At 61.0% G+C, this 69,825-nt stretch overlaps 3 protein-coding genes across 4 annotated transcripts; 1 reads left to right on the forward strand and 2 right to left on the reverse strand.

The window, feature by feature from the left end:
* Positions 1-19,690: 19,690 nt before the first annotated feature.
* TRPM5 (transient receptor potential cation channel subfamily M member 5) lies at positions 19,691-34,682 on the forward strand. Of its 2 annotated transcripts, XM_081279371.1 has the most exons (21): positions 19,691-20,020; positions 21,366-21,430; positions 21,595-21,786; positions 22,114-22,216; positions 23,390-23,508; positions 23,900-24,250; positions 24,320-24,460; positions 24,561-24,684; positions 25,088-25,233; positions 25,620-25,732; positions 25,912-26,025; positions 26,131-26,389; positions 26,809-26,927; positions 27,095-27,227; positions 28,772-28,946; positions 31,386-31,539; positions 31,999-32,180; positions 32,452-32,584; positions 33,296-33,368; positions 33,689-33,755; positions 34,158-34,682. In XM_081279371.1, the coding sequence occupies exons 1-21, from the start codon at positions 19,828-19,830 to the stop codon at positions 34,262-34,264; spliced, it is 3,063 nt and encodes a 1,020-aa protein (XP_081135497.1). In that variant the 5' UTR covers positions 19,691-19,827; the 3' UTR covers positions 34,265-34,682. The 2 variants fall into 2 exon arrangements, with proteins under 2 accessions (XP_081135497.1, XP_081135496.1); XM_081279370.1 differs by lacking the exon at positions 34,158-34,682 and having other exon boundaries at positions 25,912-26,004; positions 33,689-34,145.
* Positions 34,683-35,647: 965 nt separating this feature from the next.
* TSSC4 (tumor suppressing subtransferable candidate 4) lies at positions 35,648-37,326 on the reverse strand. Its single transcript, XM_081279372.1, has one exon. The coding sequence runs from the start codon at positions 36,775-36,777 to the stop codon at positions 35,839-35,841; it is 939 nt and encodes a 312-aa protein (XP_081135498.1). The 5' UTR covers positions 36,778-37,326; the 3' UTR covers positions 35,648-35,838.
* A 1,787-nt stretch (positions 37,327-39,113) lies between these two features.
* On the reverse strand, positions 39,114-55,910 carry CD81 (CD81 molecule). Its single transcript, XM_081282004.1, has 8 exons — positions 55,593-55,910; positions 45,165-45,279; positions 41,976-42,073; positions 41,111-41,185; positions 40,760-40,864; positions 40,334-40,435; positions 39,763-39,849; positions 39,114-39,674 (listed from the first exon to the last, which is right to left on the reverse strand). The coding sequence occupies exons 1-8, from the start codon at positions 55,656-55,658 to the stop codon at positions 39,612-39,614; spliced, it is 711 nt and encodes a 236-aa protein (XP_081138130.1). The 5' UTR covers positions 55,659-55,910; the 3' UTR covers positions 39,114-39,611.
* Positions 55,911-69,825: the final 13,915 nt, after the last annotated feature.

A 69,825-nucleotide genomic window follows, 5' to 3' on the forward strand; every position in this document is an offset into this window, starting at 1 on the left:
TCACTCCCCAAGTCCTCATTGAGCACCACTGTATGCCTGGCACTGTTCCACAAGCAGCCTACAGAGCCCTGCACAAGACCACCACGCAGGGGTACACAGGGTAGGGAAGACTGAGGGGCAAGGGCCGGGGAGCAGACCTTGGGGGTGACTGGGGGGCCCAGAGGGGCCCTCAGCTAATCTGGGAGAAATTCCCTATCAAAGGACTCTGCATACAGCAGGTGCTCAGGACAGAATAGATGAATGGCAAGGGAGATGGAGGGACAGATGCCACTGCCCTGCCTTCCTCAAGCTGATCTCTCCAAAGAGGGCTGGCAGGTGTCCCTACGGATGGGATGCCCCAACAACAGCTCCAGGTGCATCCTTGCCTCACCTGAGCCCCAGCCACCCTCCCCACGTGTAATAAAGACCCGGTCAGGGGCTGGGGTTGTGGCTCAGTGGTACAGCACTTGCATCGCATGCATGAGGCTCTGGGTTCGATCTTCGGGACCACATAAAAATGAATAAATAAAAGTGAAGATATTGTGTTCATCTACAACTAAAAAAAAATTAAAAAAAGACCCGGTCAGCTCAGCCTGCCCTTTGTCAGCAGGCCTGGGGAGGGGCCTAGGGCAGTCACCAGGGGCTCTGTGAACAGTTCCAGGTAGGCCCAGAGGGGCTGTGGCCAGCGAGGCCCAGAATTTGTATTTTTGATGAGTTCCATCTGTTCCCAAATGTGGGTGTCACCGCAGGACAGAGGTCCAGGGCCTGTCACCCAGAGTCCTTTGTCCCTGACTGTGTTGTCTGGTGACACCCCACTAAGGGTGCTGGCACCCACAAACCCTGCCTAGGGGGTGAGAGCTGGGCGGGCGACCTACGCATGCTGCACCTTGGAGGGGCCTGGCATCCGTGGGCCAGGGACCCTCCCCAGGCACCTTTCTCACCCAGAAACCCAGACATCCTCCTGTCTCAGCTCTTTAGGGGGAGGGTCCAGGCCCGGCACAGAGGGAGGGCACTAAGGGCAGGGGGGCCACCCCGTCTGTCATCCCACCAGAACCCTCACAGCCTCTGTGCACCCCGCCCTCTCTTCTAAGACGTCACTCTGGGAAACAGACGGGAAGACAGAGCTGTGTGCAGGGTGTGCAGGTGTGAGTACGGGTGCAAAGGAGTCCTTTCGTGAACGAGGGGGCATAGGGACTCTCCTGTCCCTGCTCACGAGAAAGGCAGCCCCAAGAGGAGAGAGCAGTGGCAGAGCAGGCCGCCACCCTGAGGGACCTAGCTGCACCCTGATGGGCCGGCCCGTGGCCTCCGGGCCCTGCAGAATCACACACCCACACTCTCCCCTCCAGGACCCAGAGCCCCTGTGTTGACTTTGGTTTGAGGCTGTCGCCTGACCTCACCCGGCTCCTGCTGACACCATGCTCCCTGCTCCCCAACTCACAGTCACCTCCAGGGGTGGCCTATCGGATGGAAAGTCCTTCTGGACCTGGCTCTGGGGCCCGGAGTCAGTTCTCCAAAGTGAAGGAATGACATATAAGCTTGGGCCCATGGCTCCTGCCCTGGCCTGGGGTCAGCTTCAACAAACCTTCAGAGGTCCCTCCACTGACCCTCCTTCCACTGGTCACTGAGCCTGGCCCTCCTCCAACTCGGTGTGTTGGTGCTTCCCCAGCCCTGGCAGGGCCCTGTCCAGGACAGCCCATGGCCCAGCAGACACCACTGCAGTCCAGGCCCCTGTGAAGCCACTCAGCCTCTAGTGCAGCTGTTCCTGGCCACTCAGAGTGGAGAGCGAGACCCAGGGTAGGTGACCTGTCCCAGATCCTCCAGGCCATGGTGGGAAGTCCCCAGTCGGGGCCCTTGTCTCCCAGCACGGGGCTGCCAGGACTTGCCCTCTAGCAGGCCACAGCACAGGGACAGCCTGCAGTGGCCCCAGCTGGGAACGGGCTTCAGGAGGCAGGAGAGCAGGCCAACCCAGGATGGTGGGTCGGAGGAGGGTGAAGAGAGAGCAGACTCAGGCAGTGACAGGGAGGAGGTGACTCAGCTGGCCTGTGGTCGTTATTGTGTGCCTACTGAATTCCTGGCCTCACTGGTTCCAGTGTGGGAGAGGCCCCCGGTCTCTGGAGACAGTGACCTTGTCTGTGAGATACACGGACCAGGGAGAAACGGCACGGAAACTCACACGCCTAATGAGGGCTTGGGCCAACCCCAACCCCCATCTGCACCCAGGGCCTGTGAGACGCTGCCTCTGCCGGGCGGCATCATGAGACCAGGAGCTGACTCATCCATCTTGGTGAGTCCAGCGGCTGAGAAGTGAGTGCGTGGTGAGTGGATGGCTGGAGAGGGGAGTGGATGGGTGAGTGGTGGCTGTGTGGATGGTGGGACAGGTGGGTGAGTGAGTGGATGGTGATGGGCGGCTATTCAGAGAGGTGGAAGGCATTATGGGTGGATGAGCCGGTGGACAGACAGGTGGCTAACTGGCTGGCTGCCTGGGGGTACTTGGGTAGACAGATGCATGGATGAGTGGGTATTTGGATGGATGAATGAGTGGTGGGTGGATGGGAGGTGTATAGGAGGCCGGATGGGTGGGTGGGTGGCTGGTTGAGTGCATGGATGATGGTGGTGGGTGGGTGGATAGACCAATAAATGGACGGATGGTGACAGATGTGGAGACAGAAGCCTGCATGAGTGGTGAATGGATGGATGGACGGATGGTGATGGTGGGTGGACAGGGATGTGGATGGTTTTGTGGCTGAATGAGCAGGTGAGTAGATGGGTGGCTGGCTGGGGGTGCTTCAGTAGATGGAAGGATGAGTGGGTGGGGGGGTGGGTAGAAGGATGATGGGTGGGTAGATGAGTACATGGGTGGGTGGTGAATGGATGGTGGTGGTGGTGATAAATGCAGAGATGGATACATCAATGGGTGGGTGGGTGAATGGATGATGGATGGATGGATGGATGGATGGATGGGAGGGTGGGTGGTGATCCATGGATAAATATATACGTGGATGGGTGTGAGTGGAAGCCGGGTGGATGGTGGTGGTTCTATAGTCAGATGTAAAGATGAAGGAATGAGTGGATGGGTGCGTGGGTGGATGAATGGACGGGTGGGTAGTTGGATGGATGAACAGATTAATGTTCAGAGGGATATACAGACGTTGCTGGGTGGGCAGGTGGGTGGGTGGATGGAAGGAGGGAGGGAGGTGATGAAGGGATAGAGGAATGAATGGGTGAATGGTGGGACAGAGGATGGGTGGATCAGGACGAGTGGGTACATAAAGCATGGACAGGTGGTTTGTGGTGGGTGGATGAGGGGTTGGGTGGGTGAACCAGTGGGTGGGCGAGTGATGAACACTGGATGGCTGGAATGGGAGAGTAGGCCCATGTATGGTGTGGATTGTGACACGTAGGTGAGGGGTGGACAGAGGGACCCGTGGGTGGACCGTCCTTCCTTGTTATTTGTAGAATAACCTTTGCATGAGGCTCTCTTTGACCAGCTTGTCTAAACACGACCCCCGACCTCTTGTCCTCTGTTTGTCTTTCCCATAGTCATTTGGTCTTTCCTTCATCTCCCCAAGGCCCATGTCCTCCCGGCCACCTGGCCCAGAATCTGGCACTTAGCAGTTGAGTGGCTCAGACAATCTGTGAGGTGGGGCGAGGGAGCTCCAGGGTGGTGAGAGGCTGGTGCAGTGGTGGGTGCTCCCTCACCCTGCACCCACAGGCCCCGAGCCAGAGCGCAGCACACTAGGACACGCACACGTGCGCTCACACGGACGCCTGCAGTGTCCACACAGACTGACCTGCACACACTCACAGCATGCCCAGGGACAGACACGTGCTGTGTGTGACACACACACTGCACACTCATGCACACACTGTCCACACACATAGTCCACACACACACACTGTCCACAGACACACTGTTCACATACACACACACACTGTCCACACAGTCCACACACACAGTCTACACTCACGCACACACTGTCCACACACACACACACACACTGTCCACACACACACTGTCCACACACACACACAGTCCACACACACACACACACAGTCCAGACACACACAGTCCACACACACACACTGTCCACACACACACTGTCCACAGATACACACACACACTGTCCACACACACACACAGTCCACACACACACACACACACTGTCCACACACACACACAGTCCACACACACACACACACACACACAGTCCAGACAGACACAGTCCACACACACACACTGTCCACACACACACTGTCCACAGATACACATACACTGTCCACACAGTCCACACACACACACAGTCCACACTCACGCACACACTGTCCACACACACACACACACACACACTGTCCAAACACAGTCCAAGACACACACACACACTGTCCACACACACACACACACACACTGTCCAAACACAGTCCACAGACACACATACACACACACTGTCCACAGATACACACACACACAGTCCACACACACACACAGTCCACACACACACAGTCCAGACACACACACACAGTCCACACACACACACTGTCCACACACACACACAATGTCCACACACACACTGTCCACAGATACACACTGTCCACACACACACACACACAGTCCACACACACACTCTGTTCACACACACACACTGTCCACACACACACACACACTGTCCACACATACACACACACACAGTCCACACACACACACACACACACTGTCCACACACACACAGTCCACACACACACACACACACACACAGTCCACACACACACACACAGTCCACACACACACACTGTCCACACACACACACACACTGTCCACACACACACACACACAGTCCACACACACACACTGTCCACAGATACACACACACAGTCCACACACACACACAGTCCACACACACACACACAGTCCACACACACACACTGTCCACACACAGTCCACACACACACACTGTCCACAGATACACACACACAGTCCACACACACACACAGTCCACACACACACTCTGTTCACACACACACACTGTCCACACACACACACACACACTGTCCACACATACACACACACACAGTCCACACACACACACACACACTGTCCACACACACACAGTCCACACACACACACACACAGTCCACACACACACACTGTCCACACATACACACACACACAGTCCACACACACACTCTCCACACACACACTGTCCACACACACACACACACTGTCCACACACACACTGTCCACAGATACACACACACACACAGTCCACACACACACACACACACACACAGTCCACACACACACACACTGTCCACACACACACACACACACAGTCCACACACACACACACACTGTCCACACACACACTGTCCACAGATACACACACACACAGTCCACACACACACACTGTCCACACACACACACACACAGTCCACATACACACACAGTTCCCCCCCACGCACACAGTCCACACACACACACACAGTCCACACACAGAGTCCACACACAGTCCACACACACACACACAGTCCACACACACCAGGTGTCCACACACACACACAGTCCACACACAGAGTCCACACACAGTCCACACACACACACACAGTCCACACACACACACACACAGTCCACACACACACACAGTCCACACACACACACACACTGTCCACACACACACTGTCCACAGATACACACACACACACAGTCCACACACACACACACACACACAGTCCACACACACACACACTGTCCACACACACACACACACACAGTCCACACACACACACACACACAGTCCACACACACACACACTGTCCACACACACACACACACACAGTCCACACACACACACACACTGTCCACACACACACTGTCCACAGATACACACACACACAGTCCACACACACACACACACAGTCCACACACACACACTGTCCACACACACACACACACAGTCCACACACACACACACTGTCCACACACACACACACACAGTCCACACACACACACACACACAGTCCACACACACACACACTGTCCACACACACACACACACACACAGTCCACACACACACACACACTGTCCACACACACACTGTCCACAGATACACACACACACAGTCCACACACACACACACACAGTCCACACACACACACTGTCCACACACACACACACACAGTCCACATACACACACAGTTCCCCCCCACGCACACAGTCCACACACACACACACAGTCCACACACAGAGTCCACACACAGTCCACACACACACACACAGTCGACACACACACACAGTCCACACACAGAGTCCACACACAGTCCACACACACACACACAGTCCACACACACACACACACTGTCCACACACACACTGTCCACAGATACACACACACACAGTCCACACACACACACACACACAGTCCACACACACACACACAGTCCACACACACACACACACAGTCCACACACACACACACACTGTCCACACACACACTGTCCACAGATACACACACACACAGTCCACACACACACACACACAGTCCACACACACACACTGTCCACACACACACACACACAGTCCACACACACACACACTGTCCACACACACACACACACAGTCCACACACACACACACACACAGTCCACACACACACACACTGTCCACACACACACACACACACAGTCCACACACACACACACACTGTCCACACACACACTGTCCACAGATACACACACACACAGTCCACACACACACACACACAGTCCACACACACACACTGTCCACACACACACACACACAGTCCACATACACACACAGTTCCCCCCCACGCACACAGTCCACACACACACACACAGTCCACACACAGAGTCCACACACAGTCCACACACACACACACAGTCCACACACACACACAGTCCACACACAGAGTCCACACACAGTCCACACACACACACACAGTCCACACACACACACACACTGTCCACACACACACTGTCCACAGATACACACACACACAGTCCACACACACACACACACACAGTCCACACACACACACACAGTCCACACACACACACACACTGTCCACACACACACTGTCCACAGATACACACACACACAGTCCACACACACACACACACAGTCCACACACACACACTGTCCACACACACACACACACAGTCCACACACACACACACACACACAGTCCACACACACACACACACTGTCCACACACACACTGTCCACAGATACACACACACACAGTCCACACACACACACACACAGTCCACACACACACACACAGTCCACACACACACACACACTGTCCACACACACACTGTCCACAGATACACACACACACAGTCCACACACACACACACACAGTCCACACACACACACTGTCCACACACACACACACACTGTCCACACACACACACACACACACAGTCCACACACACACACACACTGTCCACACACACACTGTCCACAGATACACACACACACAGTCCACACACACACACACACAGTCCACACACACACACTGTCCACACACACACACACACAGTCCACATACACACACAGTTCCCCCCCACGCACACAGTCCACACACACACACACAGTCCACACACAGAGTCCACACACAGTCCACACACACACACACAGTCCACACACACACACAGTCCACACACAGAGTCCACACACAGTCCACACACACACACACAGTCCACACACACACACACACTGTCCACACACACACTGTCCACAGATACACACACACACAGTCCACACACACACACACACACAGTCCACACACACACACACAGTCCACACACACACACACACAGTCCACACACACACACACACTGTCCACACACACACTGTCCACAGATACACACACACACAGTCCACACACACACACACACAGTCCACACACACACACTGTCCACACACACACACACACAGTCCACACACACACACACTGTCCACACACACACACACACAGTCCACACACACACACACACACAGTCCACACACACACACACTGTCCACACACACACACACACACAGTCCACACACACACACACACTGTCCACACACACACTGTCCACAGATACACACACACACAGTCCACACACAAACACACACAGTCCACACACACACACTGTCCACACACACACACACACAGTCCACATACACACACAGTTCCCCCCCACGCACACAGTCCACACACACACACAGTCCACACACAGAGTCCACACACAGTCCACACACACACACACAGTCCACACACACACACAGTCCACACACAGAGTCCACACACAGTCCACACACACACACACAGTCCACACACACACACACACAGTCCACACACACACACAGTCCACACACACACACACACTGTCCACACACACACTGTCCACAGATACACACACACACACAGTCCACACACACACACACACACACAGTCCACACACACACACACTGTCCACACACACACACACACAGTCCACACACACACACACACACAGTCCACACACACACACACTGTCCACACACACACACACACACAGTCCACACACACACACACTGTCCACACACACACTGTCCACAGATACACACACACACAGTCCACACACACACACACACAGTCCACACACACACACTGTCCACACACACACACACACAGTCCACACACACACACACTGTCCACACACACACACACACAGTCCACACACACACACACACAGTCCACACACACACACACACACAGTCCACACACACACACACTGTCCACACACACACACACACACAGTCCACACACACACACACACTGTCCACACACACACTGTCCACAGATACACACACACACAGTCCACACACACACACACACAGTCCACACACACACACTGTCCACACACACACACACACAGTCCACATACACACACAGTTCCCCCCCACGCACACAGTCCACACACACACACACAGTCCACACACAGAGTCCACACACAGTCCACACACACACACACAGTCCACACACACACACAGTCCACACACAGAGTCCACACACAGTCCACACACACACACACAGTCCACACACACACACACACAGTCCACACACACACACAGTCCACACACACACACACACTGTCCACACACACACTGTCCACAGATACACACACACACACAGTCCACACACACACACACACACACAGTCCACACACACACACACTGTCCACACACACACACACACAGTCCACACACACACACACACACACAGTCCACACACACACACACAGTCCACACACACACACACACACAGTCCACACACACACACACACTGTCCACACACACACTGTCCACAGATACACACACACACAGTCCACACACACACACACACAGTCCACACACACACACTGTCCACACACACACACACACAGTCCACATACACACACAGTTCCCCCCCACGCACACAGTCCACACACACACACACAGTCCACACACAGAGTCCACACACAGTCCACACACACACACACAGTCCACACACAGAGTCCACACACAGTCCACACACACACACACACACACACACACACTGTCCACACACTGTCCACACACACACACAAGGTCCACACACACAAGGTCCACACACATAAGGTCCGCACACGCACACACAGTCCACACACACACAGTTCCCCCCCACGCACACAGTCCACACACACACACACAGTCCACACACAGAGTCCACACACAGTCCACACACACACACACACACTGTCCACACACACCAGGTGTCCACACACACACACAAGGTCCACACACACAAGGTCCACACACATAAGGTCCGCACACGCACACACTGTCCTCACTGACACACCGACGTGCGGGCACTTGCTCCCATGCTTCCCCACGGCCTGGCCTGCCCTCCGGGTGCCATCTGTCCTCAGCAGCGCAGGGCACTGTCCTTGGCACGTCTATCTATGGGGCTCATCATCACTGTGTCCACTTACTGATGGGACCTGAGTCCCAGTCACTGAGGGTCACACTGCAGCCCCAGCTCTGCGTGGGCACACCAGGGGACTCACACACAGGCAGAGTGGACACACGGCGCCCACATCAGATGGGCCCTCCCCCAGCCAGCCCTGCTCCAGTGGCCAGCGTTGGCCAGTGCCTCCTGTGCTGCCTAGAGCAGGCCTGTTTCCCCGCGTGGCCGCCAAGCCCAGTGCACACGAGCTCGGGAGCGCAGGGCGAGACGGTGGGAGCCTTGAAGCCTGGCTAGGCTTAGGCTGGTCACGCAGCCTACCTGGCCTCTGTCCCCACCTGCAGGACAGGAGCAAGGTCGCCCCTCCAGGGCAGATGGTCCAAGGAGGGCAGCAGGCACAGGTGGTCACCGCGGGTGCTGCCAGGGGATCCCCTGCCTTCCTGGTCCTCCTCCCAGGGCAGGGCCACAGTCGAGGCTCCAGCCTGCTGGACTCCGATCCTGGCCTGGGACGAGCCTGCGGGGTGGCTTCAGGGAGAACCGCCTGTCGTGAGGGATGAGGACGCATGGACAGGGCCCAGGCCTCCTGGGGTGGGGGCAGCAAGGACGCTGCATCTTCCTGGGGCAGTTGGGGGCTGGTGTCTGGGCAGCCTCCGAGTGGATGACACTCTGGTGGGGGGGGAGCAGACGTGTCCCCCAGGACCTCTCTGAGCTCCCGGCCTCCACTCCTGGGTGTGCAGGGCTGGTCAGAAACCTTGGGCAGTAGCTCCACCCTGCAGAGCTATGGCCCTGCTGTCCCTGACCACTGGTGGTCACCAGTGAGGTGTTGGGCAGGACTGTCCTCTGCATCCCTTCTTGCTAGGAGGGCCACAGGCTACCCTCCCCCTCCCACTGAGGCTGAACTCCTCCGCGTGGTCCCCAGGGAGGCCGGGGCCCTTCCTGGGAGGAACACTGTGTGGTGGACCTGTCAAGGGGCCTCCTGTGGGGACAGGGGGGAGCCAGACCAGGCCCAAGCCCCCAGGGGGGTGCTCAGGCCACCGGGGGTTCTGGCCCTTCTGGGCACCAGGGCTGACTTCTGAGTGGGGCTGCCTCCCGCGCAGGGCACGACGGGGGCAGGTGGGCCACACGGGCAGCTGGCAGACACTGGGGGCCTGGAAGGGTCCTTCTCCTAGAGACGGCCTGGTGGGGGTCGGGGCCAGGCCCTGCTGGAGCTCGCTCTGTGGGTGTGGCCCTCCCAAGAGGAAGTTCCCTCACAGGGCCTGTAACAAAGGAGGCCAGGTCACTGCAGGGCAGGCGGGCAGAGACTGCTCTGGTGGCCAGCTGGACGTCCTCCTGAGGGCACTTTGGCACCTCTCCCCTTGGGGCAGTGCACAGCCCAGGGAGTGGGTGGGCAGCGGAGTCCCACCTCACCCCAGCGGCCCCCACGCGCACTCATCCAGCCACCCCATCACCGTTAAGCATGTGTCCTGTCCCGGCACATTCTGGGCTCAGGGGCAGCCAGTGCCCAGTGTCCACAGTCCCAAGAGGGAAGCAGATGCAGGCAAGCAAATGAGGAAATGAAAGGTCATTTCAGATGCAAGGCACACGGAAAGACAGCACCGGGGCCCGCGGGGGGACAGCTCGGGGGAGGCACCAGGATGGCACCGGGATGGCGTGGGCAGGGAGGAGGGTCTTGGAGGAAGGACCAGCGGCTGACACCCAGGGGGCAGGAAGAGTGCTGGCGGCCAGGCAGGAGCAACAAAGTTCCACGACTTCTTTCAGAGTCATTGTCAGGGCGACAGGGAGTCACAGAGGGTTCTAGGCAGGAAGAAGCATGACCTGGTACTAGACTGGGATGTCCAGAGCGTGGCTGCTGCCATCCCTCAGGTCAGAGGGGGTCCAGAGGTGAAGGGCGGGGCAGGGTAGAGGAAGTGCTGCGGAGCACTGCCTCCCACTCCCACATCTAAGGGTCTTGAGGGACCCCTCACTCTTCGTACACCCCAGACACAGTGGGACCAGGCTCTGGGCTGGCAGGGCCAGTGTGAGCTCAGGCCTTGCCCAGGGCTGAGACCAGGTCCTTCTTCACAGAACCTGGAGCAGGGCCCCTCCACTTGGGACCAGACCCTCAGGGTCTCAGGCCCCATGGCTTTGGGGTCCCTGCCTTGGAGTCCCATGTATCGGGAGCTAGTTCTGGGCCTCTGACCCGAGGCCCCTGCAGTGACTGGGGACATCCTCTTGGATCCTGGGCTCCAGCCATGCTGGGGACCAGGGGACATGCCCAGCCCTGCCCACAGGTGCCACTGTGGGAGTGACCTGAGCCCTCCTGCCCAGGACAAAGCCGGTGGGCCTCCGCCCGTGGTCCTGGGGCGCCCTCTGGTGGCTGCCGGTGGGTCCTGCCGCTGTCCCCACCCACCTGGAGCTGGGGGCATGAGAGATGCCAGGAGGGGCCCTGGGGTCTCTGTGGGAAAGGGGCTCACGGAAGCCCCCTCAGGCCCTCCCACTGTCACCCCAACCCCAGGAAGCTGGTCTGTGGGATCCCCGCTCGACAGACGGGCTGAGGCCCAGCCGGTGAGGGAGCCAGAAGGGTAAGCAGGTCTGAGCCAGGGCTACAGAGGGCCGGCTAGCCCACCGTCACCTCGCCCGGCCACCCAGCTCCCCCAGAGCAGCTGTCTGCTAGTGGATGCCACCGGTGCACCCAGGGCTTGTCTCGAGGCCTCCACGGGCCACAGGGGGAAGGACGGTCCCTCTGCCGGCCTGTCCTTGGCACCTCCCATTCTCACTTGCTGGGGAAATCAAGGGTGGTGGGAACTGAAGCAAGGGGCCTGTTCCACTTGGTGTCAGGTGTGGCCCTGGTGGACTTGGCCAGGCTGTGTCACCCCAGGTAGGCCTGCTGCAGGGATGACAGTGACACAGGGGACCTCTCAGCAGCGGGTGCGGAGGTGCCCTTGGGGTCTAGCCAATCAGACCTGAGGGAGGCTGGCCTCCACCATCATTCACCAGCTTCCTGGGGCCGCATTGGCTGCCCGGGTGCCAGGTGTGGTGGGCGGGGAGGGTGGGGAGTCCAGGGGAAGGGCCTCAGGCACAGCTGCGGGTGACACTCCTCCACTCTGGCCAGCAGCGGGGGACAGCAGGCAGGTAGGCCCCAGCCGCAGGCTCCTGAGGGCGCAGCCTGGGAGAGCCCCCTCCCACCAAGGGTGGGCCAGGGAGGGGGCCAGGCTGAGTGGCTGCAGTCACCTCCCTGCTGCTTGCCTCGGTCCCTTTCTCTAGCAGGGACAGGACCCTGCTTCCTGGGCTGTGGGGTAGCAGGCCCACCTCAGTGAGGGCAGGGCCGCCTGGGGATCGGAGGGTGTGGGTGGCGGGCACCCCACAAATCGGAGACATGTCAGGGGATATCTGTGGCACCTGGGGGCAGGAGGTGCTCAGAGGCCAGCAAAGGGCCACAGGGGAGGCTGGGCTGCCCTGTCAGCTGTGTGCACATGTCACCCTCCAGGGAGACCAGGGTCCTTGCTAGAGGGACACGGGCACGTCGCCCACCTTGTGCCCGCTGTATGCAGGACCTACAGCACATCTCTTGGGGCAGATTGCCCAGGAGTCCAAGGGAACTACAAAGTCGTGGCTGGGGGACAGAGTGGACTGGGACCTGGGCTCACACCCAGCTCTGCCTGAGCCGTCCCCTCCTGTGTCAGGGATGCATTCTGTTAGGGCTGTTTCAGTGCCAGGCCACAGCTGGCCTGGCCATCTGCCCTACCAGGGTCCCGGCCTTCACTGCCAAGGCCAGGGATCTGCGCGGGTTTGCCTCTCGGGAGTTCTGGTCTCAGCATCCTGCAGGACCCTCAGTGGCCGGGTCCCCCACTCCTCCAGGAACATGCAGGGAGGGCCTGGGAGACCTGGACACCTGCTCATGCAAATCCCTGGCCATTTGCATGCCCCCCCTCTTGGTGGCCCCATTTGCCTGGGCTGGCACCAGTCCAAATGCCCCTCAGCCCTGGGGCTGGAAGCCAGTGTGGGTGGTTGTCTGGGCCCTTGGGAAGGCCAGGAGTTCAGGGGCACCCCTCCTGTCCTGCCGCCAGGAAAGAGGTGGCAGGCTGTGGGACATGCTGAAGCCTGGGCCCATGACCTGTCCCCAACTCCCTGGGTGCTGCTCCTCCAGGGGGAGGGCATGCCGCACTCCAGGCCAACCACCACCCAGGTGGGGCTAGCCTCGTGGGGAAGGAATTTCAGGGGTAAGGGAGCCCACAGCAGCCCTCCTGTGGCAAGGCCACCTACCACCTTCCTCACCCGAGATCAAGGGGAGAGAAGAGTGGGACCCTTCCCTGGCCTGAAGTTCACGGGACAGCAGATGACGTCATCCTTGTCATACCCCAGGCTGAGGGGCAGCACCAGGGCTAAGGCCCTCTGATACCAACCTCCCCCCAGCCCCTGCAACCCTGGGCCAAAGAGCATGTCCATCTCTAACCCTGCTGCAGAGCACGTATCCAGATGTGGCAAGGAATGGCCCTATACCCAAATAGTGGGGGGACACCAAGAAGGACCAGTGCCCACCCAGAACCTCAGGCCATGACAGCGTTGGGAAATAGGGTCTTTGCAGATGTGACTGAGGGAGGATGGGGACACCACTCGGCAACTGGTGTCCTTACAAGGAAAAGAGAGGACACAAAGACACAGAAGAGGCCGTGTGGCCACAAGCCAAGGACACCCAGAGCCCCCGGAGCTGGAGGAGGCAGGGGGTGCTCCCTGGGGGCTCTGGGGAGCGGCCCTGCCTCGCCTGGATCTTGGGCTTCTTCCTGCGTGACTGTGAGAGGTCCCTTTCCACGGTGTTAGGCGTCTGTCTGTGGCCCTTGGCCTATGTCCTGTCTGCCCCGCCCCCAGCCAGGTCTTGTCCTCAGACCCCAGTTCAAAACCATCGAACCACTCTGCCAGCTCAGAAAGGCCACATGCAAATCCTGCCCCTCTGTGGGCCCTGGACGCCAGCTTCCTCTCTGGGAGTGGGAAGTGGGGAGGATTTGCATTCCCAGGGGACAGAGGCCAGCAGGTAGTGACAGCATGAAAGAGCCTCCAGGCCTGGTGGATGAGGGGGCCAGGCTCAGGTGGACGGGCCCCAGGAGGGCAGGGCCAGCTGAGCTCTAGTCCATCTTGGTCAGTGGCCACATGGACAGTGCCTAACAAAGGACCACAAACTGGGTGTCCGAACATGACAGGAACTCACGCTCACAGTCCTGACTGCCAGAAGTCCTAAGCCAGGGTGTGGGAGGGTGGTGTCTGCCCTGAGGAGTGCCCCAGCCCCAGGCCCTGGCTTACGGCCATCTCTGCAGACTCTGCCTGTCTCTACACTCTGCCTTCCATAACTCCCCTGCCTACAAGGACACCAGTCACACCCATTTGGGGGGACCTCATCTTAGCTTATCCTTTTTCTTCATCTTTTTGCGGGGCTGGGGTTGTGGCTCAGCGGTAGAGCACTCACCTAGCATGTGCAAGGCCCTGAGTTCGAGCCTTAGCACCACATAAAAATAAATAAAAACAAAAGTATTGTGTACAACCAAAATAAGTAAATATTTTAAAAAAAAAAAAAAAACCTTTTTGTGGATTGAACCCAGAGGAGCTACATCCCCAGTCCCCCACCCTTTTTTTAATGTTTTAAGACAGGGTCTTGCTAAATTTTCCAAGCTGGCCTTGAACTTGTGATCCTCCTGCCTCAGCCTCCCAAGTAGCTGGGATTACAGGTGTGCACCATAGCACCCAGCATTGATGACATTTTTATGGGGTTTTAGACTCTAGGCACAATTACAATTTAAAGGGAGGAGAAATTGCCTATTCATAGTTAGAAACTCAAAAGTTTTACATTAAAAGTTCATTTGATTACGTTCAAAATGATCCACATGAACTTAATACATTTTGGACCTTTATGCACAAAAGGGCAGAGGTGTCAAGAAGGGCAACTTCACTTTCAGCAAGTATGCTAGCCAAAGCGTCTCTCTCTTTTATTTATTATTCTTAAGTTCTGGGGATGGAACCCAGGAGCACTTAACCCCTGAGCTACAACCCCAGCCCTTTTCATTTTGAGACAGGGTCTTGCTAAGTTGCTTAGGGCCTAAGTTGCTAAGGCTGGACTTAAACTTGTGATCCTCCTGCCTTGGCCTCCAGAGTTGTCAAGGTTACAGGGGGTGGCATATTAATGCCTTAATCACATCTGCAAAGACCCTATTTCCAAAGGGCACATCCAAAGCTACCAGGGGTCAGGGCTCAGACACATCCTTTTGAGGGAGGGGACACATCCTTTTGGGGAACACAGCCCCTGTGCTGGGTCCAGTGACACCCTGAGGAGGAGCTCAGCCTCAACCCTACCCCTCCAGGGGGCACAGGACACATCCCTGCAGTCTGAGGTCGCCCTGTCCTCTGCCCCCCACATGTGCACGGTGGCCCCTATCTCATAGACTCAGGTTTCACAAAGGCCATCTGCGGTCAGACACTGTCTGGTGAATCCGGGAAAATGCTCAGCGGGAAGCAGAGAGCTCCTCCCGCCTAGACCGGGCCCTGGGAGACCCTTGACTATGGCCTACGTCCCCTAGCCCAGTGGACGGCCTGGTTCCCGAGGGTGGGAAGGAGCCTTTAGGTGGCCCACACTGTTTTTGGAAGACACGGCATGTCGATCGGGCTCAGCTAAGGCTGGTGCTGGCAGGTAGGTGACACCAGGCACTGGCCAGGGAGCTTCTTGGGGGTCTTGAGGGATGGGGCTCTAGGTCACATGGGCTAGGCCCCTTAGGTCCCTGCTGCAAGGAATGGGGCTGGGGCCTGGCTTGTCCAGGTTGTATCTGAGCCCTGACCCCTGGTAGCTTTGGATGTGACCTCTAGAAGGTCCTGTGAACAGGGCCAGGGCAGGGCACGGCGCTGGCAGCCTCTTGGCCTCCATCTGCTGAGGCAGGAACTGGGTGGGAAGAGCCTGGGGTGGGGTGAGGTGCTGCCGCTGACCCGGAGCCGGGAGCCTCTGTGCTCTGGGCAGGGAGGGGCGGTCCCCTCCTCCACATGACCCCCAGGCCCTGGCACCTGCCTGCTCAGGAGCACCTGGGTGTCCTCATGCCTGCCCTGTGGTGGCTGCATGGCTAAACCCTGCGGCTCCTCTGCCACGTCTCTCCTAACGAGAGCCTTTGGAGAGGGTGGGGGGTGTGGCTGGGCGCAGGGGCCTGGGGTGGGGAGAGCAGCAGGACCAGAGCTGGGCAGAGGGCTGGACACATCCCTGTGCTCCCCCGGGGAGCCTGACTGGGCCATGCTGAGGCTGGAGGTCACAGGTAGGGGCTGGCTTGAGAGAAGGTCACCAGAGCAGAGACTGCCTCTCATGGTCCCCAAGTCTCTGCAGATTTATTGGCTGGGGGGGGGGGTCTTCCCTGGTGAAGGTAGCTCCCTCAGTGCAGTGAGGGAGGCCGGGATTGGGTTCGTCATCTTCAGAGTTACTGTGTCTCCACAGAGAGGCCACCATGCAGATCGCCCACGGCCACTGTCCTGGGAGCCCCCCCGACGCAGGAGATGAGCAGGGGCTGGGCCTGTGTCGGGGCGAGGTGGACTTCGGAGGGTCCGGGAAGAAGCGGAGCAAGGTAGGGGTGGCCTCGCCCTCAGCACACTCAGGACCCTGCGTCCGCTTCCTTCCCTGGAAGCAGGGCCTGCTGCTCACTCAATCCTGGGGCCACTGTCCCCCGAGGCCAGGGTCAGGGTCCCCAGACCAGACAGGCAGATTTTCAGAGCTGGTGGGCTCAGGTTGCTGTCTTCTACCAGCCCCCGGCCCCCCAGCACTAACTGGAACTGCCCAGGATCTACTGGGAGGCCTGGGAGACGCTGGCAGCCCATGTGCCCGGAACTCTCCTTTGCCGGGGCCTCAGCTCCCCGAGGGGGAAGCCAGGCTAGCGAGGTTTGGGACTGCCCAGCCACGTGGAGGTCCAGGCTGGACCCGACCTGCTCCAAAAAACGGTCTAAGGGGCCTCTACTTTTGCACACGTGGACATCGCCCCCTCCCAGTGCCCAGAGCCCCCTCGGTGCCCCATATCCCCATGCCCAGCACCACCCCATGCCCAGTGCCCTCCAGCCCCCCTGGAGCTCACGGTACCCTGCTCCACAGTTTGTGAAGGTGCCCAGCAGCGTGGCCCCCTCTGTTCTCTTTGACTTGCTGCTGGCTGAGTGGCACCTGCCGGCCCCCAACCTGGTGGTGTCCCTGGTGGGTGAGGAGAGGCCTTTTGCCATGAAGTCCTGGCTGCGGGACGTCTTGCGTAAGGGGCTGGTGAAGGCGGCTCAGAGCACAGGTGAGGGCCTCCACCTGGCCTGCCCTGCCCACCACCTCCTATCTGCCTACACACACCTGCCCACTCACGCTCCGCAGGGCACCGGGCTGTAGTGGAAGCTGCTCGTGGGAAGGCCACACAGGTGAGGCCCAGGGCCTTCCCCAGCTGGCGCCTGTTCACAGTGGGCAGAGGCCCCCACCGGAGTGCCACCTCCACTCGTGGGGCCTGTGGGCCCGAGTGAGAGGCCCTGGCTGTCACTCACCTGAGCCAGTGGATGAGGTGCATCAAGGGTGGGGTCCACCACACCTCCCCTCCCTGGGGAGCATGTGGGTGGCCAGTTGTTGGGGTCAGAATCAAGCTTACTTGTGCAGCTAGCTTTGCCATCAGACAGCCCGGAGGAGGATTTGGGGTTTCTGCAGACACGACCATAGCAAAGAAGACTGATGTGCGCCCAGACACAGGCTGACAGCGGTGCTGTGGTCCTGGCCCCGCACAGCCACAGGGCACAGCCACAGGGCACAGCCGTGGCCTGTTTGGTTCAGGAAGAACCAATGGGGGGGGTCCCCAGTATGCACTCTGCAGCCCAGTTTCAGGGCTGCTGCTGCATGACCACACTGCAGACCTGGGCTCAGGAACCAGGCTCCAAGCTGTAGAGATGCTGGGCAGGTGCCCGTCCCCCTAGGCCTCAGCTTACCCATCACTGCCTCAAGGCAGCCCGAGCACCCCGACCTTGGCCCCCAGGCCTGAGGACTCCGTGCCCATCTGTGGGACCTGGCAGGCCAGCTGGGGAGGACCTGGGACACATGGCACAGTGAGCCCCGCCTTGCCCCATCCCTCTAGGCGCCTGGATCCTGACCAGCGCTCTCCGTGTGGGCCTGGCCCGGCATGTCGGCCAGGCTGTGCGTGACCACTCCCTGGCCAGCACGTCCACCAAGGTCCGCGTGGTGGCCATTGGCATTGCCTCGTTGGGCCGCATTCTGCACCACCAACTTCTAGATGATGCCCAGGTAGGAGTTGGCTCATGGTCCCACGGCCTTGGGGTCTTGGTGGGCCTGGGAGGCTGGAAGGCACAGTAGACAGGCCAGTCCCTGCCCTCAGGGACTCTCCAGGGGCAGCAGGGGCTTAGGGCCACAGAGTGAAGCTCCAGGAGGGAGGACACAGAGCTGGAGATGGACCGGGCCGAGCACGGGGCCGCGGGTCCAGCAGGCGCCAGCAGGTGGCAGCATTGCTCAGAGGGCAGATCCTCTGGAGGTGGACCTGGCTCTCAGGGGGTCCACAGGGGCACAACCTGGCCACAGTCCCAGAGCCCTGTGTAACCCTGGGCATGTGGCTTTGCTGCCTGGTCCCTCTTCACATCCCCCACCCAAGGGGTCTGCCACATGGCCAAACAGAGGCCCAGGCAGCTCCAGCAAAGTCTGGACTCCAGCCCAGAAGAGTCTAGAAGGAGGAGTTTCTGCAGTCCTGGCTGTCTCCATGATTCTGTGTGTCCAGGAGGCCTGGGCCCAGCAGCTCAGCCTCCTTCCGCCTGAGGGGTGGAGGAACTAAAGCCCATGCCCCTGGGGCCCCGTGCACGTGTGGGGGAGGGGCAGGCCCGGCCACAGGGCCTAGCGACTCTGCCACCTGAGGCTCTCCCCCCTACATGGCACAGGAGAACACCCCCATCCACTACCCAGCCGACGATGGGGGCAGCCAGAGCCCCCTCTGCGCCCTGGACAGCAACCTCTCTCACTTCATCCTGGTGGAGCCGGACACCCCAGGGAAGGGGGACGGGTTGGCAGAACTGCGGCTGAGGCTGGAGAAGCACATCTCGCAGCAGAGGACCAGCTATGGGGGTAAGGCCTGCTCCAGCCACCAGGGCCGCCGGGCACTTGGAGCAGTGGGGTGGGGGAGCCCCGCGGAGAGGGAAGGATCTTCTAGGCAAAAGGCCCCCAGCACTCCTGAGCATGGAGACCTAGGCGACCAGGCCTGGGAGGAGGGGGGGCGGGGCGGGGGTGGCAGAGCGGCTTAGCTGGGCAGAGCAGTCCCAGCTGGGCAGTGACACCCCAGCCAGACGGCAGGGCAGCCTGGCCCCATTTTTGTTGGGGCTGTCCTGGCTGCAGGCTCTGGCCATGGACTTGGATCTTTGAGAAGGAAAAAGAGACCTGTAAGTCCATACCACCACCTGCCATGAGGCAATCTGCCACCAGGAGGCAGCGTTGGCCAGTGGCAGGCTCCAGAGCTGAACTTACTAGGGAAACACTAGTGTGAGTGACGTTTATCGACAAGGTACAATGGGTACGAGTGACGTAAATATCAATGCACAGAATGGAACTGTCTGCATGCCATCTGAGCATGCCCCAGCAGTGGGAATGAGGTGGGAGGGCAGCCCTGCCTCCCCGGCAGCCCCAGGCACCTGTGACCCAGCCCCAGTTTACCCTGGCAGTTCAGTCGGGAGGCCCCCTCATGGTCAGAGGGCCCCCCGCCCTCAGCTACCACGAGGGTGGTGATCCGGGCTTCTCCTGCAGTGTGCGGTGACCCAGGGTCCTTCTGGAAGACCCTGGCAGGTTCTGGCTCCTCGGGCACTTCATGTGTGGAAGTCTCATTGTCAGCTCCTGTTTGGGGGCACAGCCTGTTTGGGGGCACGCTCTGCCTCTTGGAGTTGCTCGGGCTGCCTGCTGGGGGGCAGCAGCCCCGCTGGGCATCCTGCGCTGGCCGAGAGGCTGCCCTGCTCCTCTGGTGCAGCCAAGGAGTGCGCCATTACCTTTGCCTTCCCTTGTATCTAAGTGGCCAGATGAGGGAGGTGTTGGGGCAGGAGATGGGCCAGGTTTGGCTACATGCATGTGTGAATATGGTGCGAGCCCCACTACGGGCCCACTACGGCGTATAATTGTAACATATCAACTAAAAACAGAAAAGTAAAATTTCAAAACGGCCATACACTTGCTCTAGCCACAGGGGGCCATCTTGGACAGTACAGGTGTAGAATTGGTCCCTTTGGTCCTGGGATTTGACATAGAGCCTGAAGCCTTTCATGACAAAAAGCCTCTGACCATCCTGTGCCCGGAAACATGCTAGCTCGAGAGTCTGGGGTCTGGGTGGTCACCCACATCATGAGGAGGGTCCCCAGGCCCCTCCTCACCTCCCCAGCTGGGTCCCTCCTGGGTATCTGGAGGAACTCCACGGCTGCTTCATCTGCAGGCACTAGTAGCATCGAGATCCCTGTCCTTTGCCTGCTGGTCAATGGTGACCCCAGCATCCTGGAGGTAGGTGCTGGGGAGGGAGTGGGGGTTGGGCTGAAGGCCCCTGAATGTCCAGAGCATCCTGCAGGGAGTGGCAGGTCCACAGGCAGGGAGGGATGAGGATGTCCCCAAATGTACATGCAGATATCACTTGGAGTGACTCAGGGTCCACTCTGCCCCTATCCCAGAGGATTTCCAAGGCTGTGGAGCATGCTGCCCCCTGGCTGATCCTGGCAGGCTCAGGTGGCATCGCGGATGTGATTGCTGCCCTGGTGAGCCAGCCCCACCTCCTGGTACCCCAGGTGGCTGAGAAGCAGTTTAGAGAGAAGTTCCCCAGTGAGCGTTTCTCCTGGGAGGCCATCGTGCACTGGACCCAGCTGGTACCTGCTGCCTGGGGTCTCGGGAGGGGCTGATCTTCCTCCTCTGTCCTCCAACTCATCTTGGGGTGGGCTGGCTCTTGGGGATTCCTGCCAGTGCAATCTCTGTGCCCACCCACCACTGCCAGGACCCCATGTTGCTTCTGCTCTGGCCCTCGTGGGGTAGAGGGACTTGGCAACCAGCTCCTGGGTCTGTGGGTGGTCCTGAGCCAAGCCCAGTGGGTGGTGGGCACACATTCACCCAGCTGGGGACTCTGCTGGGCTCCATGCTGGCCCACTGCCACCAGTCGTGCCAGGGGTGCCCTTCAGGGCCTCTCCTGGTGTCCACAGCTACAGAATATCACCTCTCACCCGCACCTGCTGACCGTGTACGACTTCGAGCAGGAAGGCTCCGAGGACCTGGACACAGTCATCCTCAAAGCACTGGTGAAAGGTGAGAGGAGCAGGGTGTCTTCTCAACAGCACTTAGGCCACTTAGGGCCAAGTGGCCCACCAGCATTCATGGTGGATACCTGCCTGCCCTTCCCAGGTGGGGAAGGTGACTCACATCCATGAGGTGCTCTGTGCTGGGGAATCCAATGACACACACACACACAATTTAAAAATATCTAAGGCGCTCGGTCCAGTGGTTTCTACCTCTTCACCAGTCCTGTACCGTCGCTACTCCAGAACTCCGTCACCCCAAACAGCCCCACCCCCACAGCCACCCTCCACGGTCCCATGCCCCCACCGCCCCTCTGCTTTCAACCTCTGTGGACTTGACCACTAGGGGCATGGCACAGAAATGGGGAACAAGGCGTGGGTCTTCAGGGCCCCAGATCACAGCAGGTGCAGAACACCCTTCAAGGCTGAGCAGTAACCCGCTTCTGTGGACGGACCACAGCGACTGTGGCCTGGGAGGGAGGCAGTGTTCCGTTGCCACTCCTGGTGCTTTAGAGTGGAGACACATACAGGGAGGCTGACCTCAGGCAGCTGGACACAGGCCCAAGGGTGAGGGGTGGGGACAGGCTCGAGGGAGGGCCCTTCCAGGGATGCATTGGGATTGTGGGTGGTTCTGGGCTTAGTGCCCTCCCACCAAGAGGAGGCCCAAGGAGCCCTCTCTGCAGGCATCCCTCACGGATTCCCACCAGCCAGCTGGGTCCCAGCAGCCTGAGAGCCCGAGGCCTGCACCTTGGCACTCTACCCTCTACCCTTCTCTCAGGAGAAGGTCTCCAGGCAGCACCAGCCAGGTGCTGCAGGACCCCACACCAGTGACCCTGCAGGGCCAAGTGGTGGCTGAAAGCCCTTCCCCATGGAGGGAATGTGGGAAGTGGGAACATGCTGCCCCACACTGTCCATGGGAAGAGGACTTAGACCAGCAGTGCTGGGAAGTGACCACAATATCTGGATGTCATCTGAGGCCCTGTTACTGTGAGGATCCCTTCTGCTTCATTGGACCTGGTCCTAAAGGGGACAGGGCGCCCGTGGGGCTTGGCTTTTCACCGTCTTGTGCTCTTGATGGGCATGTGGCCACTTCCCTTCAAGTCTCCTCAAATCCTAGCACAGACCTCCAGTTTCTGCATCCTGGGCTCTGGGGGCTCTCAACTTCCTCCCACTCTCCCCACAGCCTGCAAGAGCCACAGCCAAGAGGCCCAGGACTACCTGGATGAGCTCAAGCTGGCCGTGGCCTGGGACCGCGTGGACATCGCCAAGAGTGAGATCTTCAGTGGGGACGTGGAGTGGAAGGTGCCTCCCTGGCCCCACCTGTGATGCATCCTGATCCCTGATTCTGGCTAAAACAGGCAGGGCCCATTCTGGGGGCAGGGACAGCCTCATGTCCACATGTCCTGGAGCTGCTGACTGGCCCATTCTGGCCAGCTGTTGTAGCCGCAGGGGCAGGCTGGTGTGGGCCAGCCCGAAGCCCAGGGCTCCCAATGCCCTTGGTATTCACCAGCACATCTGGACCCTTCCTGCCCTGGAGCAAGCTTGCCCACCCTGTGCCAGCCCTAGCTTAGGGGACAGGCAGAGATGTCCTGGGGAGGGATCAGTGCTGGCTAGCCCTGGACAGGGCTCCTGGGCTGCGGCCTCTTGGCCTTTACACTCACGATCCCCATCTCCCTCCCTTGGGTGGGCCCAGTCCTGCGACCTGGAGGAGGTGATGATGGATGCTCTGGTGAGCAACAAGCCCGAGTTCGTGCGCCTCTTTGTGGACAGCGGTGCCAACATGGCCGACTTCCTGACGTATGGGCGGCTGCAGCAGCTCTACCGCTCTGTGTCCCCCAAAAGCCTGCTCTTTGACCTGCTGCAGCGTAAGCATGAGGAGGGCCGGCTGACGCTGGCTGGCCTGGGTGCCCAGCACTCCCGGGACCTGCCTGCAGGGCCACCCACCTTCTCCCTGCACGAGGTCTCCCGCGTGCTCAAGGACTTCCTGCATGATGCCTGCCGCGGCTTCTACCAGGACAGCCGGGCGGCCGGCCGGAGGAAGGCGGTGCGTAGGGGCGCAGCAGGGGTTGGGGCCTGGGCAGGGCCTGGAGCCTTATGTCCACATGTGCTCCAGGAGAGGGGGCCGGCCAAGAGGCCCACCGGCCAGAAGTGGCTGCTGGACCTCAACCAGAAAAGCGAGGACCCCTGGAGGGACCTGTTCCTATGGGCTGTGCTGCAGAACCGCCACGAGATGGCCAATTACTTCTGGGCCATGGTGAGCAGTGGCCACGGGGCCCTGGGTTGAGTCTGGGCTTCTCCAGATTCCTGGGAGGAGGGGCCTGGGTGGGCCGACCTCCTGAGACCCCGTCTCCTAGGGCCAGGAGGGTGTGGCAGCAGCCCTGGCCGCCTGTAAAATCCTCAAAGAAATGTCCCACCTGGAGACAGAGGCAGAGGTGGCCCGCACCATGCGTGAGGCCAAGTACGAGCAGCTGGCCCTGGGTAAGTGACAGCGGGCAGGCCAACTGTGGGAGAGGCGTGGGAGGGTCCCCGAGGGGCCTGGGCTCCCCTCAGGCCATTGCCTCATGGCCTCCCTGGTGGAACAGGACGGGTGGCTCCTCCTGGTGGTGGAGCTCAGCCCTGGAGTCCTAAATGAGAAAGCGTGTGGTAGAGACAGCACAGCCCCATGTCCCTGGACCCACCCCCGCTGGGTCCTGCTGCAGGGTGGAGGACATTCGGGGTGACAGTCATGACAGGAGAGGAGAGGGGCCGGAGAAGGACAAAGGTTAGGTAAAGGGCTGGGCAGCCAGGCAGGGATGGTCAGTGCCCCAGAGCGCAGGAGGCCTGAGGGAGCAGAAGACAGGGTGGGCATGGGCACGTCACGGAGACAGGGCCCGCTGGGCAGACCTCTTCTCCGAGTGCTACAGCAACAGTGAGGAGCGGGCCTTCGCCCTGCTGGTGCGCCGTAACCGCAGCTGGAGCCGGACCACCTGCCTGCATCTGGCCACTGAGGCGGACGCCAAGGCCTTCTTTGCCCATGACGGCGTGCAGGTAAGGGGCGGCCAGGGGAAGGCAGCCGCGGACAGCCAGGCCCCTCCCCACATCCCAGCATCGAAGGGGCTGGGCCTGGTGACTCAGCTCCTGCGCCCTCTGCCAGCCGGACTCTTCCTGCCTATGGAGACCTCACTTCCTCAGAGTAGGCCCCTGGGCTCCAGCAGTCCCTTACTGAAGCTTCACAGCAGGACACGATCCACGCTTCCAGGAGGATCCCTGGCTTCCCACCAGGATGGGGCCCCGGTGGGCTTGGGAGGGGCCTCTACAGCTGGCCTGGGAAAGCACTGGCATTCGCCAGGTGCCTGGGGAAGGATGTTCCTGGCGGAGGGCACAGCATGGGCCAGGTGGGCAGGGGACAGCCAATGAATGTGTCTTTATTTCAGGCGTTCCTGACCAAGATCTGGTGGGGGGACATGGCTGCAGGCACACCCATCCTGCGGCTGCTGGGCGCCTTCACCTGCCCTGCCCTCATTTACACCAACCTCATCACCTTCAGGTGGGTCAGGCTGGCCACAGCCAGGTGCCAGAGCCTCTGTCCCCCTGCCCACAGCCCCTGTGTTCAGTGGGGCACATGGGCCTTCATTCTTCTTAGCAGACCCAGCACTTTGCTGGCTGGGAGCCCAGGGCTGAGCAGGTGCCCTTCCTGAGGGCTCTGAGCATCCCTCTGTACCACAGTAAGGAAACCCCTCTGAGGACGGGCCTGGAGGACCTGCAGGAGCTGGACAGCCTGGACACAGAGAGGAGCCTGCTGTGTGGCTCGGGCAGCCGGTCAGGGGCAGAGGGAGCTGGGTAGGGCAGACGGGCGGGTGGGGGTGGCAGGAGGCTGGACCCTGCTGGGCAGAGGTGGGCTCCAGGGCCAGCCTCACAACAGTGGCCTCCTCTGCACCGGCACAGGGTGGAGGAGCCAGTGGAGGCACCAAGGGGTGCAGGTGACCGAGGCCCGCAGGCCGCCTTCCTGCTCACACGCTGGCGGAAGTTCTGGGGGGCACCAGTGACTGTGTTCCTGGGGAACGTGGTCATGTACTTCGCCTTCCTCTTCCTTTTCACCTACGTCCTGCTGGTGGACTTCAGGCCGCCTCCCCGGGGGCCGTCTGGGCCCGAGATCACCCTCTACTTCTGGGTCTTCACACTGGTGTTGGAGGAAATCCGGCAGGTCAGTGGCCAGCCCAGCCCTGGGCCCTTGGCTCTGTAGCTGCAGGCTGTGTGGCCACAGGCAGGTCCTGGCTTGGGGCTGGACCTGTCTGTAGAACAAGAACAGCAGGGGCCTCGGGTCTTCCTAGAGCCCTGAGCCTCAATCCCTGTCACGTCCTGAGCCCAGCTGCAGACTGAGCCTGACCATGGTCTCCCAGATCCTGGCCTGAACCCCTAGCTGGGCCTGGATACCCCCCATAAAATGGTCCTGGACTTTGATCACAGAGAGCCCTGACTCCCAAGTCCAGTTTGGTCTGCTTTTGACCCCAGACTTAGCCCTGAATAGGTCAATCTGAATCATGAAAGGAGTCCTCCCTGGTACTTGCAGACCCCAGCCTGGGCCAGCCTGGGCAGCTGTCATCAGACTGTTCCCTCTCCCAGGGCTTCTTTACGGATGAGGACACACACTTGGTAAAGAAGTTCACTCTGTACGTGGAGGACAACTGGAACAAGTGTGACATGGTAGCCATCTTCCTGTTCACCGTCGGTGTCACCTGCAGGTCTGTGGTGTCACCTTGCGGCCTCTCAGGGGTTGGTAGGCAGGCTTCCTGTGAAGTCACTCAGGCCTCTGGAGGCCTGGCCGCTGCCTTCTGGTCAGTGAGCTGTGGGGAAGGGTCTTCCCCTCTCTGAGGACCAGCAGCCCTGTGCAGCCTGTGTCCTCCTCCAGGATGCTGACCTCCTTATTTGAGGCCGGCCGGACCATCCTGGCCATCGACTTCATGGTGTTCACGCTTCGGCTCATCCACATCTTTGCCATCCATAAGCAATTGGGCCCCAAGATCATCATTGTGGAGAGGATGGTGAGCCCCCACCTGGGCCCGACGCTGGGGGGTGGTCAGTCCCCCGACCCGGGACCCCCACTGGGTGGTAGTGAGCCCAGAGTGCCATCCAAGTGGACACTGACACCCCCTCTGCGCCCCCCCGACCCGGGACCCCCACTGGGTGGTAGTGAGCCCAGAGTGCCATCCAAGTGGACACTGACACCCCCTCTGCGCCCCCGACCCGGGACCCCCACTGGGTGGTAGTGAGCCCAGAGTGCCATCCAAGTGGACACTGACACCCCCTCTGCACCCCCCCCCGACCCGGGACCCCCACTGGGTGGTAGTGAGCCCAGAGTGCCATCCAAGTGGACACTGACACCCCCTCTGCGCCCCCCCGACCCGGGACCCCCACTGGGTGGTAGTGAGCCCAGAGTACCATCCAAGTGGACACTGACACCCCCTCTGCACCCCCCCCCCGACCCGGGACCCCCACTGGGTGGTAGTGAGCCCAGAGTGCCATCCAAGTGGACACTGACACCCCCTCTGCACCCCCCCCCGACCCGGGACCCCCACTGGGTGGTAGTGAGCCCAGAGTGCCATCCAAGTGGACACTGACACCCCCTCTGCACCCCCCCCCGACCCGGGACCCCCACTGGGTGGTAGTGAGCCCAGAGTGCCATCCAAGTGGACACTGACACCCCCTCTGCGCCCCCCCGACCCGGGACCCCCACTGGGTGGTAGTGAGCCCAGAGTGCCATCCAAGTGGACACTGACACCCCCTCTGCACCCCCCCCCCGACCCGGGACCCCCACTGGGTGGTAGTGAGCCCAGAGTGCCATCCAAGTGGACACTGACACCCCCTCTGCACCCCCCCCCGACCCGGGACCCCCACTGGGTGGTAGTGAGCCCAGAGTGCCATCCAAGTGGACACTGACACCCCCTCTGCGCCCCCCCGACCCGGGACCCCCACTGGGTGGTAGTGAGCCCAGAGTGCCATCCAAGTGGACACTGACACCCCCTCTGCACCCCCGACCCGGGACCCCCACTGGGTGGTAGTGAGCCCAGAGTGCCATCCAAGTGGACACTGACACCCCCTCTGCACCCCCCCCGACCCGGGACCCCCACTGGGTGGTAGTGAGCCCAGAGTACCATCCAAGTGGACACTGACACCCCCTCTGCGCCCCCCCCGACCCGGGACCCCCACTGGGTGGTAGTGAGCCCAGAGTGCCATCCAAGTGGACACTGACACCCCCTCTGCGCCCCCCCGACCCGGGACCCCCACTGGGTGGTAGTGAGCCCAGAGTGCCATCCAAGTGGACACTGACACCCCCTCTGCACCCCCCCCCGACCCGGGACCCCCACTGGGTGGTAGTGAGCCCAGAGTGCCATCCAAGTGGACACTGACACCCCCTCTGCGCCCCCCCGACCCGGGACCCCCACTGGGTGGTAGTGAGCCCAGAGTGCCATCCAAGTGGACACTGACACCCCCTCTGCACCCCCGACCCGGGACCCCCACTGGGTGGTAGTGAGCCCAGAGTGCCATCCAAGTGGACACTGACACCCCCTCTGCCCCCGTCCTCAAGATGAAGGATGTGTTCTTCTTCCTCTTCTTCCTGAGCGTGTGGCTCGTGGCCTACGGAGTGACCACCCAAGCGCTGCTACACCCCCATGACGGCCGCCTGGAGTGGATCTTCCGCCGCGTGCTCTACCGGCCCTACCTGCAGATTTTTGGGCAGATCCCCCTGGATGAGATTGACGGTGCGCCCACGGCCAGGCAGGAGTGGACGGGTGGGGCCCTTCTGAGGTGTGGATTAGCAGCCCAGGACACTGGCTCCCCAGAGGGGTCTGCTGAGGTCATGGGCCTGCCTGGAGCTGGCCGAGATGAAGAAGTCCCCGAGGCCAGTGCCCCCCCCCCCCCCCCCCCCCCGTGCCCTGCCCGCCTGTGTAGGCCAGGCCCAGACCCACAGCCGGGGCAGGGCCAGCCCCAGCAGGAGGCCCCAGTCTCACCCTCAGGCAAGGAGCTGAGACCTGGGAGACCACAGGCTGACAGGGACTACTTCCTGCCTGGCAGGCCAGGGACAGGCCTAGCTGGGGTCATCTGGAGAGGGGGTAAAGGGTGGGCAAGCACAGAACAGAGTCATTCAGGTCACCCTGACCATCCTGGGAGCTTCATGGCCAAGGTCTCCCTGTCACCCTCGAGAGGCCCAGGGTGGTGAGGCCCTTCCCGACAGCACCCTTGCTTCTGCTGGGGACCCACCCACGTGTGTGTGCCACCTATAGTCATCAGGGGCATGTGGCCTGTGGTGTGGGTGTCCCCCAGCCAGGCCCTGTACCTGAATGGGGCTGCGGGGCCCCGGGAACTCGCTCCAGACAGGGCGTGCAGCGTGTGGCGGAAGGCCGCTGCTTGCCTGGGCTCTTGGGCTGATGGATGGAGGCAGGGACGGGCCTGTGCCAGCCTGTGGGGGTGCCAAGGCTTGGAGATGGGGCGCAGGGTGGGGCCACCCTGGCCATGGGGCCATCGTGGCAGGATGGGCAGCAGAGGTCTGACCCCAGCTGTCCCTGGAGGAGGCCAGACCAGCCATCGTGGCATGTGACAGATACTTGTCAATGGATGACGGTGAGATCCGGGGGTGGGCAAGGGCTGGAAACCGGCTCCTAGCTGGGTGCTCAGTGGGCCACGGTCTGAGGCTGTTTTCTTAGCGCCCCTCAAGGACCACTTTCTCCAGCCCCTCCTGCTCTCCACCTGCTCCGCCCTCACCCTACGGCCCACACATTCCAGCCCCACTGGGCCTCTGAGGCAGGAGGACAGGGTGGACGCCGCAGCCAGGGCAGGGTGGGGTCCTCCTTCCTCAGGGGCTGATGTCCAGCCCACTCAGCCCCAGCTGTCTGCCCTCCACACTGGATAAGGAGACAGACCTGGGCCAGTCCCTCTCTTACTGGGACAGTGCCACCTGGGAAGGCACAGGCTAGAAAGGTCTGTGGGGCTGCCGTGAACACCACAGGCACGGCCACCGTGGTCAGGCTTCACTGGGCGCCCTTGCCCATGTCCTCTCCCCTCTCTGGGCCCTCAGGCACAGACCCCAGCCCTTCCCTGAGATCACTGTGCTGCCTGGTAGACAGTTACTCTCTCACTCCTGGGCCCAGAGGGCAGCCGAGGTCCAGCAGCTGCCCACCGCCTGTGGGCCCAGGGCCCCCATCCACACACTCCAGCTTGGTCTTTTCCCTGGGCTCCTGGGCCAGGGGCAATTTGGTTTCCAGCAGGCCTAGTGGTGCCTTCTCAAATCTTGGGGAAGGGGTGGGTCTCCTGACCTCCCAGAGGCTTCCATCAGACAGATTCACAGCATCACCCACGCCAGCCTGGCCACTTCTCTAGGGCGCCGGGAGGAGGCAGGAGGCTCATGAGTCAGTGCCTGGAGGAGATTCACGGGTTGAGGGCTGCCAGGGTGCCTGAGGAGGGGGCAGGGTGGGGCCTGGCCCTCCCCGGCTACAGCATGAACCCCCACACTGCCTTCTAACTCACTCTGGTGACAAGGCAGGAATTTGTCCCAGTGAGGGAGTCATAGGGACACTGGCACACAGGTGACTTGGAGAGTGGAGGCCCCGGGGTGGCCTGGAGTCAGTCACAGCCCAGAGACCCAGAGGGGGAGGCACCAGAACACGCTGGGATGTACAGAAGAGAGTACCGTGTGCTCACACGCGGACACCCACACCACACACGTGCAGACAGATGCGCATGTCCAGGCCCACGGAGCTCAGCCTGACGCTCCCGGATGGCACTGTGGCCCAGAGTGAGCTGTGTCGACGGTCAGCAGTGACCCTGAAAGGTGGTAGACTTGCCTGGAGCTTGGAGCCCCATGGTGGGCTTCCCAGGCAGGGATGGAGGAGTCAGTTCATACAGTCACCAGACGCTGCTCCCTGATTTTTCAGTTCCACCTCCCTGGTCTTCGGTTCCACCCTCCAGGGCCTGTGGCTCCTGGTGGAAGCCAAGCAGAGTGGGATATGTGCACTGGTGCTGGGCAGCCCGCCTGTCTGGTTGCCAGGACTGGGGCTTCCACAATGGGCTTCCAGTGCTAAATGCCCAGACGGTGCTGTGTGAACCACAACACTGGGTCACCTCACCAGCATTCTGTGTCCTGGTGGCCGCAGCCTCAGGACAGGGCCCCCAAGTCTGAAAGTGCCCACTGGTTGGTCTTCCAGAAGCCCGTGTGAACTGTTCCGTCCACCCCCTGCTGCTGGAGGACTCGCCCTCCTGCCCCAACCTCTATGCCAACTGGCTGGTCATCCTCCTGCTGGTCACCTTCCTGCTGGTCACCAATGTGCTGCTTATGAACCTGCTCATTGCCATGTTCAGGTGCCCATGTCCTGCCCCTCCCAGGCCACCTGCCCTTGCTGCACCAGCCCTGTCCTGCTACTGTGGAGCAGGCAGATGGAGGGTGGGTCCTTAGCACTTGCTGAGGGGCTCAACTCCCTGGCCCCAAAGCCAAGGGTGAGACCAGAGTGTGGGGAGGGGTGCAGTCCACACTGTAAGCCCACTCAGGCTCCACAGCCACTCCCTCCTCCCAGGATGTAGGGCCCAGGGCTTCAGGGGCTGGGGGCTCGGGGGTACGTGGTGTGGCCCAAGCTTACCCAGGAGGCAGAACGGCAGGGGAAGAGGACAGTGGGTGGACCCTCTCTGCAGTACACCCCAGAGTGTGCAGGACCTCAGCCTCGGAAAGGGCCCAGACTGCTCCTGGCACAGGGGGGTCAGGGTCACAAGTGCTGAGGAGGTGGAGGCTAGTGAGCTGAGGGGTCTGGCCATGTGTCCCCACAGCTACACGTTCCAGGTGGTGCAGGGAAACGCCGACATGTTCTGGAAGTTCCAGCGCTACCACCTCATCGTGGAATACCACGGGCGCCCCGCCCTGGCCCCACCCTTCATCCTCCTCAGCCACCTGAGCCTGGTGCTCAAGCGCGTCTTCAGGAAGGCAGCCCAGCAAAAGCAGGAGCACCTGGGTGAGGCACCTGTTGGACACTACCCATCCTGAGGGCCTGCTGCCCGTCAAGGTGCCATGGGGAGGCCAGGGTCCTGGGGTCCCGCAGCCCCACTGTCTAGGCTGATCAAAGTCCCAGGTCAGGAGGAGATGGACACAGGCCCAGCCTGTCTTGCAGCAGCTTGGGGAGGGGGGTCTCTGCAAGGACCCACCTCATGACCTGCCCAGCTGCACCTGCCCCTGGGTCCACCTCCTGGCTCCAGCAAGACTCCCTGCTGCTCCCACCTCCCCAGAGCGAGACCTGCCGGACCCCCTGGACCAGAAGATCGTCACCTGGGAGACTGTTCAGAAGGAGAACTTCCTGAGCAACATGGAGAGGAGGAGGAGGGACAGTGAGGGGGAGGTGCTTCGGAAAACCGCCCACAGGTACACACCTGGGGCTGCCCAGGAACGGAAAGAGCCTTGCCCTGGTGGCAGTGGACCCAGAGCAAGCCCAGCCATGCTGACCTCGGTCTGCTGTGAGGGGCAGCAGACTTGGGCAGTGGGTACCCAGCCTGGGCATTGGGAAGACCACTATTGTTTTCACTGGTCAGCTTTGAGCTGCTTGAAAGCTGGAAGAGGACCTCCAATGTCAGTAACTGGATCTGGGCGGAGGAACCAGGCGAGAAGCAGGACGCGGCTGGGTCCCTGGGCTCAGCAGCCCCACCTCTTGCCCACTGGAGGGGCTCTGCCAGGGACTAGCCTGCTCTGCAGCTGGGACACTGGCCAGGGAGCAGGGCCCCTCCCTTCTGGGGACTGAGTGGTCTGAACCCAGCCCTGGCTCTAGGGGACCTTTCCCTGATGCCTGTTGGGGGGATGTCCTGCCCTGTGACCCCTCTTGCTGTTGTGGTCAGGCAGGGCAGGGCCCAGCCCCTGGGAGGGCACAGAAGTGCTCTACATGCAGACTGGCCATGTCCTGAGTGATTGTGGATGCGACCATTCCTAGAGCCATGGGTCCCACTTGGGAGAGTAAGACAGGAAGGGGCCAGCACATCAGACTCAGTACCCAGAGGCCTGGGGGGTAGGCGAGGGAGGACAGGCGGCCCCCATATGGAGTAATGGCTGTCATGGCCCACAGCTGCCCTTGCTTATCCACAGAGTGGACTCTGTTGCCAAGTACCTCGGGGGGCTGAGAGAGCAAGAAAAGCGGATCCGGTGTCTGGAATCACAGGCAAGCAGCAACTGCAGGCCCCGATGCTTCCTAGGGTCAGGCTGTCCACCTGTGCTGTGGGCACATCCCTGAGCCCAACATCCAAATTGATGGGCTGGCTGGGCCAGGGCCTGGACAGAGTGGTGGACTCCTGTGGACGTGGCAGGCGAGTCCCAGAACAGAGGTGCACGTGGGCCTGTACCTACCCAACCCCCGTCACCCGGAAGTCTAAGTGCCCTCCCACGGAGGCCACACTGAGGAGGAGGGGTCCTGTGGCAGAGGGCCCTGGCAGTTGAGGGGCAGACGGGTGGGCTCCACCAGCATGCCCCATCCACTTCCAGGTCAACTACTGCACGCTGCTCCTGTCCTCCATGGCTGATGTGCTAGCCCCGGGCAGCAACCACTGCAGTAAGTGCACAGCTGGCTGTGAAGTGGGCCTGGGCTCCTCCTCCCCAGCCACGTGGGCAGGCTGCAGGGCCCCTGGATGCACTCTACCACCCCACCCACTCTGGAGGCCGCTGGCCCCCTTGGCTGGCCACTACTCCTGGGACGCTGCAAGGTCCAGGGCATTGGCACCCTCAGATGTCAGATGCGCCCTGAGGCTCTGTCCAATATCTGCCTTACTGGGCTGCACTCTTGACCCTGCCAAGCGCCACCCTACTCACCCACAGCCCTGAGGACACCACGTTTGCTTGGGACTCCCAGCCTCCTCCACAGGCACCCACTCTGAGGCCACCACATCCTGCCCTTGCCTCCTAGGCCTGCCCAGCTGGCACTCAACAGCTGAGGTGGGGTCTCTCTTCCCCCCAGGCTCTCGGCAATGTGGTAATGGGAGCCAGCAGGCCCCTGCTGGCCACGGAGAAGGCCCTGGTGGCAGAGAACACCCAGAGGCTGGCCAGCCACCCTCAGACAACTGAGCTGCTTGGCCTGCCATGCCACAGGCCCAACTGAGCCCAGGCCTGGCCCTTCACTGGTCATCCTGGGCCTTGGGGACACATTAACCTTCCCCCACCTCCACTGGAGGTCCCAGAGCAAAGTAGCCCTCCCAGCCTCATCAGAACACCTCTTCCTGGACATGTCCCTGTGAAGATGAATCATTCTCTCTTGACCTACCTGGGACCCCCAGCAGTATTGATGGCAGTGTCCCTCACAGGATGAGTCCTCCATGTCCCTGTTTAAGACCTGGCTGGCCTGGCTTGGACCGCCAGTTCTGGCCAAACCCCAGGAAGCTGGGGTTTCCTTCCATCCAGGCCAGGCATCTGCTTTGGGGCCTGCCCTGCCTCCATTTGTGTCATCTGATAAGAAACTATCTTTTCCTGAAATGCCTGTGATCAACGTCTCTACCCCTTAAGACACAAAGGGCCTCTTAGGAGTCAGCTGATCGGCTCTTGGTGGGAAGGGCCAGGTGGCAATAGTAACCATCTACCCCCCACAGCTGGTATGGGGAGTGCTGGCACCCACGGCAGTGGTCTCAGGACACAGCCCAGACAGGTGCCCAATACTACTTTATTTTCAAAGAACCTGGAAACCACAACCCACCAGCCCAGACCAAACTGGCTCCAAAGGATGGCTAGGGTGCCCAGGATGCTGAGTATCAGTACCTCTGAGGGCAGTAAGAAGGCCTACTGCCCCATGCACGTGGAGCCCGACCTCCTGGAGTCCCCCACTCCAAGCAAAGTAACCAACTGGGTTGGTCCCTCCTTTCCTTAGGGATGAGTCCAGGAGTTAGGGCTGCCCATGCAAAACCATAACATAGTAGGCTAATCTGACCCCCAGATCCTGGGCATCATAGGGGAGACGTGGCCATTCCTTTTCGCCTTGCCCACCGCCATGGAGAACCATCCTTGCTCCCCCCCCCCCCCACTGCCCAGTTAGGAAGTCTCCAGCGCTGACTTGTGGCATCTGTGCTCTAAATACAGGCCAGGTGTCCTGGCGATACACCCTGGACATCTGTTACGTGTCCATCTTCACATACAGCCCAAGTGGGACCCATGGCCATGACAAGCATGGTCAGGGTTGGGAGAGCGGCCACCCAGGGTCCCTGCTCAAGCTCTAGCCTCACCATGCAGGACACAGGGATGGACGCTGGACTGTGAACTGCAGCCCTGGAAGGAACCAGGGCCTCAGCCTGCTGTTGCCACTTCAGTCCTTCTAGTGAATCCCCCAGTGACCAATGCAGGTCACTGAGACCCTCAGAGCAGCCCCACTAGGCGGGGAGGGCCAAGAGAGGCTGGAGGACAAACAAGGGCTGCCAGTAGAGCCCTCAGGGTGAGGGGCCCAGATAGACACAGAACCTGAAGAACAGCCAAAACTTTTATTGTCCCCCCATGGACACTGGGTAGCCAGAACTCTGACACCTCCTCCAGGCAGCTAATCAACTTCCTTACCAAGAGGATGATTCCCCATCCACCCTAGCAACCATGGCCCCATACTCCAGCCCACTCAGCAGTCTCTGCTTGGGCGGGCAGGCAGGCAGGCAATGGCAGTGTGGTCAGTCTGAGTGTCCCCCTCCCATCCCAGCCCCTGAGCTTTCAGGGCTGCTGCCCCTATTGCGCAGGTGCTCTCGGCTCCGCTTCTTGCTGCCATGGAAACCAACCATCTCCACCCCTGGGGGTCCCGGTGAGGACCCAGGGTGGACAGCCCCTGAAGGTGTCCCCAAATCCTGTAGCCCCAGGGCACTACCACCCTCCTCGGCCTCTGGGCTCCCGAGCCCAACCAGGTGGGCCAGCTCCACAGGACCCTCGCCCCCAACACCTGGCACACCCCCCTTCTTCAGGGCCCTCTTCCTCTCAGCTCTGGCCTCACCAGCTCGGACGGGCTTGGTGAAGACGACTCTCCCCTCCCCACCGCTGCAGGGACGCTGGTTGAAGGAGGGCGTGTAGTCGGCGGGGGCCGCCGGGCTGCGGGAGCCCAGGAAGGCCCGGGCGGCGGCCTGGTTGCTCTGCTCACTGGCCTCGGCCACGTCTTCCAGGCTGTACTTGGTCCAGCGCTCAGGGTGAGCCACATAGTCAGGGAGAGGCGGCACCCTCGGAGGGTCAGGGTCTGCCGCCGGAGGGTGGCTCGAGGGCATCGGTGGCCGCTTGGGGCCACCGTTGTCACTCCTGCTGGTGTGAGCTGCAGAGGTCGGCACCCGCCTGGCCGCCCCCTCCAGACAGTCAAAGATGCTGTGGCTTCGCTGGGAGAAGGTGGAGCTCACGCCTCTGAGGAGGAAGGGCTGCGCGGCGGCGCCGGGGAGGCCTGCCGGGGACCAGGGGGGCTCTTCGGGGCCGGAGTCCTCGGGGGACAGCGCCTCCACCTCCGCAGCGCCGGGCAAACTGAGGTCTGAGTCCGAGTCGCTGAGCGAGACGGTGTCAGAAGGCAGGGTGTCATACTCTGTCGCCTGCTCCGCCTCCAAGCCAGGGGCCGGCTCGCCCGCCCCCGCCTCAGCCATGGGCGCCCGGCCACGCTGCCCTGGAGCCCAGCGGCCAGCGGCCAGCGGTTGGCCCGTGAAGAGCGTGTTCAGAACGAGGCGCTCCCGCAGACCCGCGTCCTCCGGGGGCCCCTCTCCGGCCTGCCGCGAGCCCCCGGGCCCCGCGGAGGGCCGATGAAGGGCCTCGGTGGGGGGCGTGCGGGCCCCGGCCAGGTGCGCGGCTGCTCGCTGGGCGGGGGCTGCAGCAGAGCCGGCCACCAGACCACGGTGCAACCCGCAGAGGTCCGGGCTCTCGGCGGCTGCCTGCCTCGCTCGGGGACCGCTCCGCGAGTGGGCCGAGCGGCGGCCTCCGCTCCGCTGGGCCGCGCGAAACGCAGGGCGGCAGGAGCGCGGCGGACACGCAGCCTCCGGCACTCAGAGGGCCGACCGGGAACTCGCCGGAGCCCGGCACACTGGCGCGTCCGCCGCCTCCGGATGCGGTCCCTCCCGCCCCGCGCGGGGGGCTCTGGGAAAGTGAGTTCCCCCCCCGTCCGCGCGCCGCGACTGAGGCGCCTGAGGAACTACCACTCCCACAAGGCCGCGACGGCCACCCCGAGGCCTGCCGGGACGCGCACTCTGCGCGCACGCCGGGCTTTGCCAACGCTCCTCCCCAGGGTCCCTCGGCTCCGGAAGTGACGAACAGGAAGGGGCGGAGCCAAGACTGCGGTTCCCATAGTGCCCCGGGGCTGCGGCTCGCCGTGCAGGCTTGCCGGAGTTCCAGTGCCGCCTGCTGGAGACCGCGAGTTCAGCGACCGCTTCTGACAAGGAAGTGTGTCATCGCACACCACGGGCGCGAATCCGTTCCGCGCGCACTTCCGGTACTGGCCGGAAGCGGTAGCGGTAGGCCGTGCTGTGCTGCGTTGGTCTGTCCGCGGGAGCCGGCACCGTATACCGCTGGCCGGTCGTGCACAGCCGAATACTACTTTATTTTATTTTAGTGCCCAATACTACTGTATTTTCAAAGAACCTGGAAGCCACAACCCACCAGCCCAGACCAAACTGGCTCCAAAGGATGGCTAGGGTGCCCAGGATGCTGAGTATCAGTACCTCTGAGGGCAGTAAGAAGGCCTACTGCCCCATGCACGTGGAGCCCGACCTCCTGGAGTCCCCCACTCCAGGGACCCGAGGCCTGACCCAGGAGGTGCGGGGCGGGGGCGAGGCTCGGCCTTCCACGGCAGGTTCTCCCCTCTATAGGCCACAGGCCCCAGCCCGGCGACATCCTTTGTCCCTTCCACCTTTGTCCCTTCCACCGGAGGGCGGCGTCTTCCCTCGGCTGAAGTACCCTCCGACCTTCCTCCACAAGGCCTGCCTGCCCCGCCTCCCCGGGAAGCCGGGATCCAGGTCCTGTTGTGGCCTCTCCTGGAGACGCCCCGTTCCTCAGCCCCCTGGTCTGCGGGGCACCTTTGGGACACCTTATCCTGCCCTGCCCAGAACCTGGCTAGGAATGAATGTTTTTGCTTCCGGAAGCCCACGTCGAAGCACCCCAGCTAGTAGGCAACACTGAGGGGGAGTAGGAAGGAGGAGGCGCCTTTAACCACCAGCTAACCCCAGAGGCAAGGACGGGGCGAGACCTTGCCGAGACCCTGCAGTGCTCCAGTGTAGGGCAGGCTAGTTTCCAGAGTCAGACTCAAGGAGGCTGCTGGGTGCCGGTGACAGAATTCCACCCAGGTCCAGCCAATTAAATGTCCCAGTCAGTTTTTCATACTGCCCTACCCAGACTAAGGGGAAAGCAGCCTGGCCTAGGCTGGGGACCTCAAAGACCGGGGCATCTAGTCAAGCCCATTGGTTGTAAGAGATGGAGCTAGGAGAAAAGGGTGGGTGTTGCCCAGAAGACTGCTGAGCTTCAGAGCCTCAGTTCACCACTCTGGGCTGCGTGGGCCTCCAGGAGGCTTTAAAATTTTCCTCGCCAGCCCCTTTAAAATACGGTTTTAGGCTGAGTGACCCAGCTTAATGGAATACTTAAGGCACCCAAATAGGGAGACATCCTGAAATGCTTGGGGGAGGGTCTTGCAGCTCTACCCCCAGCACATCATATACTGAATTCCCTGTCTGGCCCCGCTTGTCCCTCTGGGGATGATGTGTCCAAGCGGTGAGATGGGAGTGACGTCAAGACTGCTGTGGCAGCACAGAGCCCCCAAAAGGGTCATTCAGCACATGGGACTGTTCCCCAAAGTCCAGCCCTGCCCACCCACTGTAGCCAGCAGCCCCTCTTGGGCCAGCTCCCCCTTGGCCTGGGAAAGTCCAGATCGGGGCCAAACTCACAATGGGCTCACCTGGCCTTGGGTGCTGCTGGCACAGGAACTGGCTCCACAGTCCTGTTAGCATGCCTGATTTTCCTTCTTTATTAAATGATTTTCAAGATGTTGTAATTACAATTGAAGGTGACGTGTTAGAAAGGACAGGTGCATTGAAGGCATAAAGAGTGCTCAGACCCGGCTCTCAAAATGGGGGCAGGGAAGGAACAAGGATTAAAAAGGTGCAGCCCATGGGACAAGGAAGGGGGGGCAACAGCCCCGCAGCCCAGCCATGCTGAGCCTCAGGACAGGTGTCCCTGGGAGGGCGCTGGCTTAGCAGGCAGAGCTCACTAAGGGGCCCCTTCAGCACAGGGTCCCCAAGGCCCAAGTTTGCTCCACCCCCACCCACGCACACGCCACCTACAGGTGACGTCAGCCCCAAAAAGGTAACAGGAAAGTTCAGAACAAAAAAACCTCAAAAGTAAAAAGGCTAAGTGTAGCAGAGTAATACCGGAAACGTTATATACACAGGTGGTGACAGCCCTGCAGCACCTCCGGGTCACTCTGGGGCACCGCAGGGGCTCAGTACACAGAGCTGTTCCGGATGCCACAGCACAGCACCATGCTCAGGATCATCTCGAAGATCTGTAGGGAGGAGGCAGGGTGAGGTCAGCACCCGAAAGGCAGGGGGCTTCAGTGCCCACAAACAGAGGCCCTGCCCCCACCAACTCACCATTATGACAGCAACGACGATGGCGGCAATGCCGATGAGGTACAGCTTTCCCGAGAAGAGTTCATCAATCTTCTGGTGGCAGTCCTCCTGCAGGGGCAGTGGGCGGTCAGCAGACAGCCCAAAAGCAGAAGGGATGGGTGGCCTTGTCCCTGCCTCTCCCACCCCCACATCAGGAGAGGTGGCGCAGCAGCTGGGCTCTGCCCAGAGTTGTTCTGTCCATTTAAAAAGAATCCAAACCATGGGGACATATTGCCTGAAGACTCCCCTACCTCAAGGCCATGATCACTGGTATTGCTACGTTTACCAAGGGACTTCCATAGGTGCTGGGTGGGCCTCCAGTGGCATCAACAGCTTTGGGCAGTGACCCAGGTGGTAAGGACTCTGTGTGTCCCCCATGCATGAGTGGAAGTGCAGGCCCTGGGCGAGGCCATCTGGGAGTCTCCCCTCTTCCTCGTGGGCCACACTCAACCTACCCAGCCCTCCCAACAGAGCAGCCTTGGTGCCACCCCCAAACCAGGACCCACCCAGATAGGTGGAGGCCCCTGCCTCTGCCCCACCCACCAGTGCACACCTTGAAGAGATTGGTGAAGATGTTGCTCCCCGATGGACAAAGGTTGTTTCTCAGCACTGAGGTGGACAGTGCCGACAAGGTGTTGGAGCCGCAGCAATTGAGCTGTAGAGACCGAGAGTGTCTGGGTCAGTTCTGGGCATCGGGGGAGAGCGGCCAGAGCGTAGGTGTGGCAGGGGGTGGGGAGCAGGGGTACGCATTACACCCCCCTGAAATGCATCAGGGATGTTGGGGGCGGTAGTGGTCGTGCCCAGCTGCACTGTTTGGCCCACACTTCTGGCCAACCAGGCCACAAGGTGCCCATCCAGGGACGCCAGGGTCACACAGACTGCCAAGCTGGGACCCCTCCTGCTCCTGACGTCTGGGCTGTGGCAGGACTCATCTGGAAAGGTGAGTACCCCACTGGGGCCCGCCCCAGCTCAGCCTCACCGTCTCATGGAAGGTCTTCACCACGGCCTTGGCGTTGCTGGCATCGTCATCCACCACAGCCTGCTGCAGGGCCTGGTCATAGAACTGCTTCACATCCTTAGCAATCTGAGGCAGAGTGGTCACATTAGTGGGGACCATCCCTAAGGGTACACCCTGCAATAAGCTTCCCCCAATGTGTTTGGTCCCAATGCCACCTCCCCCGTGGAACCCTTGAGATCCTCTTACCAGGCAGACCCCAGGAGGAGTCCCAGGAGAACCCCAAAACCCTGGACTAAGACCCACCCATCACTCAAGACCTGGGCAGAGGGCATTCCTCCACCCCTCTAGGCTCCCTGGTGGGCCCAGGCTCACCTGGTCCTTGTGGACGAAGCCCCAGATGCCGGCAGCCACCTCACAGGCAAAGAGGATCACTAGGCAGGTAAAAAACTGGAGAGAGGAGGAGGGATCAGGCTGTGGCAGGGTCCTGGACCAGCATGGGGTTGGCCTTCTGCAGAGGGCAGGTGCCCATGTAACCAGCAGGTGTGCATATTATGGCCAGGGGAGGAGCTGACAGTATCCACCAACCCACATCCCAACCAGGGAGACAGAAAGCACAGAGCCCAAGACGCAGGCCCCCTAGTGAGATGCTAAAGCACTCACACAGAAACACTGCCCGGGGTCTGCAGGAGGGGCTGCAGGAGCAATGGAGAATCACTCAGGGGGATTGTGGGTGGCCAGCCCCGGGCTGGAGCCCCTGGCAGGTGCATGCAGCAGTAGGCCTCCTGAGCCACCCTTTCTCCTGCTTGCCATGGGAAAGGAGACATGTGCCTCAACTTCCCCAGCTGGGGACATGAGCACAGGGCCCCCCTTCCAGAATGGCCAGGCCTGGAAGGCACAGCAGGGCCTCAGTCTCCTGCCAGTGGGTGGTCCCCGAGACACTTGAAGCTGGTCTTGGGGACTCAATCTCTGTGATGTTTGTGGATTGTTTTTAAAGAAAATAAAAAGTTCTCCTTGGAAGTAGTAGCCTCCAGGACTAGATGGAAGTAAAACACGGTGAGAGACAATTTACAAACCAAACAGGAAAATCAGAGCCTAAGTTCTGGGGAGAGGCGGAGGCTACCCAGAGGCTGTTGGGCTGAACCAAAGACCCTGGGCCTGCCCCTGTGCTCATGGCCACCCCTTCCTCTGCCAGCTGGATGCTGCTCCCCATTCCAGGCCCAGGACTCCCTGACCTTACCGTCCCAAGCAGACACTGGGATTCCTGAATGGCCCCGTAGCAGCCCAGGAAGCCGACGAACATCATCACAGCCCCCACAGCAATGAGGATGTAGATGCCTGTGGGACAGGGACCAGGGTGAGTTGCTGCTTGGCACTGCCTGAGACACGGGCTCAGCCTGGCTGCGTGAGCTCCTCTGTGCCTCAGCCCTCTTCTGTGACACAGGAGGAGGCCGACGATGCCAAGGGGAGGGCCGCACAGCACCCAAGTGTACAGAGTGCTGGCGACTAGTGCCCCAGCACCCAGCACCAGCACCCATGTCCACGCCCAGCTTGAAGGTTGGGAAGGACACCCGCTGTAGCATCAGGAGCTGCTTGGGGTCCCAGCTGTTGACCTGGGGGTGGTGAGGTGAAATGAGGTGGAGGCCCCCTGCTGGCACACAGCAGTCCACTCTAGCTGACCCCATCGTAGGGACGTCACCATGTGAGCCAGGCTGCTCTGCCTTGTACACTGAGAACTGAATGGAGTGTCCAAGCCACTGAGAGTGGCTGGGGCAGCTGAGGAGAGCACACCCTGCTGACCTGCCCATACCCACCAGCTTGGCATGTGTTCCTGGGAGGCGGGCAGACATCCCAAAGGGCAGGGGGTCACCAAGGCCCAGGAGGTGCCAGGTCACATTGCTGTCCTGGAGCCCATGCCACCGCCTATCCCTTGGGAAAGGCCACAGTGTCCCTGTAGGGCTTTCCCAGCCCCTCATCCCATCCCCCCATCACCATGGCAACGCTGCCGGGCAGCCCAAACCTCTTTGCTCAAAGCCAGGCCCATTGTCCCCCAGGCTGGCCAGTCCAGGGAGAAGGAGCCAGGGGCCAGGACCCACCACCAGGCTTAGAAAAGCAACATATCTGGGACCTGGTCCCCTGGGCCCCCTCACTGGCCAGAGGACACCTCTGGCCGGCACCAAACACACCTGGCTGAGAAGTCTCCCATCGGGTACACCTCACAGATAGCTCCCCACTTGGGGGGCACAGCACCCTCAAACTGGGCCTCCCTCTCCTCAGCCCTACTTCCAGTGTCCCTGGACAAAAGGGGCATTGCCCTTTTTTGCCTTGAAGAGTCCTAGGAGCAGGAGACCCAAGCCTACAGGACTCAGGGACAGGCCCAGGGCTGCCCAGAGCCCCTCCAGTGTTCTGGGAGCCTGAAGTGTTCCGGGGGTGCTGAGCCAGCTGGCCCGTTCGCCTCCCCCAGCACTGCACAAAGCGCCTTTGTCAGAGTTGGCATCTGCTCCTGCAGGGCCCAACCCAGAAGCAGCGGGGACTCAGGAAGGCCAATTTTGAATGGGCAGAGACTTGGTGGCCAGAGGGGCTCTGAGTGGTCCCTACCCACAGGGCACAGGCAGAGCCAGAGAGTGGCAAGCTCTGACATCCAACCCAACCTGCCCAGTAGTCCCATGCCTGAAGCTGTCCTCCAGTGCCCAGGAAGCCAATAACCAAGGAGAGGGAGCAGGTGGCTCTGGAGCTGGAGCCTGACATGGGCCACGGAGAGAACACACCATCCAGAGGCCTGCTTCCAATGCCCCCTGCCCTGGCACTGTGGGGCCTGCCTGGCAGCCCCTTTCCCCTGGTACCACCCTCAGCAGGTACCTTGACAAGCCTGTGGTGTCCACCCTGCTGAGTGGGGAAAGGAGGCCTGAAGGAGCTGCAGCCCTGAGGGCCAACATGCCTGGCTGTCCTTGCCTTTGCCCAGCTCACCCCAACTGACCTCGTCTAAAGTGAAGTAAGCCCTCCACTCCTGTCTGGCCCCACTGGGCCAATAGTGACCCACACTGAGCTGTTCTAGCCACCGTCTCGGCTGCCATGTCCCCAAGAGAGTGGTTCTTGGCAAAAGTGCCTGCCCCAAGGCCACTTAACTCCAGCCCTGCAAAGCCCAATAACCAGGGTGCCCAGGCCCAGGGAGAAGGCAGGTGGGCAGCAGCACATGCACAAGAGGAGAGGGATGTGCCGATGACACTCTGGCCAGGAGGCTGTTACCAGCTCGGGGGTGGCAGCTCCTGCATTTGCTGGGAGCCCCCTGAACCCCCAATACTCCTGATTATCTTAGAAGAGGGGAAAAAAGGTCAGGGAGGGACCTCCCTGGAGAACCCCACCCCTCAGGAGTTCAGAAGGTACTGGTCAGGTCCCCCATCCCCTCAGATATGGGGCAAAGCTAACATTGTGCTCCCAAGGGAGCCTGGCCTAAGCATGTCACCAGTGTAGCAGGCCACAGTCTGCGTGTGAGCCTACAGGGTGGGTGGCTGCCCCCTGGGAGGGCACACAGTACTGAGGCTACAGGGACCTGCAGGCAGGGCACGGGACCTCCCAGAACAGCTGGGCCTGGAAACCAGCCCCAGCCCCAGGCGCACCCACCCCGTCCTATCTGGACCTCAGCCACATCCATGCTCTCTATGGAAGACAGAGGTCCCGGGAGGAGGGTGGGTAGGGCAAGGAGAGAAAGGAGTGACAGCCCTGGGGTGATCAGAACTCTTGCCTATCCTGGGACACCCAGGTGGGACAGGGAGGGGCATTTCTGGGCTCCCAGGGCCTACTCAGCAGCCAGCATGTCTTCCAAGTTGGTAAGAGGGCCCCACCCCATCCAGGCTCCACCAGGACGAAGGACAGCAGCAGGCTTCAGATGGAGCCCTGGACCAGGGGCCCCTCCTTTAAAGGGCAGAAACATCAACACTGCCAGAACTTCCAGGCGCCAGGCCCGCCTCCAAGGGAGGGCAAGGGGGAAGGCTGCTTGCACAGCCTGGGCCCTCCTCCTGGTCACCCTGCCTCTGGGGCGCTGGAGGCTCAGTCCCCCACAGGCAGCCTAATAAGGTAGCAAGGTGTGGCAGCAGCATGGGGGAGGGGGAAGCCTCTGATGCAGCCCAGGCATCCAGCCCCACCCACCCAGAGCCTCCCCAGAAATGCCTGAGTTAAAATAAGATCTTGAAACCAATCCCCAAGCCCTTCCGGCTGCCCGCCCTCCCTGGCCCCAGCCTAGTCCGTGGTGATTAGTGGGGTCCCCAGCAGCCACATGCCCATCCCTGGGTCAATCCTCCTGCTCCAAGAGCCCCTTTGGAGCTGGCTGGGACCCCGTACTGATGCCCACTTACCCTCGGGCCCTGCCTCCTCCTGGAAGGCACTGGAAGCCCTGGGCTCTTGAGCAGACCCTGTGCCATGTATCACTCACCCACATAGAAGGTGCTGGGTGCAGGCTTGTCTCCCAGTTCCAGGTAGAGCAAGCTGGTGGTCTGAGGGTCATGGCGCAGCCACAGGGCCACACCCAGGATCACGCCTCCGGCCAGCTGGAGAAAGAGTGGGGAGCAGTGTCACAGGTAGCCTGCTGACAGCACCTCCAGTCGGGGAGGGGGCCTCAGCAGGGACCACAGACGGGTCTTTTGGCCACCATTCACTGGAACCCAAGGGCCACCCCAGCACCTGAGCTGTGACTCCAGGGCAGGGCTGCCAAGTGAGACAGGATGTACAACGTGAATTTCAGATCAACAAGGAAGACGACTGCAGTCCACCCATGCCCAGCGTTTCAGGGACACTCAGGAAACCCACGGATCTCCAATGCCAGGTTGACCTGATGTTCTGTCCTAAATCTGGCCAGAGGCCACACCAGGACCTGAGCACCCTAAGGACTGCTGAGCCTTTCCCAAGGGGGCGGGGATCTGGTGGCCTCCAGGAAGTGGCAGGGGCATGACCGGCCGTGGCTTGTGGAGGAAGTGGCTGCTGAGGAGGGGTCCCTGCTCAGGGCTGGCATGCAGGGACAGGCTCAGGCTGAGGCCATCCTGTGTATCCATGACCGCCTTCAGCCAGCTGGGGACTGCCCTTGAGGCAGGTCCCAACCAGGCCCAGCCCCGTCTTCCCCCAGCAGCTGACCAGGATAGATGCCTGCTGGGCCCGGGCACCTGGCCCTCCCTCCTCAGGCCACAGACACCCCGGGGTGGTGGCTGTAGGCTCACCCTGCTGCGGCTCTTGGTACCTGGCACCATGAAGGGCTTCTGCAAACACACAGATCCCAGGAATGGCGGGACACCCTGTGTCCTGCCTGCCCTGGCCCTCTTCTACTCCAGCACCTCTCAGCCAAAGACTTCAGAGGAGCAGAGGGCACAGACACTGTCCCTCGGACTCCTACTGTCCCTCCCTGCCCTTGGTGTGAAGCACAGTCCCACAATCCCTCAACCTGGGGACACTGTAACCCTGGGACCACAGAACCAATCTCTTCTGGGGTCCCTGACTCACAGTGGGGCCAACATCTCTGGACTGTCTGGGTAGAGGACCTCTGCTTTGCTGGAGGACATGGAGACCTGCCTGACACCTGGGCACAGACCCTGGGAGGCACATGCTGACGAGGCCCTGCCAGGGGCAAGGGCACAGGTCTGAGTGGCAGTCAGGGTCTACCATGGGGGACCCACCACTAGCTCCTCTGGGCCTCAAGGGCCCTGCCTTCATGCTCCACTCCACCCTTGCAGAGGGCCAGGCCACGGGGGGCTTCCTGGAGGCAGGTGCATGGGGACACACCAAGAACAGCTCTGGGGAGGCACTGCACCTCCTTCTGGTCACCACTGGCAGTGAGTGCCAGAGGCGGGCGGCCCTCCAACAGGCACGTGGGGCGCTTGGTAGGGCCACCTGCAGGGACGGGCCCCCGCCCTGGTCTGCCTGCAAGTCCGGGCTGATGCTCACCCCACAGTGGACTCAGAGCTGTCAAACAGGAACAGAAACTGAAACTGGGCCTCAAGAAAAGCACCCAGTGGCCAGGTCCCGCTCCACCGGTCCTGGCCAGGGAAGCAGGGCCTGGGGGAAGGGAGATGTGTGTAGGACAGCTCGTGCAACCAACGGCACTGAAGGAAAGCCCCGAGTGGCCCGGGGATCCCCAGGTAGGCTGGCTCTAGGTCCTGGAGGGGAGTGGGCCGGCCAGGAGCTGTGGCCCCCAGGCCTTCAGGGCGAGGGCCGAGGCACCCCCAGGTCAGCAGGCCAGGGCGTCCTCCTGGTGAACCCGCCCATCTCCGCTACTGTGGTTCCAATGGCTCTTGTGACTGCACCCGCCCCTCCCGTGTGGTTCCTCTGCTTGGGCCTCCCCTGTGGGAGAGGAATAGGCCCCACTTACCCGTCAGGGCCCTGGACGGAGGCTCATTCCCATCAGCCAGCACAGTAGACATTGCTGCCACTGAGGGCCCTGCTGGTCAAACTGGAAACAGCCTGGCAGCTGGGGCCCCAAGCACGTCCCTCGTGACCAGGCCCTGTGGTGGTGCCAGGGGTCCCCAGGGCTTTCTGAGGAAGAGATGGCGGGCAGCCCCAGGGCGCCACGCTGGGCTCCTCTGCGCCAGCTGCCATCTGTGGCTCTAGGGGAGCAAGCGACAGGCTGAGCTGCCTGGTAACTCTGGCTCCCACTGAGGCTCTGAAAACGTCACGCGTTCTGTTTGGAAGCTGGTTCAGAGTTCATGGAGAGAGGTTCTGGGGGCTCCTGAAGGGGGAGGGGCCCCAAGGCCTGGTCATAAACTTTGACTCAGCTGTGGTCACCCGCCTTCCTCTGCCTCAGTGTCCCCACCCGTAAGACAGCTGCACAGGCAACAGCTGTTCCGCAGGGGCTGACCCCACCCCGTGCCCTCCCAGGCTGGGTGGGGCACCCCTACCTTCTCCATGCAGCTGGGGGGTGGGGGCAACACCTCCTGAGGGTGAGGGGAGCAGTGCTCAGCTACCCCAGCTGGTGGTGCGATGGGGCTGAGTCACCACTCTCCATCTGCTCAAGGAAGAGGGCTTCCTGTCGGGACTTCGGGGTCGGTCGGGTGGCAGGAGGCTACCTCTAGGTTCGCCCTAGCAAGGGGCTGGCTGGGCCTTCCAGGCAGGGGAGAGCCAGACCCCCAACTGAAAGGGTCCCGAGGTCTTCTATCAGAACAGCAGTGGGAGGGCAGAGGGAGGGCTGGGAAAGACCCCCAGGAGGGGCCCAGGAGGGCAGCTGGAGGTCCCCAGTGAGTCAGAGCTCATAAGAATCCTCTTCCAGAGACCAGGGAAGCAGGACAGCCCCAGCTGGGACGGGACGTGCCTAACAAAGGACTTGTGGCCAGAGGATGCTCGGCACTCGATGGCAAGGAAGCCAGCCCCCAAGGCGCACAGAGGCAGGACGGGCACCACACGACACAGGGCCAGCACCACGCACGGACGGAGGCCACCCTCCAGCACCCAGCACCCAGCACCGAACAACCCCAACCCGACCACCAGGCTGCCTGAGATAGAAAATGACCGCCATCCCTGTGCCCACGAGGGCAGCAGTGGGGTTCGGAGGGCCCAGCGCAGCCGTGGCTGATGCTCAGACCTCCTTGAAGTCAGCCCCACACCTGCCGCACACCCGGGGCCCCTCCAGGTATTCACCCAAGAGAAGGAGCCCAGCTTCACACAAGACTCAGGTTCTTTCCTGTTCAGCCCCGAACTAGTAACAGCCTGTGGGCCCAGCGCTGGTGACTGTGGGCCTGGGGCTCATCCTGCGTGGACCCTCATCAGCGAAAAGGGGCAGGACAGCAAAAGAGCAGGCACCTTATGACTCCACCTGTGTGAGCAGGTCTGCGAGGGGGTCCAGGCCACAGCCCAGAACAGTGCAGGGAGGAAGGACAAAGGACCCTGCGTTCTGCAGTGGCGACCGTTTCACGGGGCCACCAGCGTGTCGACTTACTCCGCTGCACACGGTAATCCTAGGCCAGTGCTACATGCCATCTGCATCTACGGAAAGCTGTTCGAGAACCCCCGCCCCCCATGTCCTGCAGACTGACCACTGAGGGGAGAAAGGACCTCCTGACACTCGTGTTTTCCTGGGCAGGAGCCAGACGTCCCCGTGGCCAGCAGTGAGCATCTGCACATGCTGGAGTCTTGTCCACAGAGAAGGAAAACCCAGCTGTGTAACTACAGAACACAGAGGCCAAGTCAAGAGCCCAGTGTCCATGGAAAATGGGGACTGACAGAGCTGGGCAGAGGGCAGGCATGAAGGAAGGCCCGAGCCCCTGGCTGCCGGGTCACATCTGACCGAGTGACTGCAGGCCCATCTCAGTGCTCCTGCCTCCAGGATTCTCACTTGTAAAATGAAGTAGAGGCACAGAAGCTCCCACACAGAGACGGGCCACACGGTGGACAGTACCCAGCTGTGGACAGCACTCGGGATGTGATCAGCTAGGCCTTAGAAACAAGCAGTCTGCAATGTCCCTCGCACCCCTCTCGGAGACACGTCCGCTCAAAGCTGCCTGCAGAAGCAGTTCCCACCTGCTCCCTGACCCCAAGATACTCCTGCCACCTAACATACTCCCTGCACAGGGGCAGGGGTGGAGCGAGCGCCCAGGTATCGTGTCCAGGTTCCTGGAGGCCTCCACACCAGGAAACAGAAAGGCGTATTCATGACTCTGTGAAGGGTTTTGTTTCTTCCTGCTTCCTGAGAATTAATAAATAACAGACTTGACTTCAACAAGGGGGGTGCCAGCACGCTGGGTCCCTGCCCAGCCTGTTGGTGTTTCCCAGCAGCAGCTGATGGGGTGCAGGCTTGGGGCAGCTTCCTCCTCCATGCCAGCTGCCTACAGTGAGTGACCCTTAGCCAGACCCAGGACGCAGCCAGAGCCGGGGCTTCTTAGGGGGCTCTCCCACTTTAGCACGTGTGCCCCTCCCAGAAAGGGTGGGGCTCCAGTCCCCCAGCTGGCTGGCCCAAGGGGTCACTTCAAGTGCTGCCCATAGTGCCAGAGAACAAGGACGGTTCTCAGGTCAGCTAGCCCCTTTAAGCTGGGCACCTAACTCCAGCCCAGACCCTGCCCCTGCCTCTGGAAACTGGGGGTGTCTCAGGCTCCGTGTCCGCTCACTGCCAGGGTCAGGGTACACGCACGTGCTGGTAAGTGTCCTAGCACCTACCCGCTCAGCAGCTGGGGTGCTGGAGGTGGAGAGGGAGGAAAGGCAGGATGCTCAGGTGACCTGGGTGGCAGGGAGCCCACCAAGGGGAGGCCAGCCACCGTCCTCCCTAGCCCGGGTCCCTGCAGACTGAGCTCCATTCTCCGTCCACTGTGAGGGGCAGTGCTTGGTCTGAGTGTGGGACTGGAACAAGTCCTCCTCCCTGGGGGACACAGGACCCTTCTCAGGCCTCCTTGGAGGCAGCCACTCCTCTAGGGCCCCAGTGTGGCCTCAGGAGAGGAGCTGCGGAGGCTGGGCAGGAAGGAGGAAGCCTGGCGAGAGCAGGAATAGATGCTCACCTCGGCCAGGAAGCGCAGCGCCTCTCACTGGGCTCTCAGGAAGCGGCCTGTCCGGTGTCTAAAAATAAATGCTAAGAGAGGACCTAGACCTGGTCCTGCCGACCAGCTGGGGGATGCAATGGACTAAGACATGAGCACTTGGGTGCGGGGAGTGGGCTGGCCCCGAGGCGGCCCCTCACTGGAGGCAGGCTAGCCACGAGGTGCCCTGCTTGCTCGTCACACGTCTGCCTCCACTGGGAAGCCCACCTGCCCTGAGTGGCCCTGTGGGGAGTGGCCTGCCAGAGATGTGCAGGGGGCTGCAGGTGACCAGGACCCTCGGAGTTGTGTGCTCCAAAGAGGTGTGGGGACAGCCACGGGAGGCAGGCCGCAGGCAGGGTCTGAGGATGGGTAGGCCAGGCGTCACAGCCAGCAGCACTCCGCGGGCTCAGGGCTGTACCTGCTCCACCTGGGTAGGACCGCCCGCCCCAGGGAAGCCCAGAGCCAGGACACAGAAGAGTCAGAGGCTGTGGGACGGGCTCTAGTCCCAGCCTCCCCCGCCCCCTCCTCCTGCGGTTTGTGGTTGCTTGCTCTCAATCTCCTTATCGCCAACGGTCTGGTCTGAAAACAGCCCCGCACAGCTGGAGGCCAGGGTCTCCCACGCCCTGCCTGGCACAGTGCTACTTCAGGAGCCACTATCACCTCCTCGGGCACAGAGGGGGGGAGTGTCTGTATAGCTGAAGTTGCTACACCCAAGGAGGGGAGCAGGAAGCAGAGCCTCTGGCCAGGCCGTGGGAGCCGCGGGAGGGCTGGGCTCCCTGAGAGCCCCAGGGCTGCAGGCTGCTTCCCCTCACAAGCCAGGGGTCCACTCCAGAGCTCCAGCTCCAAGCCCCAGGACTGGAGCTCTGGCAGGGCAGGGACCAGGGACCTTGTTCCCACACCCTGCCAGCGGAGCACCTCGAGACACCACCAGAAGCTCCCTGGCAGCTGCACCACAGCTCAATGTGCAGTCACAGGTGACCACACAGACCCTCCGGAGAGAGTGCTGATCCAGCCGACCGGGGGCGTGACGGGAGTAAGATGCCACTCGGGGAAGCACGGGGTGCCCAGATGCCTCCTTGCTGGGGCCCTCGGGCCTTCCCCTTCCTGATAATGGCCAAGTTACCTCAATAACTGTGGCAAGGATGAAGATGGATGAACTTCCTCTCCAAATCAGAAAAGGGCACATCTTCAGAGAGGAGAGCAGGGCCAGGAGCCCCAGGCCTAGCGTCTGGCTCCCTGCGCCACCTTACCTCCTTGGTGTGGGGACCCCACACTGGGCACTCTCTGCCCCTTCAAGGAGGATCCTCACCACCCACTCAGCGTTTCCAGACTATGAAACTCTGGGCCTCTGGTTCTAATGCCCCTCTCTGAACCCGCAGCCTTTACCAGACCTGGAGCCCAGGAGGACGGCTGCCCCCAGCTAGAACCCCTCCCCTCCCATGGCCACAGTGCTGGTACGGCAAAGGCTGCTGCCCTGCCACACAGGGAGTAAAAGCCAACTACCAGCTGACCATGGACCAGCCCCTGGGGCCTGGCCCTCTGCCACAGGGATGCCCCCAGCCAGAGGCTACCCAGAGGACCCAGTCATCTCAAAAACTTTAGCACCTGCTTTGCAGCCCACCAGGTAAAGTGGCTTCTGTTGCACCCAGAGGTACACAGTACTGTGTAGAGGGGACAGGGTATTAGGAGGTCCAGAGGTTCCTGGAAGGCCACCCAGCATGCTGGGTCAGAGTACTGGACAGGTGCAGGCCCCTGAGAGCCAATTCTGGATGAGCCTGGTTGTTCATGCAGCTGTCCAGGGAACAAGGTGGACGCCTCCAGCACTGGAAGATCACCTGGCACTCACTGCCTGATTGGTCTGTGTCCCAGGCTTGGGTTCCAAAACCCAAGGCCAGTGCAAGGGTGAGAACCTGCCCCCTCCATGGTGCCTGGACTCTAAACCTTATTGATCTTACGGATTGCAGGACTTTGGGTTGGGAGGGTGTGGGGTCAGCCTCCCTGTCTGGGCTTGGAGGCAGCTAAGACTGAATTGGGACTGGATTTGATTTCTGGAGCCAGACCTGAGCTGGGGTGGAGGTGGTGGGAGAAGGCCTGGCGTGCCCTAGAAGGAACAGAGAGGGGCCTCTCATTAGACAGTGGCAACACGTGGGCCCTGGAGCAGGGCCAGCTGGAGGGGCACCAGGGTCCCAGGCCCCCTGCCTCCTTGCAGCAGCTCTGTGCCCCTGTCTGCCGACACCCTCACTGGAGCCAGCATGGCCAGGGACAAACCACAGACTTCCTCTTCTCAGCCCATCATGGACTGACGGTTGTCTCCCCAAAGCTGGGCAGCCAGAAGCCAGACGGCCTGGGGGCACCAGGGGAAGTCCACTCGCCCACCGGGTGCAACCAGGCACAGGAAGCCCTGCCCCCACCCAGAGCCTGCCTGGACTGTAGCCCCTCTGCGGGAAGAAAGGCCACAGTCACCAAGTGACAGTCATGTGCTGTCTGAGGGGAATATTGAATGCCAGTTAGCGCGGCCGCTAATCAGTCTTCTTTGAGGTGGGCTTGCCACCAGTCACCTAAGTCCAGAGGGGCAGCCAGTTTGGGGCAGAAGATAGGACCCTTCTCCATCAAAGACTGGTGGCACCTCTCCCGGGCTCCCTGGCCAGAAGCCATGGAGAAGACCATCATGATGCCCATTTCACAAGATGAGAAGGGAGGCTCTGCAGGCCAGTCACCTGTCCCAGGACAGAGCCCTGCTCTCCTTCCTGCCCTACTTCCAGGAGCAAGTCTCAAAGCAGCAAGTCTTGGGCACCAACACTCCAGTAGGAGCCCCTGCACCCACCCCAAGGGATTGGATGTCCTCACTACTTGGTTAGGCATCTGCATGGTCTCCCCTGCTTGGGCCGGCCTGCTGCTCATCCTCCTGCCCTGTCCCTTGTCTTAAGCCTGCTGCCACACACTCAGAGTGTCCGGGACCTCACTAGCCCCAAAGCAGCAGCCAGTCAGGAGAGGCTGAGAGCTCAAGACTGCCTGGGGCCCTGCGTCTCAGTGTAGGAGAGAGCCAGCAATGGGAGTGTGCGTGAGAGACCAGGTTGTCACAGCGCTTCTAAAGAGGCAGGCTAGGCGGCCTGGGATGCTCCAACCACAGGGACGCTTTCTTCCGCTCTAAACAGAACTTTAAAAAAAAAAAGTGCCGCATCCAGACACCCACTGTCAAGTTGTGCTCACCCAGCTTCCCGTGAGCCCCTGGTACTGCCCTGTGTCCATGTCAGGCCAGGCGCGGCAGGGTCCTCCAGGTGCCCTGGGAACGGCAGCCCCTTCCCACACACTTCCTACCCTCAGCTTCGCTCTCCCTGGCTGGACCCTGTTGGACATCATGCCCTGCATCTATTTCCTGAGCTCTCCCCATGCCGAGCCCCTTGCCCCACACTTGGCTACATTAGCTAGTCTGCCCACAGCCTCAGTCTTTCTTGGGGAGGGACCGTGAGGACACCCCTGAGTGGCAGAAAGCAGAGGCCCAGCACTGGAGCAGCGGAGTTGGGCTCAATTAGGTCCATCCCTGGCACCATGGTGCTCTCAGCCACAGGACCAGCCCTGCGATGCATTTGAGACAGAGGGGCTCTTCTGCCAGGCCCTCCCAGCTCAACTCTGAATTTCCAGCCAGTGCAGGGTCCACAGAACTGTGAACATAAAAAGACATGCATGTTCTGCACTGGGCAGGCCCCTGGGATGGGCAGGAGGAGCACCCTGGGGGATGTGTTGGCCTCATCCTGGCTGCCTGGGAAACAACCCACCTCCTGGAGGCCCAGCTCCCAGGGGAGCCTGAGCGCCCTCCCAGCTGGGGCAGGGGGTGGGCCTCAAGGGCTGATGCACAGCCCAGAGGCCAAAAGGAGGCCCCTTTCCTGCCTGCCCTTCAACTCCTTGCAGGGTCCTCAGTTACAGCCGGGACTCAAGACCAGCAAAGCGACACCCTGGCACAGGCCTGCCTCCAACCTGCCTGGTCCAGAGCAGAAAAACACCGATCAACATTACCACTCAGCAGCGGCCCCCAGGGCCATGCCAGGCAGGGCCAGCCCATCCCAATTGGCCTTGCCGCTCCCCGTGGCCGCCCTGGCTCCCAGATGGTGTGCTGCAGCAGGCCATGCGGCACTGCCTGGCTTGGCAAGACATGCTGTGCCCCCAAACCTACTCCAGCAGGGTCCAGACCAGTGTGTCTCCCCCACAAACATCCCACTGACCCTAGATCCACCCTGGGATCCTTGGCTGTCCAGATGGAAAACAGATGTCCCCAGTCCCACACACTCACTCCAGGGGCTGCATTATAAGTTTACCCGTCCTGCCTCAACTTGAGACACACACTGCCTGTACTTGGCCCTATTCCTGAGAAGGGAGCCTGGGGTGCACAGCAGCTGGGGGCTCAGAGGAGTGGCCAGCAACACCCACCCACATTCCCAGGCTGGGAAGAGTCTCCACCCCTTCCCAATTCCAACTCCGCAGGAAATGGAAACAAAAGGCCAGAGCCACAGAGGAGAAAGTGCTCCTCGGCCAGGCCCGGAGACCAGGGGAGACTGCACTCCAAAAAGTGGACAACCCAGCCCAGACCATCAGCAGGAACCGAAAGCCCGGGATCTTTAGGGTCACCCTCAGTCTGCGTCAACTCAGCCCGGGGCCTCACTCCCCGCCAAAGCTTCCACAGGCCCACAGGCCCGCCGGGGCCATACTGGGGCTGGAATCTGTGTGGTTGCGGAGGGTAAGACGGGCCTCCAGAACTGGGGAAGGTGCGCACCAGCATGAGGCCATCCTGTTGTGCACTCCGCCCTAAACCCGACCCCCAGGACGGTCTCCAGACTGGAGGGTGAGCAGGGCAGGAAGAAAAGTGGTGTGGACTGTCCCCACAGCTGGAGGAAAGTGGGCGCCCCCAAGCCCCAGCTCTCGGCCGCCCATCCAGGGGCGGTGGCCCGGATGAGCTCATGGGGGCGGGGCGCCGGGAGTCCCGCCCTAGAGGCCCCTCAGTACCCGCGAAGCAGGGTGGTCCCCGAAACAGTGGCCAAGAGGGCCACGCGGACTCCGCCGCCGCTGAGGGGTTGGAGTCCGGGATGCGGGTTCGCACGCCCCGCAACCATCGCCATCACGCAACAGGGACGGGTTAGCGGTCCCCAGACTAATGGGACAGACGGGGCGGGGGGGCTGGGCCGCGACGCGCGGACACCTGGCCCGGCTGCCCAGGGGCGCGGCGGCCCTGATCCCGCACTGCGCCCGGAGCCCACAGGTGGCCCCTCAACTTCGCGACGCGCCGCCACCCCGCCACGGGGCCTAGCGCTGCCGCCGGGCCTGCCCGAAAGGGGGTGCGCCTGGCCCCCCCCCCCCGCCGCGACCCCCACTTCCCCTCGGCTCACCCAGAAGACGAAATTGAAGACGAAGAGCAGGTACTTGATGCACTTGGTGCAGCCCTCCACCCCCATGGCGGCGCGGGCGGCGCGAGGCCTGCGGGGCGCGGGCCGGTCCTGGGCTGCGGGCGCGCGGGGACGCGGGGCCGGGCGGGCCGGGGGGCCTGAGGGGCAGGGGGTGTCGGGGCGCGGCGAGCAGGACGCCGAGCCCGAGCGACCTGCGGGCGCGAGGCGCGGGCGACAGGCAGAAGCGAGGCCCGGGTGGCGCGGGGGTCGCCGCGGCGGCTTCGGCTGCGCGCTCGCTCTGTGGCCAGGCGCGCGACCCGTCCGCGTCGCTTATAGGCCGCTGCGGCCCCGCCCCCCTCAGGCCCCGCCTCCGCAGCGCTCCGCGCCCCCTCCCCCTGGCCCCGCCTCTGGCCGCCGCGCGAGGGGCAGGGGCTGCAGAACCTCTCTCCACCTTCCGGAGCCCGAGCACTTTGGGGTTGGCGACCTTGGTGCGGCTGGGACGCGTCCTGGAACTTCGGGAAGGCTCTAAGCCCCCGGGGCTGGTGGCAAAGCCGCGCCTGAGGACCGACCTCTTTCTTCCTGCCTCAGGCTCCCTGGACATTCTGGGAGGACTCCTGGAGGCCGCGAGGCGCCAGAGAAGTGTTGTCAGGCTCAGAGCGCGCGTTGTTCGCATTACTCTCTCGGGAAGGAGAGCGGGTGGGCATGAAGTTGGGCCTGAAGGTCCTGAAGGTAGTGATTTTAGTCAGCAGGCCCTGGCCCCGTAGAAAGGGGTGTCGCTGGCTGCTGTTAGTGGAGTCTGCCTTTGGAAAGGCCACTGGTGCACCCAGAGGTTATCCCCAGACCCGCGTTAAATATCTGGCAGGCACCAAACACCTGCAGGAAACCTCCAGGTACTGGGCATCTCATGCGGCGTCCTCGTGGCCCCTCGCCCTGCTCTTCCTGAAGGTGTGGGGCCCCGCTGGCCTCACTGCTTCTGCTAAGGAGATGAGGACGGACTCTGATTCCCAGTGAGGAGGGCTTTCTCCCCAGGTGAAGAGGGAGTGCTGTCTGTCACCCTAGGTGACACCTCCACCAAGGTGTCCTATGTCCTCCTCTCCCCAAAAGCTGGAGGACGGGGCTGCTTCATGAACAGAGCCTTACCTGGAGACCCTGTGGGGCCACAGTGGGCACTGGGAATGTGGCCACCAAGGAATGCAAGTGCTAATTGTATGTCATAGATGGTGGCCAGTACATACCTTCCTGGACAGAGCAATTCTTTTGGTGGTCAATTTGTAAATTTTTTTAATATATTTTTTTATTGGTTGTTCAAAACATTACAAAGCTCTTGACATATCATCCTTCATACATTTGATTCAAGTGGGTTATGAACTCCCATTTTTACCCCAAATACAGATTGCAGAATCACATCGGTTACACATCCACAATTTTACATAATGGCATATTAGTGACTGTTGTATTCTGCTACCTTTCCTATCCCCTACTATCCCCCCTCCCCTCCCCTCCCGTCTTCTCTCTCTACCCCATCTGCTGTAATTAAATTCTCTCCCTTGTTTTTTTCCCCTTTCCCCTCACAACCTCTTATATGTAATTTTGTGTAACAATGAGGTTCTCCTTTCATTTCCATGCAATTTCCCTTCTCTCCTTTTCCCTCCCACCTCTTGTCTCTGTTTAATGTTAATCTTTTCCTCATGCTCTTCCTCCCTGCTCTGTTCTTAGTTGCTCTCCTTATATCAAAGAAGACATTTGGCATTTGTTTTTTTAGGGATTGGCTAGCTTCACTTAGCATAATCTGCTCTAATGCCATCCATTTCTCTGCAAATTCCACGATTTTGTCATTTTTTTAGTGCTGCATAATACTTCATTGTGTATAAATGCCACATTTTTTTTATCCATTCATCTATTGAAGGACATCTAGGTTGGTTCCACAGTCTAGCTATTGTGAATTGTGCTGCTATGAACATCCATGTGGCAGTATCCCTATAGTACGCTCTTTTAAGGTCTTCAGGGAATAGTCTGAGAAGGGCGATAGCTGGGTCAAATGGTGGTTCCATTCCCCGCTTTCCCAGGAATCTCCATACTGCTTTCCAAATTGGCCGCACCAATTTGCAGTCCCACCAGCAATGTACAAGTGTACCCTTTTCCCCGCATCCTCGCCAGCACTTGTTGTTGTTTGACTTCCTAATGGCTGCCAATCTTACTGGAGTGAGATGGTATCTTAGGGTGGTTTTGATTTGCATTTCTCTGACTGCTAGCGATGGTAAGCATTTTTCATGTACTTGTTGATTGATTGTATGTCCTCCTCCGAGAAGTGTCTGTTCAGGTCCTTGTCCTATTTGTTGATTGGGTTACAATTTGTAAATTTGTTTTTGCTTCGCGCTTGCATCTGAGCAGCACAGTGTAGTTCTGTGTTCACGCGTGTCAGAGTGAACTACAGTAAAGGATGTCAATCTCCATAAGGGGGTCCGTGGGACGCTTTCTGTTACCAGGGTGCAGAATGGACCTTCTGTGTGGGGGAGTGTTTCTCTGCATGCCCCAGATGCCTGCTGTCCCAGCAGTTCCCTGCTGTCTCCAGGGATGGGACACTTCTCACCAAAGGTGTGGGATGCGCGTTACATCCCTGGTCCACCCGCCTGAGGCAGGCCATGCCTGGCCAGCTTGTTCTGTCCTCTTCCTTGGTCATGCACAAACATTTCTCAGGTGCCCACTGTGTCAGGCACTGCTCCAGGAACTGGCTGTGGAGCGCCTGGCAGCCAGGACCCCTTCCCTCAAGGACCTTAGGCTCTGATGGGGGTGACAGGTGTCGCTCGATATGATGATCATATCCGAGCTGAGAAGGGAAGTGGTTCCAAGGACGCTGATGGAGGGGCACGGGACCCCCTCCTGCAGGCCGTGTTGAAGGAGCCAGGCCTTGACGCCTGCGCCTGCATTGGAGCCAGCCTGGAGCCCGAGGAGCATTCCGGGGAGGGGCGAGGTGGGAGGAACAGAAGGAAGCCCTCCAGGGCAGGCAGGCGGTGAGCTCTGGAAGAGGTGGGCAGGCGTCTGGGCCAAAGACCAGAGTGGTTCCACAATCCACGGGGCTGCAGTGGGGGCGATGGGAGGGTGCCCCAGGCCTGGCTTTGGGGTTGAATGAGGACACAGTGGCAGGGAGCTACCTCAGTCCCGTTGGCACCGGAGCCTTGCTGGGGGGATAGGCTGCCTCTCAGGGCCCCACACCTGAAGCACCCTGCCCAGCAGCCCACCAGTTCAACCTTGTGGGGACCGCAGGACTCCTGGGGGCAGCCTCTGTGACGTGTGTCTGTGCGGTTATGCAGCTGGTGGGTGCCCAAGAGCACATTGGGGAGGGCTTCTGCAGTTGTCTGAGCCCAGCCCAGCTGCGAGCCACTGTGGACAAGCACAGAGGAGCTGTGCCCGAGGATCAGGGGGGCTGCTGGGCTGGCGAGGCACAGCTGGCAGTAGGTGGGGAAGGGAGCCCGGGTGGTTGCGGGCTGGTTCCTCAGTTTCCTCCTGTGGCGTGGCTGGTGGTTGGAATGTGGCCCAAAGCCTCAGCATTCAGACAAGGGCTCCTGTGAGCCTGGTGTGACTGAGAGAGTCCTCGCCTGGCACAGGCCCGGGGCCCATGACTCAGGCCCCCACAGAGCAGCTTTCGGTTGAGGAGGGCACAGGACCCCTCTGTGCCTGATCTCCACGAAGACCGCCCAAACCAGAACAAGCTGCTCTGCACACAGAGCCTGCTGTGGCAAGGGGGCCTGCCACTGTCCCTGGTGTTGGCCACAGAGTCAAGAGCAGGTCAGGAGAGAGAGAAAAGGGAGAGGGAGAGAGGTCAGTGTCCCGAAACGATCCGAGTCACACAGGACAGAGCCACGGCTCGTCTCAGTCGGTGCAGGAAGAGCAGCAGGCGCCCCGGGCTCTGCTGGCGAAAGCAGGTCACTGGGACACCGGCCGTGGGGGCAGCTGCGGAGACCACAGCACAGTCCCGTTCGGTGGGAGAGGACTCAACACTTGCATTCAACACTGTCCTGGGGGGTCTAGCCCAGGCGATCAGGCAGGAGAACCATGTAGAAGACATCATGTTGGAAAGAGTCCAGGGCCCTGGTCTGAATGTGGGTGCCCCAGGCTGAAATCGTGCCCACCAGGCGATGGCACGAGGAGGGGCTCAGGAGATGAGGCCTCAAGAGCTGGACCTGTGCCCTGACAGAAGAAGCTCAGGGCTGGGGAGTAGCTGGGTGGTAAAGCACCCCTGGGTTCAATCCCTAGTACTGCCGGACAAAATTGAGGTCCAAGAGAGGTCCCTGCTTGATTTCTGATTTATTGATTTATTTAGTACTGAGGATTGAACTTAGGGTCACTTTACTACTGAGCTACATCTGAGACACCCCTCCTGTTTTGAGACAGGGTCTGACTAAATCACCCAGGTGGCTCTTGAGCAGACAATCTTCCTGCCTCAGCCTCCTGGGTCACTGGGATTACAGGTGTGTGCCACTTGCCCCTGGTTCCTTTCAGTCCAGGTGAACACAGAAGGTGACCATCTGTGAGCCAGGAAAGCAGCCCTCGCCAGACGCCAGGTCTGCCAGCATCTCCGTCTTCCAGCCTCCAGAACTGTAAAAATAAATGTCTGTTGTGTCTAAGCTTTCCGGCCTCTGGTATTCTGTTACAGCCTCCCAGACAAGTCAAGACAGAACTGTTTGCTCATTTCATGATACTGGTATATAGAAAATCCTCAGAAACCCACTAAACACCTGCAAGGGCAAACACGTGTGTGTGGCAGCACGGCAGGGCGTGACCCGGGAAACTCCTCTTGTGGTCCCGCCAGTAGCAGTTGCGTTGGGGCAGGTCAAGGTCATGCTGGCGGCTTTCATGACCAAAATCACAGATGTTGACGAGACCTGGGCTGAGCTCCCAGGAGGAGCGGGAACCGTGTTTTCTGATGTTCGTTCATAGAGGACAGGAAGAGGGAGCCAGACTTTCAGGGAAATATGGGATTTGGGGGGAAAAGATTCCTTGCCACAAGAGCCTAGTTGTGAGAACAGGCATGTCAGGACCCCAGTTACGAAGGGGACAGCCAGGCTGGCAGGTGACGGGGCCAGCTCCATGCCCTGGTGCTTCCAGCCCTGTAGAGCAGAACCGAGGGGGTGCCTAGTGGCTTCCGTCCGGTCCCCACCTCCACCCGACCACCATGGGTTTGGAGGGAACATTAGGGGTGACCCAGTTCTCGCTTGTCAGCACTGACCAGGCTCATGCAGGGCTGGTACCTGCCCAAACCCAGTCTTTTCTGGTCAGAGTCACCTTGCCCTAGCTGGGGCCCACCTCCTCCTGCCTCACCCTCTGTTGTGGAGGATGGCCCGAGCCTCCTGAGCCCAGACCCTCACTGTCCAGGCCTCTCCCCTGAACTCCCGGGTCCTCATTCACTGCTGCAGGTACCAGCTGGCCAACTGGCCCTTGACTTCAGTACGATCAGGGCCACAGGGAGGCCTGTGTCCCCCACAGGGACCCCACCCAGGGCCGCCCTGAGACCTGAAGGAGCGGCAGGAGCCCAGGGAAGGAAGGTTGAGTTGCCGAGTGCAGCCTCACTTGTCCCCAGCCTGTGGACCCAGACAGGCTGGAGGGACCGCTGGACCTGGGGAGGGTCCCCCACCCACAGGATGGAGCAGTGTCCACAGGGGAAGCCAGTGGTCTACAGAGAACAGAAAGTCTGGCTGGAGACGGGTCTTTCAAAGTGAGGAGTCTTGTCTGGGCCTGGGAATGTGCAGAGACAGGAGGAACTGGTAGACACAGCACAGAGAGAAGGTTCTGGAATCTTTAACTATCGCTGCCTCCCGCTGGAGTGGACGGGCTCTGGGGAGGCCCGAATGGCTGCGATGTGCACTTAGGCCCAGGCTCTTGGAACAGCCCAGAGAACAGGCAGGGATGGGTGGGCGCTGGTCCTCAGTGGGAAGACCGGGCTGTGGGCAGGGTGGGGTGGGTGTTCTAATAATTAAGATGAAAGAAAACGAATAGCCATCCATAGTGCCTGCTGCTGCTCTTCGCACACGAACTCAGCTCTGGTTTCCAGACCAATACTGAATAATTGAGAAGAAAAACTGTCAAAGCGAGACCAGCTAATGAGGAGGTTTGGGGAGTCGTGGCAGATGAGGGTCGGGGTTCAGGATGGGCCCTGTGGTGGAGCTGGCATTGGACCCCATGGGAATGGGGCTGGGGAGTTGGTGTTGATGGATCTGAAAGGGACCGTAGGGAGCTCAGGTAGGCAGCGAGGAGGCCCCCTAAAGTGGGTCCAGTGAGGGGGCTCCTGGGACAGAGGCCAGGCCACCACAGCCTGGAGAGAGGGGGCAGGAGTGCTGGCAGAGGGGCCACCAAAGTGGGATCTGGTGCAAGGGCAGGGGCAGAGCTCGAGGTGTGGGGGGACGGACCTCAGCAAGGGCCTTGGCCCCCTCCCCACAACACGACCGTGGTTCTGGGGACGCCCTGGCCCCATCTTCAGGCAGAGACACACTGTCTGCCAGGCCAGTCACAGGGAGTCGGCTCTTCAGGGACACACCCTACCCAAGGCCCAGAGCCCTGAAGGTGGGTGCCACTTCCGTATGGAGAGCCAGGTGGGCGGCGCAGGCCTGGTGGACCAGGGTCTTCTCCCCCTGCCATCTCTAATGGGCTCCGGTGTCCTCCCAGTGCCGTCTCTGTGATTGCGCAGGTGTGGCGGGGACCCGGGCAGCGTGGAGCTGTAGACCTCAAGTCCCGGCTGGCGTCTGTCTCTCTGGTCAGATCAGAGCCCCCTCCTGAAGCCCGTGGTCCCTGCCCTTTGCCCCTTCAGGGAAGTTCCCGCCCACGGCAGCCGCCGACTCCCGACCCCTGGCCCCACTCCTGGCCGCAGCCCCTCGGCACTGCTCCCAGGGCAGGCCCCCTTGCACCCCATGCTGGGGTCTGGGACCCCCGTGCAGTCCCCCGCCATGCACCTGCTCTGGGCCGGCAGGGCGCTGGCCTCGCAGGCTCACCTCTTCCCCCGGTCGGTCTGGGAAGCCTCGACCGGTCCTCAGTCCACGTGTTTCTTCAACACACAGGGAACCAGGTTTGGGAGTGACGGGGCTGAGGACAGGCCACTTAAAACCTGGCCCTTGGTACTGGAGGAAACGCGGGCAGGTCTCTGTGGCCTGGCTTCCCTCACTGTTCTCCCCAGGGGCAGGTCCCCAGGCCCTCTCCCGGAGGGGCCCTCCTCCCTGTCCCCTCATCACCATCAGCCCTCTGTGGTCACACTCCACAGGGCACCCGCGCTCTCCACTCGGGGCTCCCCGTCTTGTGAGATCTGTGTTAGTAGACCTGCGTGCCTTCCCCTGGTCACTCTGCTCTGTCCAGGGGCCTTGGCCGTGACCCCGGGATGGGAGAGATGGTGACCCTCTCCCCCACAGGGCCCTGGACATGTGAGGGCTGTGGAGGGGCACTGTGGTCGAGTGGCCCTCGTCACAGCACCCAGAACAGAGGGACCCACCAGGCCAGGTCAGGACAGAGGGCCCTCAGCGGGGCAGACAGGAGGGCGGGAGTCCACCTCCCGGGAGCAGGTCCCTGCAGCCCTGTGGGCGGGGCCACCTTGGCTCCTCTTCATTCTTGTCACACCTGGTCCCTCTCTCCTCACGGCGCTTCCAGAGAAAGTGTCCAACGGCTCTTCACCCCTTGACCATGTCAGAGTTGCTGGCCAGACCCTGAGTCCCTCTCTGGTGGCCCTGGGGTCCAAGCTCCTCAGCGACAGGAAATGGGCATCTGCACGTAGGGAAGGGCCTGCCCTACCCGGCCAGGGTGTGGATGGCCCCTCGGCAGGACCTGTGGAGGAGGCCGCCCTCCAAGACTTGCCCCTGGTCTGCAGTTGCTGCCGCTGAGCACACCCCGCCTGCAACGGTCAGTCTGAATGTCCACTTGATCGCATTGAGAGAGACCCAGGAAAGGCCTGGGGGGTGGAGCTGGGTGTGTCCAGACACAGCTGGCACGTGGGGCACAGCGGGGAGACCCACCCGAGCTTGGCGGCACAATAGGCGGGGGTCTGCAGGGGACAAAAGGCGGAAGGAGGAGGAAGTGGGCGGATGCAGGCTCCATGCTCCTGGAGCTGGGTCTGTGGCTGCCGCCATCACCATGCACATCGGGACTCCAGCTCCCCTCTCTCCCAACGGGAGCCCTCTCAGCAATGCCCCAGGGAGATTCCAGGCCTGCAGCCTCAGCCGGGCTGCCCCAGAGCCTTGGTCCCTCAGGGAGGGCCAGGGTGTGCCCAGTGGCACCTGCCAGAGCCTTCACGGAGACTCAGGGAGAGGTGGGGTTACCAGGGGGAGGGGCTGATCACGGAGGCTGAGGACCCCCCCCCCCAGAGGCCGGGTGCAAGGTGGAGGACCTGGGGCTGCTACCACCATCAGTCCCAGTTCAAAGGCCCCAGAAGCAGGGAGCCTGGGGTGTAATTCTCTGTCCCCAGTCAAAGACCTGAGATCAGAGGGCGGGGGCCGTAGTGCAGGTCCTGGAGTCCAAAGGCCAGAGAGGCTGGACTTCTGGTGTCCATGGGCAGAGCTGGTGCCCCAGTCACAGGAGAGAGGGACTGGGGTGGGGGAGGGGGCAACTGTGCCCTTCCTCTGCCTGCGAGCTCTGTCTGGGCCCTCGGCTATCGGAGGGTGCCCCCCACATTGCGCAAGGCGGGTCCTCCTCACTCAGCCACTGGTTGACATGCGCGGCTCACCCGGGAGCACTCACAGACCCCCTGCTTTGCCAGCTTCTGGGCGCTCTTAACAGGGGGAAGGTGGACACCCACGGCCCACGAGTCACCCCTTCCCAAGGCAGCACGTCTCCTTCCACCACACTTGTCCCCAGAAGGACAGCCACAAGTCCTAGCCACCCAACACGGCACGGCCCCCTGAGTACGGCCAAATCTGCTGGACCCCTTCCCAGAGGAGCAGCCAGGTCCTCGGCGGGATTTGCTCCCACATCCCACGACTTGAGGAACGTGAGGCAGTCAACACTCCAATACAGAAAAAAATGCATGATAAAGGAAAACGAGGAAAGCGAAGGGGTTCCGCGAGAGTGTAGGTGACCACACGCCTGTTCAGTTACACATGACAGTAGAGTGTGTTTGGACAGATTGTCCACACCTGGAGGAAAGGTCCATTCCTGTGCTGGTGCGTGGTGTGGAGTTTCTCTAGTCGCGTACTCCTGTACCAACATGGGAAATCTGCCTCATTCCATTGTCTTGCCCATTCCCACCCCCCTTCCCTTCCCCTCCGTCCCCTTTGTCTAATCCAGTGAACTTCTATTCCCCTCCCACCACCATTGTGTGTTACCATCTGCATGTCAGAGAGGACATCCGGCCTTTGGTTTTTGGGGATTGGCGTATTTCACTTAGCATGATAGTTTCCAGTTCCACCAATTCACCAGAAAATGTCATAAAATCGTTCTTCTTTATGACTGAGTAATACTCCACTGTGTATATGTACCACATTTTCTTTATCCATTCATCTATTGAAGGGCGTCTAGGTTGGTTCCCAGCTTAACTGTTGTGAATCGAGCTGCTGTAAACATCGATGTGGCTGCATCGCTGCAGTGTGCTGAATTTAAGTCATTTGGGTATAGACGGAGGAGTGGGACAGCTGGGTCAGATGGTGTTCCACTGCAGGTTTTCTGAGACACCTCTGTACCCTTTCCAGGGTGCGCCCCTGTTCTCCATGGGGACTAGCTCCTGGTAGTCACAGGCCTGCTCCCAGGTGGTGTGGCTGCATCTCCAGCTGCCTCTTCCCTCGCCCCCTGCGTGCGCCCGGCCTTCAGCAAGCCCCTCAGCTGCCCTTGGTTCTGCCCTGCAGGGACCACTGGACCTGCCGGTGGACCTTCCATTGTCCTGCCTGGGCTGGGGGTGGAGTTCCCCTGAGGGGCTGGCGGTCCTGAGAACTGCCCTGGGGCTCTCCAGCCTTCCAGGGACACCCTGCTCCCTCCTCTGTGGAGCGGCGGCCGTCCCAAACAATTGCCCACAAACAGTGACTCCTCAGCCTGTTGACCCAGAGGCCAGAGGAGCCAGAGAGCAGGTGGCATCTCGTCCAGTGTGTCTCCTGGGGGAACATCCTCCCCTGGACCCGGGGCCTCCGGGCCAGCAGAGCTAAGGTCCTGGGAGCAGGAAGCGAAGCTTTGCCAGTTCGTCTCTAGGGATCACGGGGAATGAGTGGCCACTGGCGTCCACCCCTCGATTCCTGGACCCCTGAGCCCTGGCTGGGGGAGAAACCGTAGCGCACGGTGGACGCTGCCTCTGCGCACATCAACCTCCCGGAGGACCTCGGCCTGCAGGGCGGGCCACGCAGCTGGCTGGCCTCTTCCCACGGCCGTTCCGTCGTCCCACCCAGCCTCGGCCTCAGGATGGTGGGGCCAGGCAAGAGCAGAGCTGCCCGTGGATGGGGCCTGCTGCCCATGGACAGGGGAGTGTTTGCTCCTCCATCAGAAGCGAAGCTGTGAGTGTTTCTGTTCCTCAAATCCACAGGGCGAGGAGCATTAGGAGGAGGGACCTCAGGGGACTGGGTCACACAGGGGAGCCCCAGTGAGCGGGGCTGGGGCACGTGTCGAGGGAGGTCCTCGCCCTCTCCTCCCCCCCGAGGACACAGCATGAGGAGAAGCCCCTCACCAGACACGGAGCCCGTTCTCTGAGGTTCAAGGGACACGTCTGTGGACAGCCCGCAGTCGATGGTGTTTTATGTGAGCGCCTTCGCAGGCTGATGACGCGTGTGACACGGTGAAGGGGACGAGGCCTCCTGTTACCCCAGGGATGGCGACGTGGAAGAAGCTCCTCCAGTAGGGACACAGAAGCACCCCCATGCATGCCACCTGCCACCAGGGGGCCGGCCGGTCTCCTGGGGAGCACTGCCACATGTGGGCTCCCTGCTGGTCCAGCTGCAGGCAGACGAAGCACTTGGTGTGGACGCACCCGGCCTGGCTGGACAGCGGCGGTCCAGGCTGCTGAGCCCTTGCGTCCCCTCCTGCCTGTTCTGGGGCCCTTTGCTCAGGGACCTCAGGACAGAGATGGGGACACTGAGGAAAGAGGCCAGTCATTGTGACACACGTGATCCTCTCCCCTGATGTCCAAGGCTCCTCTGCTGAGGCCACCCTGGGCTGAGCGTTCTCAGGGGACATGTTCTTTGCCCACGCAAATGGCTATCCACGTCCCCCTTCCCCTCATGTCTTGGTCACCAGTTTTCCAGTCATGTCCCTCCCAGTCCTTAGCCATCCAGGCGACCATTGGACGGAGCCCTGGTTGGGGATGACCACAGGCCTGGCCTTTTCTCCTTCCAGGCAAAGGCACAGCCTGTGTGCTGCCCCGGGCTCGGCCCCCTGGCCATGTTCTCCTGGAGAGGAGAAGCGCCCACATGCGGTGGTCTCTGTGTGGTGCAGAGGCCCACAGGCCAGGCGGACCCTCTGTCCAGTGGCCATAGGGAGCTGCCCATGGGGCGATAGGAGCAGGCTGAGAGGAGGCAGAAAGCAGGAGTGGGGACAGGTCTGGGGACTTCTCGATGTCACTCCCTGTGCCTTCAGGGCCTGCTGGGGTCTGATCACCTGTCCGCTGTTTCTTGCTCACTGGGTCCAGTCAGTGTTAGGTGTCCAGGCCAAAGGGACAGCTGATGGCTTGGGAAGGGGATCAAGGTCCCTGTGATCTGTTGTGACAGGCCTGGGGCTGAAGTGCTCCCGGGCAACGGTGGCCAGGCTGAGGACGGTGCTCCTGGTGGCCTCACGGACCGGCGTGGGCAAGGGGCAGTGCTGGCCCAGCAGTGCCCGTGGTCGGGAGACGTGCTCGCCTGCTCGAGTGGAGAGCCACATCTGGCACAGCAGCGGTGCTGTGGTAGACGGCCCAGGGCCACTGTCCAGGACCCAGTGCCCTCGGCAACGGGCAAAGCGGGCACTGGACGGGGCCTCCTCCAAGTCCTTGGTGGTGCCACGACCTGCAGTTCCTCCAGGAACGCCATCCTTTAGGTTTTCCGCTGTCCCGGGTGGGGGCAGCTCTAGTGGCCCTGCTGGCCTTCCCACTGACCTCACCACTGGGGACTCTGCCAGCTGCTGCACGTTCTGTTCCAGCCTCGCGTCCTGGGAAGAGCCCTAGCCCCAGGATGGCTTTGGGACTCACTGGGCCCACAGCCAGAAGGACCTGTGCCAGAGCCCGTGAGCCGCTTGGCCTTCCCTAGCCCCTCTCCGGGGGGCCACTGTGAGCTTTGCGTCTCCCAGAACCAACGCCAGGCCCGAGCCGGGGCCCACTGGTCCCTCGGCTTGGCCTGTGTCCCTGTCTCCAGGGCACTGGTGAGAGCCTAGAGGTCCCTTTGGGGCTGTGCTGGCTTCTCCCTGCGCTGGGCCAGGCCTCCCCTCCCCAGAGAACTGAGTCTGTAAACCGGCTCCCATCTGGGGATGGACTGGGTCTGCCTCTGTTTTTATGACTCAAGTTGGACGTCTGCTTCCTGGACCTGGAAGCTTTCTGTGATGTGAACCAGGTCACAGTGAGCAAGCTTCCCGTGCTTCCCGCCGCAGGTCTGCACCAGCTGACCTCTGATGGCTGCTCTGCCCGTGCTGTCCCTGAGGCCACCACACCCACCTGGCTAGGCACTTGGTGCCACTGCTCAGCCCCTGCCGCCTGGGCCACGTCACCGTCAGGGTCTTGGCACTGTCAGAGCAGCCATCCAAAGGCACCAGGTCCCTCAGGTCCCCAGGGGAGTTCCCAAGTCTCACATGAGTGTCTCAGCCCCTGGCTCCTTGATGCTTCCGGGAGTCACCAGGGGCTTCATACCTAACTGGTGCAGAGGGCAAATTCCAGAGCACCCACTGACACAACATGCACACCTGGCCACGCACGGTGGCCACGTCTGTCGTCCCCGCCCTTGGGGAGGCTGAGGAGGATCACAACTTAGCAACACCCTGTCTCAAAACCGAATACCAGGGCTGGGAAGGGTGAAACTTGGTGGCAGAGCCTTGCCTAGCAGGGCCTGGGTTCAATCCCCAGTACTGCAGAACATAGAGGATTTAAAAAACAAAGCATGTGTGCACACACACACACACACATGCACACACGCACGTGCACCCATGCACACCCACACACACGCGCACATGCACACGCACACACGCACACTCATGCACACGCACACATGTACACTCATGCACACGCACACATGCACACACATGCACATGTACACACACGCATACACATGCACATGTACACACACACACACATGCACACACGCACGTGCACCCATGCACACCCACACACATGTGCACATGCACACACACACACGCACACTCATGCACACGCACAGACGCACACTCATGCACACGCACACATGCACACACATGCACATGTACACACACGCATACACATGCACATGTACACACACACACATGCACACACGCACGTGCACCCATGCACACCCACACACATGCGCACATGCACACACACGCACACTCATGCACACGCACACACGCACACTCATGCACACGCACACATGCACACACATGTACTTGTACACACACGCATACACATGCACATGTACACACACACACACATGCACACACGCACATGCACCCATGCACACCCACACACATGCGCACATGCACACGCACACATGCACACTCATGCACACGCACACATGCACACACATGCACAAGTACACACACGCATACACATGCGTGTGCCCGGTTCTGGAAACTGAGAAGTCCCACGGTCTCTGCCCCTGACTGGACACCGGGAGAAGCCAGTGGTCCAGCACAGTCCACGGCCAAAGCCGAGGCCAGCAGCTCTGAGAGTGTTCGCCCGTCCAGGGCCGGACAGACCCGACTCCCAGCCTCAACAATGAAGCAGGAAAAAGAAGCCCCTGCCCACCTCCTCGGGCTCAGTACTGGCCCATCCAGAAATGCCTCCCAGGCGTCCAGAGGCAGCGCTGAGGGTGGGCCTGCCGCCAGGCACATTGGCAGTGGAACCCCGACATTCCGTGCCGGCTCCCCTGCCTGTCTGCGCATGGCCAGGGTCACACTGGCCGCACATCGGTGCCCAGAGAGAGGAGACGGCCACACACACCGGCACTGCCTCGTCCCTTCTCCCCTGCAGCCCATCACCTGGGCACGTCCTTTCCTCTCTTTTCTCCTCTTCTTTTTGTTCCTCCTCCCCTCTCTTCCCGTAACCCTTTCCTCTTCCTCTTCCTCTCCTTTTCCTCTTTCTCTTCCCTCCCTCCCTTCCCCCCTTTCTTCCTTCCTTTTGAATTGGGGATTAAAC

Source organism: Spermophilus citellus, assembly GCF_964194105.1.
Source record: "Spermophilus citellus genome assembly, chromosome: 2".
Taxonomy (NCBI): domain Eukaryota; kingdom Metazoa; phylum Chordata; class Mammalia; order Rodentia; family Sciuridae; genus Spermophilus; species Spermophilus citellus.

What these genes read in the sequence shown, in the direction of transcription:
- CD81 (XM_081282004.1), bottom strand. Translation starts at nt 55,658, where the DNA reads ATGGGGGTGGAGGGCTGCACCAAGTGCATCAAGTACCTGCTCTTCGTC. An exon ending in ACCCAGCACCTTCTATGTGG is followed by an intron (nt 42,074 to 45,164) that starts GTGAGTGATACA and finishes CCTGTCCCACAG; the next exon opens with GCATCTACATCCTCATTGCT. An exon ending in CCCAGTGTCTGCTTGGGACG is followed by an intron (nt 41,186 to 41,975) that starts GTAAGGTCAGGG and finishes TCCTCTCTCCAG; the next exon opens with TTTTTTACCTGCCTAGTGAT.
- TRPM5 (XM_081279370.1), top strand. Translation starts at nt 19,828, where the DNA reads ATGGCACAGGAGAACACCCCCATCCACTACCCAGCCGACGATGGGGGC. An exon ending in GTACGAGCAGCTGGCCCTGG is followed by an intron (nt 24,685 to 25,087) that starts GTAAGTGACAGC and finishes CCCGCTGGGCAG; the next exon opens with ACCTCTTCTCCGAGTGCTAC. An exon ending in TCATCATTGTGGAGAGGATG is followed by an intron (nt 27,228 to 28,771) that starts GTGAGCCCCCAC and finishes CCCGTCCTCAAG; the next exon opens with ATGAAGGATGTGTTCTTCTT.
- TSSC4 (XM_081279372.1), bottom strand. Translation starts at nt 36,777, where the DNA reads ATGGCTGAGGCGGGGGCGGGCGAGCCGGCCCCTGGCTTGGAGGCGGAG.